Raw genomic sequence first — 60,948 nt, 5'->3', positions numbered from 1 at the left:
ATCTGGGCTATATTGCTAACAAAACATATACATATTGTTAACCCAGGACTTAGCCTCTGGTACACACTTTGTCCACGGTTTACAGTTCCATGCTAAATGTTCTCTCGCCGTGTGTTTTGAAGTGACTCTGTGTTTTGAATCCAGAGCAGCGCATGCTAATACATCTACATTATGCGGCGTTGTGTTTGATTTAACGGAATCAATCTCAGGGCGCACTAGAAATAAACTGTGGCTGATTGAAGGTAAACACGTTGAAACCGTACGACGCAGAGGCCAGCTCCAGTCAGGGCCCATTATAACAACGACGCCGGGGAACGCAAATGTATGGAAGAAGCAGAAAGGATTGTAAAAATGAAATGAATTTGATGCAGCTTGAAGCATAAATCTGTGTTATTACTTTGCTGTTTTTGGTTGGTCATTTTCTTACCTGACCAACCAGAGCCAAACACTTTGACAAAACTTTACAAAGAAGAATGCACCTGGAGCTGTATCCTGTCTCCTGATTTCAGATTTCAGAGATTCAGTTTGTGCTAAAAACAAACATGGAACACGAGAAACAGCGCAGATTTTTACAGATTCAGTAATCGAAGAACCAGACTGTTACTGATCTCAGGTAAAAGAAGATATATTTTGTTCTGAATGTTACTAACAGTTTCGAAAGGAGATGTCTTCCGCATTTGAGAGACGTGTGCTATAAATCAGCAACTGTGTTTGGATCGTCTCAAGTGTAGACAAAGCTTTTTCCAGACCGTTCTGGATTCAAACACAATGTAGAGAAACTGGCTGGTCAGGCAAGTCATTTTCATCTTTGGAGCACAATTTTTCCGAACGCTAAGAAGACAACTTGCTCTCAAATCTCAGATTCTCACACTTGCAATGAATAAAAAGATGGAATGTGAAAAAGTTGCTGTTACTACTTCAATGTCATATATGCCTACTGCACATGCCAAAAAGGTAATTTGAATCAGCCTTTGTAAACTACTTATAATTGCCCCTGAACCAAAATAGAGATAAGAAAAAAATCCCAAATATGCAGTAATCATCTGTTCGTGAGTGTGTCTAAATGACTGTTGTGGTATCGTATCATTGCCATGAAATAACTATCATAGTACTCGTAGTGCTCATAGTAGCTTAAAGGCTGTTTATACTGCTGCTTAAAGGTGCACTGTGTAACTTTTTTGTTGGGGCTCTGTCACCTGCTTTTTTCTATGGATCTGTCACTGCTCAGCTTGGAATGTTATCATCAACATTAAACAATTCTACCTTACATCTATCACATTACAGGTGATTTTATTGCTCAAAAATACCAAGGAAAAGAAATTCTGACTGTGAGCGGGGTCGCCTCTCCACAGTTCTGACCTGTAATTTGGTCAGGTTTGGTCTCCGTGAAGATAGAAAGGTTTAATACCATAATGTGAAACATTCCAGACAAAGCAATAACATCTCAACAGAGAAAAGCACTTGATGGACCACCCACCAGAAAAGTTCCGCAAAGCTTTTAAAACCTTTAAAATGAAATGAAATGTAATGTTGTTTGAATGCAGTAGAAAATTAGATTCCTGAATAGGTTTAGGGTCTGTCAGCTTTCGGTGCACAAATAGATGCTTTGAGTACTTTGGATTTAATGAACAACATAATCTTTGCTAAATGAGTTGGAGCAATTCCTCTAAAATCTGCTGTAATTTCATTGGGGAGCAGAGGTAGGGACTTGCAAGTCGTGACTTGGACTCGAGTCAGATTTGAGTCACTATTTTTAGGATTTGAGACTTGATAAAATGGACAAAGACTTGGGAATCGACTTGGACTTGAAAAGACTTGAGATTCTTCTCCTGAAAAATATATTTTTAAAAATACTTTTATCTTTACAATTGATACATGTGGTGCTTAATTTGACAGGAATAAACTGGAACATGTCCATCTCACTTCTCTATTTGTTAGTTTGGTTTTAACTGAAGTACTGTGATATGATCCTCAAATGTATTACAGGAATATACAGTGCAATACTTATATTTAGTACTTTGGTTTAAAGACTTGAAATGAATTGACGCTCAAAGCAGACGACTTGGACTTGACTTGAACTTATGGGCCAGTGACTCGAGACTCGACTTGGACTTGCCTGTATCGAGACTCGACTTGGGACATAACTCGGACTTGAGGTCAAAGACTTGAGACTTACTTGAGACCTGCAAAACAACGACTTGGTCCCACCTCTGTTGATCTCTCTGAACATAATTCTGGAATTCACGAGATTCTTGTGACAGTTTAAAAGTTCACATTTCAGTCTTCTTTCAAATGACACACTCTTGGACTGTGTGGTTTAATACGTGCACTTTGAACATAATCCTACACAATCTTAAACATAGGCTATATCGCAAATCAAATCGCAATTTATCAGAAAACTCGCAATAAACTTTCTCCCCGGAATCATGCAGCCCTACTTTGACCGTTCGATCCCCGCTCTCAGAAGGCAAAACTCTATCTGGTACTTTCACACGAAGCGCAGCCCGTGCCATTCCATCACACAGAGGCACAACCCAGCGTCACGATCGGGACAGCCCTTCACCAGTCGTATTTCACTTCGCGGGAGGAGAGGAGAGAGGAGCGCACAGCCTCTCTCTCCAGTGCGCGCCGGGCCGAGGGGAGGAGCGCGCTGCTCGCTCCCGGCCTGTCCGTATAAGAAGTGTGGAGAGTCCAAGCAGGGATCTCACACAGCCACTCAGGAGCTACGAAATGATCTGCCCTCGAGCCGCTGCAAAATGCTGGATGGACACCTACTCCTGGGATGGTTATCGTTCACGGTCATAGTGTGTCTCGTCGGCTTACCCGGACCGACCGCTGCGTATTTCGGGTGAGACATTAAACCACACTTTACTTTTTTTTGTCCTTCAGACCAATGCTTCTTGATTGGCTGTTCAATTTACCGTTCAACTTTAGGATGAGAATTTGGAGTGGTTTTACGCAGCTGGTGCGTTCACAGACGGAGCAGGTTGTCTGGACATGTTTCAAGCCAATAAAACCACTGACAGTTTGCAGTTTGCCTTTTTTTTGCATTCAGCTTTTAGTAACTCCAACGTTTCTAAAGAAGTTAGGCTACTAATTGATGTTTTAGTCCTGTCAGAAACGTTTCCAATTAAAGCTGTCACTGCAACTCCAGTCAATAACAGTTAACAGATCGTTTACTGGACTTTTTTTTATTGAGCCAATTATTTGTGCTCAATAATTTGATTAATGCTTAAACATACAAATAGTTTAAAGCCAAAAAATTAAAGCAGCAACAAGCTAGTCAGTGCTTAAGTAATAAATACATGAATAAATGTAAGTAGCTGCATGACTTTGTGCCAAATATTTACGACGTCCTTTTCCCAAATTCTTCCAACTTAATTTCTCGAGTGAGAAGAGTGCACAAGAGCCAGTTTGGAGTGACAGGTCGATTATTTTTGCTGAAACACTTGTAAAATCATAACCTGCTTGAGTATGGAGTATGTATATAGCCTGCGCTTGAGACCCAACAGCTGGTAACAATAAAGCAACCTGACGGAGTGAACCGGTGGCCGAACCAGCGTCTGCTCCGTCAGCGTGTGTGCACTGAGAAATTCCCCCATCTCCAGCACAAACACCACACTTTTCTTTTTTTTTCTTTTCTCTCTCTCTCTTTTTTTTTTAGTCATTTTTGCTGCTCCCATCAAGAAAAACACTCGGAACACGTGCTTAGGCCGAGCAATGATTTTTTAAGTGCGCTTGAATCATGTCGTATGGGCACAGAATTGTTGGGTTTACTCAGCTAAGTCAGTCAGGGTGTATATTTCAAAGTGGAAGGCAGTCTCTGGGAACGCCTTGGATTTTTAGGTGTAGTCGGCTATGACCTCCACTCTAGGAAGGCTGCAGGGAAGTACTGTGGAGCCCTGCGCTGAGTGGAGTGGGGTAAAGGGGGTGGGGGGGTGGGTTACAGCTGTGGGGTGGAAGGGGAAGTGAGGCTGTCTGAATGGGGGAAGCGTGTCAGGTGGAAGAGAGTGGAATTTCACCTGCGACAAGGTTAAATATGAACTTATGTCTGTGTAAATGTACTGTCACAAGCGGGCGGTTACGGGTAAGAAGAGGTGAGAGTGTGGTTCCTGGGTGGCTGGTTTTTAAAGTGTCAGTATTACGCTATTTTGTAATGTTTCTTCATCAAAAACAGACCTGGAGTTGTGTTTTTTGTTTCGTTCACACATGTTGAACACACAAATCCTGCATCTTTATTCTGCTTGAGTTAGTTTCTCAAGCTGAAAACACTCTGTTCTACCTTGTGGTGTCATGTGATAATACAAGAAGTGGTCATTGTGTTTTTAAACTCCACGCACGTTCATTTGGATCATTTCAGCCCTGGAATTGCCAATCTCTACTGAAAAATGTAGCGGTTAACTTGAAAACTACTGCTTGGTGACACCACAAGCTGGAACAGAGCGTTTAGAGCTTTGGAGATGTAGACAGACTAAAAAATATGAAAATACAAACGGAACAAAACAAGACTCCAGGTATGTTTTTGATGAGGTAACAGCATTATGACATTACTCACAGGAGTCAGTTTTGTGTAATATATAGGGATGTGGCGATAAATATCATGATATCGTATCGTCAAAATTCTCACAATAATATCATGGACCATCACAATATATCGAATTACAAGTTTCTCTGCTTAAATTAAGAGTTATGGTGCAGCAATAGAGACAGAGGGAACTACAGAGACCATGATCCTTTGCTCCGTTTCAGTGCAGACTACAAGAACAGTTCTGAACACTTTTAAATCTTATTTCTTTGGAAGTCTTGTCAAGGCATTTTAAGAGAAAAAAGTACAATATTCAGAGTTTTGTTAGCCTCCACAAAATATCGCAATAAATATCGTAACGTGAGAGATATATCGTGAAAGTATCAAACCGAGAGATTTGGATATTGTTACATTCCTAATCGTGAGCTTCTCCAACATATCAAGAGCTTTCCCACAATATCGCAATAAATATCGTACTGTGAGGTTCATACCGTGACGATATCATATCGGAAGGCTGGGATATCGTTACACCCGTAGTAATATAGGATGTTTAAGTCAGTACAGTTCAGATTTACCTGGGTTAGTTTGGTTGTACTCAGTTTAATTTAGTCAAGTACGTTTACTTGAGTAATGTTTTCATAAAATAATACTTCTGACACATACTTTTACTCCTACTTGAGTATGTTCCAGTGTAACAGCATGTACTTGAGTAAAGGTTGTGGTTGCGTTTCTACAAGTGTAAAAGTGACAAAAGCGTTTTACTGACAATATTAAATGAGTTGAATGTTCGTGTTTCTTGCACTGCTCCTTCAGATATGATTTAGTTATCCTGATTTTTGTGGTCTGTGCTCATTTTTGCGGTCTATTCTCTATCCAGATTGTGCATTTTTTTGTATTTTATCCTTGCAATTACTTCAAATGTGCCCACACAGTTACTATATCTTCAGTAGTAGTTTCCCCAAATACTTTTTACTTGAGTCATTTCTTGGACCACCTTCCTGAGTAATATTATTTTAAAGTGATGGTACTTTCACTTATACACAAATACACCCAACTTTTTTTTGTTGTGACCCAATGGAGGACTCTTGCACTACAGCAAAAAGGTTGCAGGTTCGATTCCTAAAACGGTGTGCCTTCTGGGCGGCTGCACTGATGGATATTCACACAGTTGTCTTAACCAGTTGGATTGCCAAGTGCCAATTATTATGCTTATTTCTTTTTGACTAGACTCTCTCATTTTTAAGACGGGGAGCTTCATGTTGATGCTACGAAACCAATTTTCCAATCTAAGATGTTTAAGCATGTGATTAGCTAGTCTTTTTTAATAAAATAAACCCATGTTGCTATTTCCTGTAAGTCTTTCTTAACTTTTATAATAACACTTCAAACTTGTTTTCGATACTAATGCCGATGCAGATGGTTTAAAATCCAGAGGAACCGATCGATGATGGCCTCTGCTTTTATTTTTGGGACGATGTGCTTGGCCGATTTTGGTCATTTTTTTCAAATTATCGAATTAAACTTTTGTACAAACTCATCCACATCCACTACAAACTGTGCAGAGAGCAGTGTGTGATCACGTTTTTGCAGAACCCTCTTCGGACTAAAGTGTTCCGATAAAGCTTTATGCATAGATTTTTCATGCATATTTAGGTAGCTGGTTGGGCCAAACAAAATATTAACCTCTGATAGAGATTTAAAAGGGCAAATATCTCTGGTATACTGGCCAACCGATATCTATCTGTACCTGATAATATTTGAAAACAACCCACCCTGGCCAAAGATCGAAAACCACATTAGACCAACTATTACCACCCAGGATAAGTTTCACATATGCCTGTCCTGACATAGGCTGTGCTCTTGTGAAAGTGGTTGTTTTCTGTACTATTCGGCGGGGCTGCTTCGTGCTGATGGATGGGGCTAGTGCCGAGTGCAGCGGAGACAAATGGCTGCTGACTGTGGAGTGATGACACTTGAGGCTCTTCCAGAGGACTCAGATTTATGGCAGGTATGGGCCCAGGGTTTGGGTTGGACTCGTGTGAGTGCGCCTCCAGGACTGTCAGCCGATACGGGAGAGCTATGTTGTGTCCCCCCGAGCAACGGTTTATCTCACACAGCTTAGACAAACAATATGCTTAGTAAATGGAAGCTTGGACCTTTCGAGAAGAGTTGTTGCTTCTAAGTTTGTCAAAAGTATCAAAAATCAGGTATTAATTGATACTAATACTAGTGTCGAAACTAGATACTCATTTGAGCAGATTAAACAGATTAAAAAGTCACATTCACAGGACAGAAACGAACCTTTCTTGAATAGCTTTAGAATGATCTTAAGCTGCATAGACCACAGAGACTAGCATGATCACTATGGAACCTGCCTGGACTACTGAGGGATTACACAAATATAAGACCACATGGTAATATAAAAGTACTATGATTTAATGTGTTTTATTATCATCGTGGTGTCTGAATCTGTATTGAATATCTTGTGCATTTCTTAGTATCAAAAACACTGCTTGAAATTTTTGTATCGTGACAACACTAATTGTTTTTAAATCTGTTTGCGAACCTGTTGGGAATATTTTGTGCATCCTGTTCATGTGAAAATCCATGCTCCATTATTGCAACGCTTACACAATTATGATTTAGATTTGGGAAACATGTTTTAATGGTAAGACTCTGTTTAAAGTTTACATTTAAACATGTGCTGGAGCATTGTAATTTGAGAGAAGACAAGATCCACGTGCTTTTCAGAACATGTTTGTAAAGGTCTATACACTACAGGGTGAATAGGTTTATTACATAATAACTAATAACTGCAGTATTTGCTTGCAGTACTTGCTATTACTGCAACACTTAATCTGACCAATCGACTACTGAAATATTGTTAGACTTTTTAAATAATTATTAGTCCTTATCCATACCACTTTGGAAAGGCCTGATCTTTTCTGAGTTTAGAAGTAGAGACCACCAGGTGGAGAATACTGGGTGAGGCAACATTGATTTGCATAGGGTTGTAGTTGCAGTTCTTATTTTTACCATACGCTGTGCTTGGACAGAACATTTAACATATTTCATGGGTTTAAATGTCTGTGTGAATGGGTGAGTGGTTTACGTTCCAAATATTGTTTTAAAAAGTCAGGTAGGGGCTGTACGTTTGCCTATGAAATGCAGTAACGACATCAGAGATGGTTCCACAGTACAAGGCTACAAACCTATACTTGGTATCACCTTTTAAAGTAGCCCCTACTACTGTAAATCTAACTTTGTTTTTTCAGTGTCTATGTGATTGAAACCAACAGGCCCAAAGTGCAGATATAAAAAGCCTCCTGACACACACTTGTAATTTATGCCTCTGGGTAAATGTTGTTCTCCTGGGTGTTGCACCCAAGTGTTGGCGCGCGCCTCTGGAAAGTGGGTGATGCAGACATAGTGTATGGCACCTGTAATGGCTGGAAACGCGTCTGCCCTTCTCTCTGCAGCGTCACTGTGTGTAATAGGCATGTAACTCTGTGCATCTGTCCACACAAGCAGTAAAGCTGACATGCCACATTAGCAAAAACATAACTCCTGCTCAGAGTTGATGTAAGTGGTGCAAGTTGGTCATACTGGGGTACCAAATTTATTTTGAAAGGGAAATGTTACAGTGTCATAATGCCTTGAGTGCATTTTCCAGTTTCCCATCTCCGTTTGTCCAATTAGAGACTAAAGTGACCCTTCAATGGTCATAAGACAGGTCAACAAGTTTGTCAGTCTGTGTTAGGGCTGTGCACTTAATCATACGTTAATTCAATAATCAGTATTGGTATTCAAGATTTTTCAAGATCATCAATGACTGACTCCTTTTAGTTTACATTAAAAATCACAAACATGTAGAGATCCTTATATCTGATGGCTGTGATTGACAGGCAGATCAACCAATCAGAGAAATGCATGGTTTGTTTGTGGCAAAACAAACATAGCAGCTTAAGCAAAAAACAAAGCACATGACTAGAAAAAACAGCAATGGATGAGTAAAGCCCCAAACTCAGTAAATCTGAAACGGATGTTATATATTTTGTTCTAAATGACACAAAGATTTTAAAAAGATATTTAAGGGACAGATTAGTGGCTGTAACTGGCACATCCCAAATAAGAACGGTTGTTTAACACACTATGCCTGGTTCCTCTTCCATTCAAATTTCAAACAGAAAGGAGGAGTTGACTCACCAGACAAAGAAGGACTGAGCATATCAACAATAATTGGAGACAGGCCCCAAATAACAGACTTGAGTCCATGTGCAGAGCCAGGGCTGAAGTCTTTCTGCATTTCTGCTGTTGCTCTACCAATGGGCCACCTGGCAGGTTTACTTTCTTCAGGTCAGACGGAGCACCGTTAAGTGGCATAATTGAGCTATGTTGTGACTCATTGATTTACTTAGTTGAAACTGAATTCTCTATTGCATTCTTTTATTGCTTTGGATAGCTTGGGAATTATATTTTAGCAGCCAAAAGTGACAAAAAGTCTGCCAAAATGTTGTTAATTTGTAAGCTGACTTTTTTTTAAATGAACACCTGTACTCTGGCCTTTGTACTGCTCAGATACATCACACAATATTAGAGAGAACTACTCAGCCACACAAAAGTGAAACTGAATGAGTCAATTATTTATTCTGAAAAAGCAGGTGACTTACAGACTACAGTGAGAGCGGCTTCCGTGGAAAGAATTATAACTCTTTTGCATTTTTTGACACATAATTAAATACTATTGGACACCTCCGCATTATGTCAACAGGTCTTTAGGCTAAATTATGCTTAAAAAATGTGTTGGTGAAGATGTGTTTATACAGAATTAAGAATTGAAACCACTTTGGAACATCAGCTAGTGGAATTGAAAGTTTTGAGCTCTTGACTAAGAGACAACCCAAAAATCAAACATCTGAGTTTGAGTAAAACAAAAACTCACAAATGCTGAAATATCTTAATAATGACAAAAGCGCAGAAACATCGCTTTATTACTTTTTTAATCATCACTTTCTGCAGCATATTTGCGGTTTATTACAAATTATACACGTGTTTCTAAAATTGTGCATAGTTTTAAAACAACACTTAACTGTTAAATCCAACAGGCATGTATCCATCTCATCCAACACATTGTTAGGTTGGTTGCTGAAGGTAACAGAACTACTACACAAAGTTCTCAACATCACCATCGAGTTACTCAGTTTACAAAGAGATCCTGATTGGGTCCTCTCCTCTGGGCACCGATTTCCTCCAAAATAGCCCATGTTATAACCCCACTCTCCAGAGTGCGTTAGAACATATTGGTTTAACATAAAGAGCATGTCTCCTGGCTGTAGAGCACGCGGCACTGGGCGGGGTGGGATTCCTGGAGTATAGTCTTGCAGCCGTTTTAAATTGTCATCCATCGCACCACAAGAATGTGAACTTCTCTCTCTCTTTCTCCCCTGTCGGCCTGTTGAGTCAGGTGCTCAAAACGCTGCTAAAAGTCTTACTGCAGAAATGTAGGCTTGTCACGATTAGAGAAGAACTGATCCAGCTTTTTCACTTCTGATACTATAGATTCAAGAGAGAGAGCCGATATGAGCCGATACCAGTGCACCAGTGACTGAAAATTGTAAAATAAGACCAAACTGATCTCAAGTAACTACAGAACAAGTTTGTGTAAATACAGATTCAAACATAATGAGACTTTCTGCACTGACTACGACCAATAAATAATCTACCGTATTTTCTATTAGGGACTCTGGATTATAAGACGTCATTAAACGGTCTATTTTCGAACTTTTTTCACAAATAAACCGCACTGGACTTTAAACGAAACACAACAGTTGGATGGGTCAGTGGGACTTTGTTTGGTGCGTTCACGGTGACTCTGGGCTTTGTTCAGTTGTGGCGTGTAGGGAGGGTGCTGTCTGGGATCGCTGGATTGTCGGCGTGTTCGCAGTGACTCAGTTGTTCAGTTGTGGCTAGAAGTGGCACATTGCACTCGCTTTTTCGGTTCGTTCCTCCGTTCTGTTCCTCGTCCACGTGGACTGATGAGTTTGGCTGCGGGTGTTTTTTGCTGCGCAGTCGCTGTCTGCTCCGTGTGTGTTTGCGTGCGCTGCGGATGGTGTGGCTTTGTAGTTTACTGAAGTCGTGCTGGGACACCCGAGTGGATTCGTGTATAGGGCGCTCTGGATTGTGGGGTGTGCACTCGTTTTTTGATGGGGTTAGAGGCTTAAGAGCGCACCCTATAGCCCGGAAAATACGGTAATGATATCGATTAAAGTGTCCAACCAGGATATTGACTGAACCGATTCTTGGAAGCCGATATACGATACCAGTATTAGATCAGTGCATCCCTAGTCACGATAATTACTATATCAACTTATTGTTCAAAATATAGACAGGTGGAACAATACATTTTGTGGTGCAATATTTATCGTGTTTATAGTTTGTTTGTAAAGGTGGAAAGATTTGGGGTATTTTTGTTGTTTTGTTGTACGACTGCATTGAATTACATTGTTGCAGTTACATTTGAGCTGTAAAAGGTTGAATAAGGTCAACTTCTATGGCTAATTATTGACCAATAATAGTACATTCTGTTAATAATTTTACAGCTCATGCCTTTTAATGTAATTGTATATTTAAAAATGGTTTACTAGGAGTATCTTGCGTCATTACGATATCAGTCAAGTAGTTTCATTATCATCGTTTATCGCAGTATATCTCTGTATCAATATATCTTGCTGCAAAATGTGTTATTGTGAAATTCAAGCTCTTGTGTCAAATCATTCGAAGGAAGTTTGCCTGGTTGACCCTGACTGCATGAGTTTAAATGCCCGCTGGCTCCGCGGTGTGCCATCCTGTGGTCTTGTAAAGTAAATGCCAGTGATTCAGTCGTTTGTTTTTATTTAGATACGTGTGGTGTACGCAGGAAGTGTGTCCGCGCTGAGGCAAAGAATGAGATGTGGTAAGAGAGGTTTCATATAGAATTGTCAATTGTCAAATACTAAATTATACTGAAACTAGTATCGAAACACATCCTGAAAAAAATAAGACAAAGTTGGACCTTTTCTGAATAATTTATAATGGGTTTGGTCTGTTTTAGAACTGTATAAGACCACAGTGTAACATTACAGCTGCAGTGTCTTTGTGGAAATGTTATTGCTTAGCTTGGAATATTCTACAATATGGCATTAAACTTATCTATCATCATGGAGACAAGCAAGCGACGCCATGTGTTACAGGTCAGATCTGTAGAGAGGTGAGCGGCGAGCCTGAACACACTCAGAGGCTTTTTTTTTCTGGGTATTTTTGAGCGGTAAAAACTTCCTGTAATTAAATAAATGCATCTTCAGAGTTCAAAACAAATACTCTTCACGCACTTAGTTCTGCAAAGGGTAGTATCTGAAGCTCCTCTATGTTTTTGAAGTTTAAACATCTTTTTGCTATTTCGAGGCAGCTTTGCAGTCATAACTGCCATTATTGTAGCACGATACCAACTGCTTTCAGTGTAGAGTGAGTGATTTTGATTTGAATGATTTTGTATTGTTGAGTACAAAGGCACGTTGATCAATTGGTAGATTTGTTGGTACATTCGTATACGACTTTGTACATGCATATATGTATGTAAAGGGATTTGTGTTGCGTTTTTGTATGAAAAGCCCTCTATAAATAAAGTTGGATTTGATTTGATATACTTCGGAGGGCAGGTGCCAGTCGATGTGAGTGAGGTCACTGGTTGAAGACTGATCATCTGTTGAAGGCTGCTCTTTAGAGCTGTACTGGTTCTAATTTGCGATTTTAGAGCAGGGGTGTCCAAACTTTTTTCATCAAGGGCCACATCTCTAAACAAAGATGAAGCAACGGGCCGATTGAGGGCTGCAGACTGGTGCTCAGTACAGTGAATAATTGAATATGTGCATGTTTAAGACTTTAGAATGAGTCTTTATTCATGCTAAGATCCTTAAAACCACACACTAAATATTAATACTGGCTTTTTTCAAGGTAGATTTTCAAAAAACTTGCAATAAAAAGTAAATTTTTCATTGATGTAAGGTAATTTGGGCCAAAACTCCTGGAAGCTTGAGGGCCAAGAGAAATTTGTCTGAGGGCCGCATTTGGCCCACGAGCCATAGTTTGAACATGCTTGTTTTAGAGGATAATCATAGTGGATCTTGCAATCAACTATTTCTTTTTTAGGAAATACACAATATAATTTTGTCCAAACCTATAGTACAGGTGTAATGAAACTCCGAATCTGACCTGCCACGCCTCTTTGACTGCCTCACCCCTCAGCCCCTCAGCCCCTCTGTCCCCACAGAATCTATTGAACTGGCCCTACAACGGATTCTTCAAAAGTTGTCATCTCCTGTTTTATTTTTTATTACTTTTTGTAAAATAATAACACGTCTGCATCTTGTATTTTGTTGATTTTTTTCAATTAAAAAGTGATATTTGTATGAAGTATTTATAAGTAATTATATGACGTCTTTATATTTGCCGAGTTAGTCAGTCAACAGACAGTCAGGGCACGCTTAGAGTTCTGTTGTGCAGTTAAGGACAGCAAAATGACTTGTGTTAAAGTATGAAAAGTTAACAGAGAGTGCTAAGTTTTCAAAGAACAGTGGACGACCCATTATTTTTTGGGTTGTTTTTGTTTTGTTCTGATATGTAAAGGAAGTGTGACAGTTTTCAAATAATACAATCTGCATCATTAGAATCATAGAATTCTGTTATACGGCCGAACCGACCCCAGCCTCCCATCACAGTTTAGAGCAATAACGTGGCCCCCAGAGAAAAAAGTTTGGTGACCCTGCTATAGTAGGTCAGAGGTCGATGGATGTTCATTTTATATAGAACGTCCGTCGATTCAAAAGCTACAAGTTTGCTGCCAGTCCGTGCTCAGAGCCCCCCCACGAGCACTGCCATCCTACTATTACAAACCACATGAGCTCATGTTTACCTACCCTCACAATAGCCGATACGATCAACAAAGCCACAACAAAATACGGAAAAAACATTGCATAAATTAGCCTGATATCCTGAAGCCATCACCGGCTCGCTGTGAAGTGTGCCTGTAACCTTTTTAACAGTCGTGATTGTTTTCAGTGCCCCATTAGGAGAGGCACGCAGCCAAAAACAACAAACACACTAACAAATCTGTGCAAGCGGGGAGAGATCTTAGAGTTAACCAAATTAGCTCTTATATGCCCCAGATTCTTTCTTTTCAGCCTCAACTCCTAAAATACAAGTACAAGTCTTTCCTTCTCGTGTTTTTGGACAGAACCGGCCGTCTGCTGGGTGTGCGTGCGGGCATTCCCTCACAGTGGTTTGCGGTGAGCCTTCTGTGTGATTACAACTCATTTAAAAGCAGCAGTCGTGAAGTGGAGCTGCAGACAGTGGTGACGCTAGACTTATTACCGAAGACTTAAGAAATGATTTGGCCTGACGTGCGAATAGTAGCAGCAGCAATAGCAGTAACAGGGCGGGGAGCACCACTGATAGTAGGGATTTCCCAGCATGCAAGGGATATCCTGCGGCTACGGACCACGCCTCGAAATGTATCGCTTTACCGAGAGTGAGGAGAGATAGGGCTGTGTGTGCCGAGTGCTGCTATTGTGATCAGGGTGTAAGTTTATCAGCGTGTTGTCTTCCAGATGAGCTCTTGTGGGTGTTGTTTCTGTAATCGCCACAAGGGGGTGCAAAGGATTCTGAGGCAGGAGCTGTTGCCTTAAGAGTGTAACAGGAGGAGAGTGGGAAATGAAACGTGAAAACATCCAGTGTCAAAGTAGCCGAGTCAGAGAAATAGTAATGTATGAAGTGAAAACAGAGTGCATGTGCGGTGGTGTAGGGACGTGTGCAAAGTGTGTCTTGGCTGCACTCCGCACTATAGTGGAGCAGGATTGATGTACACACCTTGTTTTGAATAGAGTAGGACAAGAGCTAAACTTGGTACAATATGTCTATGAATAAACTCCAAAGCATTTATTAATAGTCATAATATCATTTTCACAATTACAATCAATACTGTCACTCTTCTTATCTCACTAAAACTTCAGCTTTAACTGTAATACTGCTGCTTCTACAATCATCATACTATAAATTATTTCAGTCAAGTATCAAGTTTTTATTTATCCAGAAAATTAAAGGTCCTATATTACCTAAAATTGACTTTTGTGAGCTTTAAGCGTGTTAGAATGTTATTATCTCCTCAAAAACATACCTGAAGTTGTGTTTTGTTTCACTCACATGTTTGAATAAAACTTTGTTATTAGTCTGTCTACATCTCCAGAACTCCAGAATGCTCTTTTCCACATCGTGATGTCACAAAGAGGTGGTTTTCAAGTTAACTGCTACACTGCAAAAAAGCTTGGCCAAAATTAGACAAATATGACTTAAAAGTAGTGAAATGCAGCAAGATAATTTTACTTGACAAGTTATCTTAAAATAAACCACCACTAGACTAGTTACTTAGTTTTTTGTTTTTTATTTATAAAGTGCTTTTCACAGACATATGTCACAAAGACACTTTAAAGTTCATTGTTCATTCACTCCATACATTGGTGGTAAACTACTATTGTAGCCACAGCTGCCTTGGTACAGACTGACAGAAGCACGGCTGCCAATCTGCGCCATCAGCCCCTCTGACCACCACATCACTCATGCATACACCACTTTCATACTACGCAATGTGGGTGAAGTACCTTGCCTAAGGACACAGCAACAGTTTTTGCTCTGGCACCCCACTGTGGCACCTGATTTTCGTAGTGGTCTCCCATCACAGTACTAACCAGGCCCGGCCCTGCTGAGCTTCTGAGATGTGACGGGATCAGGCTTTGACAAACAGTTATGGCCATGACTAGAATGAAGCATCTCAGAACTAGTAAGTAGATAATCCATCTGAAAACATCTGAATAACCTGATATAAGTTTTAAAATCTTAAATAATTTCTTGTTTATCCTAGTAGAGATAACAAAATCCAGGTTTGAAATGATCCAAATGATTCTAGTAAAGAGTTTATAAACACTGTGGAGCACTTCCTGTATTATTCCATGACATCACAAGGTGGAACAGAATGCTTGAGAGAAGAACTCAGCCTAAATATGCAGGGTCTGTGTGTTAAACATGTGCGAATGAAACAAAACACAACTTTCAGTATGTTTGTGATGAGGAAACACCATTAAAACAGATTAGAAAATTGTGTAATGTGGACCCTTTAATGATATACTGCAGTCAACGTCATCCAAGCAACGGCGTGTTTACCAAAAATGACAAAAGTGAAAACAGAATTTTCACACATATGACAAAATCCTTCTTTTTCTAACAGATTCTGTACATGATAATATGATAGCAAATAGAAAAACCAACAGAAGTAGATTTAGACTAAAACTATTTGCACAGTCATTGATTTGGCTGTGAGCGGTCCCTTGAGTAATGAGGCGTTCAGGGAATGATGTATCATGGACAGCTCATATTAGAGGGTTTGAAGTTGAATCAAGGCTAGGCACGTTTTTTTCTTCCCTTTTATTGAATCATTTTCATTTCTTTCTTTTCAGTATAATAAAAATGGCTTTAAATACTGATTTGATGAACACAAACAAAGCAGACTTTTAATCAATGCCATTTTACTCAAAAAAGCCACATTTCCTTTTCCACAATCTGAATTTTGATCCAAACCACATGCTTTTTGGATTGGCTGTACCGCATAACAAACAAACAGCTCCCACAGATGAATGCTGTCGGTGTGTCCTTCGGCAAGACACTAAACCCACCTTACCTCTAAGGCCTGCGTTCAGGGAATGATGCATCATGGACAGCTCACGTTAGAGGGTTTGAGGCTGAATCAAGGCTAGGCACGTTTTTTTCTTCCCTATTATTGATTCATTTTCATTTCTTTCTTTTCAGTATAATAAAAATAGCTTTAAATATTGATTTTATGGACATAAACAAAGCAGAAAAAAAAGCCAAATTTCCTTTTCCACAGTCTGAATTTTGATCTAAACCACATGCTTTTTGGATTGGCTGCACTGCAAAACAAACGAACAAAACAAAACAAAACAAAACAAACAAACAAGTATATCATTAACAATTTCAAATGATTGGATCTCAACTTAATTAAAATTACATTAATTTCCCAGAAGTCACAGATGAAGTCATGTGTCCAGATTAAAGGCCTTTCAGATTAAATTTTTTCAAAAGTGACTTGGATATGTGCTCCTAAAATCAATACATATCCGATCTTTTGACATGCAACTTCAGTCTGAACGGTCAGGTCGCATTCATCCCACCTACACGTCAGGCTCGGAGTCTAGTCAATGGAGGGAAAGAGAGGTTAGCGAGTTTATTAATATTTGGGGGGATCTCTGTATTCAGGCCAAATTGGAGGGGTCTTATCCTAATCGGGCGTTTTTTGAAAAGATTGCCAAAGAAATCTGCGAGCGTGGCTACAGGCAGGCCTGGCTCCAATATCAACAAAAAATAAAGAGCCTGCGAGCCAAATACAACGCGGCAAAGGGCTTGTTTACATGAGAACGCTTGCGGGTAAAAACGACTAAATATTTTATCAGAAGTGCCTTTCGTTTAGACGGTGACAGCGTTTTTGTGTCTCAAAAATGCAAAAATCTGAAACCACCTCCAGCGAGTTTCCGTCTACACTGCCCAAGACGCAAAACTCTGGTCAGATCTGCTCACGTCACATACGCGTTTCCTTCACGTACATCACCACCGAGTGTCATCACCTTGCCGCCTGACATGCATACCCAATCGATTTCCACACACTTTTGCGTCACCGTATGCACGCAGATTTCCTCCCAAAAACGCTTGTCGGAACGTGGAATAAAAAGCGAAGACGCGACGCCACTTTTGCGTCTTCTGTTTAGACCGTCATCTTATAAACGTAGCCTAAGATGGTTACAACGCATTAATAAGACACAGAGAGGAAAATATGAATGAACACAAATGATTAACTTAACCTGGTCTTTGAAGAAAATTAAAAAGCGGTCTGCTCTATGTAAAGTTGCTAGAAACGCATTTGTGGTGAGTTGGTGATCCGCCAATTTCATCCTTTACCAGTCTTTCCACCTACAAGTGCATTTGTGAACTTATAAACACAATTTTTCAGACTTTCCTTGGAGTTTTTAAACGCAGCATCATGGCAGTGCACTTCTGGGATTAGTCATCTCCTGGTCTCTATTAGTGTGGTCCTGCCGACACTACAACTGGCCTGTCAAAGCAAACACGTATGTATAATTCTAAATGACAACCAATTCAGTTTATTCCTACCTCTCAGCTGTCCATCGGCACACGGGCACACACTCTGGGAACTCCCACTTAGGAAAGTCTGGTTGGTCAAAATTTCATATCCATAATGATTTCTGCAGACAGAGTTTTCGTTTGGAGACATGGGCAATTTACAAAACAGGAAAGCTAATATAGACTCAAGATAGTTTTAGTGGTCAGACATTGATGAGATGATGCTAGTTAGTGTGACCGCTACGTCCTGTGTTTTCCATACTTGACCACAGCCGCCGAGCCTGTGGGAATAGAGGAGACACAGGAGCTGACATGGGCCAGGATTAGCAGATTGACAAACTCTGATTATAATTAAAGGCTCAATTGACTGAAAGACTCTCTTTTTTAATGCCAGTGGAAGTTAAATACTAGTATTTTGCTGAGTATATTATATTTAAAGGTTCTATATTTTGATCTCTCAGGCTTTGGCCCTGTTATTATGCTGTTTCTTGCATATTAAAGGGGAAGTACCCATTTTGTCCAGGCAGTAAATATGTTTTGACCCAGTACAGATATATTGAATACAGTGAACCAGGAAGCTATGCTGGTGCTCTGTTAATACGCTAATTGTTTTACTTACTGTGTTCGCCTGGAATCAGCCAGACTTTTGAAAAGTCAAAAGATTACCACCTTCATCAGCATGGAGGTGGTAATCTTTTGACTTTTCAAAGTCCACACACCTTCAAAGTATCTAATAAATTCTAATTGTTTTATTGGATGTCCTCATTATCAAAAGAACAGTCAAATACATGTACATGCAGTACACAGTATACACTCGGCATGCCAGGTTGTTTGTCTAAAATACATACTGTATTTTTCAGACTATAAGTCACACTTTTTTTCATGGTTTCGGTGGTCCTGCGACTTACACTCCAGTGCAAATTTTCACATTGACAGCGAAATATGCAGCTGAAAACAGTAATCGAGCAGCAGAAAGAAAGTTTCAAGTGAGCCAGAAACTTGTGACAACCGGGAGGGTGCACCATGCAACTTTCCTTGAAATGGATCGACAAAGCCTGGATGCCAAAGACAACAGAAACCATCCTGTTTGGATTCAGAAAGGCCGGAATAATTGTAACTGGAATTGATGCTGAATCTGACGACAGCTACGCAGAAGAGGAAGCAGTGCTCTGTTTACCTCCGGAGGTTGTGGAGTTACACAGAAGTGACACTGAGGATGAAGAATTCAATGGATTTAGTGATTTGGAGTGAGATGGAGAGTTTGGTAAACTTGTTCTGTTGTGTTGTTTATGCTATAGTTATATGAATAACTGTTCATATGTGACATTAATAGTCTGTTGTTCTCTGTTCTATTGTTATTACTAAAATATTAACTAACCTTTCAAGATGAAATGTGGGTTCCTGGCCTCTGATTTTACAAAATAAATTTCACCCAAAAAGTATAATTTATAGTTTGGTGCGACTTACTTACTGCTCTCAACATAAAAACCATTGGTTGTGTGCTCCACAGAGCCACTGAACTACAGATGGAGGTGCGATTCCAGCTCCCACAGATGAATGCTGTTGTTGTGTCCTTTGGCAAGACACTAAACCCTTCTCACCCCGCTGTATATAATTGTGACCATTTACCACGATGAAACTGTCTTGCTATCAGAAAGTTGTTGGTTTGAATATGATTTTAGTGTGTACTTACTTCTGTGTAGGTTTTAATTTTAATACAACAAACAAAATCATTGTGACTTTTAAAAGCACATAACATGATTGCATGACAACTTGACACTTAGTATTAATTACTTAATATTATTACTTATTTCTCATTGTGCCCGGCTGGTTCAGAGTGTATCCATTTAATCTCCTATAAGTGTCACATTCACCTGTCTAAAATCTCACCGAAGGCATTTGATCTTTAACTGTGCCAAGATCACTGTGCCAAGCATTTACTGTCACCAATGATTTTACACACCTAACCCTCTGGACATTATTAAAGTAATTTGCACTACATTGAGCCCACGCTTGCTCCTTTAATCGTCCATCAGTTGTCATGACTCAAAGCCTGTAGCAATACTGTGGATGGATGTTTAGAGACTACTGAAATACCTCCCTGGTGACTCAAAACAATCATCTAGTATTATTCTGATTGAACACCAGTAGCAACCTGTAAATATTTTCCTGTTAGTAGTACAAATTGGAACCCTTCATCCGGATTTAATAAACAAAATAGAGGGAGTCCGAGCAGCTACTGTTTTGTTTGGGATTTTTGCAGTCTGACAGTGCATGGTCGGGTTGTTTCTTGAAGTGTGTGTGCTCAGTGCAGGTTCTATATTTTGATATATCAGCTTTGATCCTGTTATTATGCTGTTTCTTCCATATTACCCATTTTGTTTATAAAATAAATTGATTTTGGACAGTACAGATATATTATATAAGCTGCTCTAGGGTCAAAATGAGACCGCTGTGTGTGATCTGAATGAATGAATTTTAAAGCACTTTTATCATCCATAAACCAGAAAGTAAGGCTGGTGTGCTGTTAGCATGCTAGTTGTTGTTAACAATACTGTGATGACAAAACTAGGCTCTGGCCTCTAAAAGTCAGAAAAAGTGCTCATAAACTTATCATCTTTTTCGGACTATAAATCGCTCCGGAGTATAAGTCACACCAGCCAGAAAATGAGTAATGAAGAAGAAAAAAACATATATAAGTCACACTGGACTATAAGTGTCACTTTTTAGGGGAAATTTATTATATAAAATCAGAAACCAGGAACGGACATTTCATCCTGAAAGGCAAGTTATAGTAACAACAATAGAATAGAAGACAACAGGCTGTAAATGTAACATTACCAAACTCTCCATCTCACTCCAAATCACTAAATCCATTGAATTCTTCATCATCAGTGTCACTTCTGAGCAACTCGGTGACCTCCAGAGGTAAACGGAGTGCCGCTTCCTCTTCTGTGTAGCTGTCATCAGACTCAACATCACGTCCAGTTAGAATTATTCCGGCCTTTCCGAATCCCGACAGGATGGTTTCGGTTGTCACTGAAGTCCAGGCTTTGTCGATCCATCCAATGACTTCCAGAAACGTTACATGGTACACCGTCCCAGTTATCAGAAGTTTCTTGCTTACTCCAAACTTTCTTTCTGCTGCTCAATTACTGTTTTCGGCTGCAGATTTCACTACTTGCAGCTTTTAATCTGCAAAATATTATTTTCTTTTTGGGGGCATTTGTGTTCAGTCTTCTCAGTCGTCTTTATAAGTTTGTTTAAATTTTTTAATTGTCAGTGATTAGACAGAATGAATGGTGCAATTGACTGACATGATACAGACAAGGCAGAGACTCTTTCTGCAGGAGACATGCGTAGTAGAGTGAAGTGACAGTGGTACTGGAGTAATAGAAGTAGCAGATACTGACACACTAGAGACTAGAGCCTTCATTGTGAAAATTTTAATATATTAGTCGCACCGGAGTATAAGTCGCAGGACCACCCAAACCATGAAAAAAAGTGTGACTTATAGTCTGAAAAATACGGTAATATAAATAATTAGGATGCTACAAACGCTTTAGAAAAGTGAGCAAGAGGTTGGACCGCTGAAATAGTTCTATCACATTCTTTAGATGGAAAAAATCTAATCAAATTCCAGTACCTTTAAGTCTACAAAGCTCATCAATATATCATCAACTATTACTCTGATTGAACACCACTACCAACCTGCAAATATTTTCATGTTCGTATTATTAGAAGTTGTAACCCCTCATCCGGATTTAATAAACAAAATAAAGGGATTCCGAGCAGCTACTGTTTTGTTTGGGATTTTTGCGGTCTGACAGTGCATGGTTGGCTTGTTCTCTGAAGTGTTTGTGCTTAGAGCATGGCAGAAAGAAACAAAGCTTACATGAAAGCATTTGAAAGACTATTTGACATTTGGTATTCAAGAAACACAGAATAGTTTATAGTAGTCGAACCCAAGGAGACACAGAGACAAATGAGTGAGGTGCGATGAATTGTTTGTTGAATAGCGGACCTTTGCTGTTATGTCTGGTGAAGAGGTCGGCGTTGTGATATTTGAGACTGTTTGAGGTGAACACATGGACAGGATGAAGAGGCTGATGGTTCTTCTGCTGTGGTAGAGATTTGGTGGAGGAGAGTAGGGTTGATTAATCTGTCAACAGTGGCTTAGTCAACCAAGAAAGTAGAAGTTCGGGAGTGGGTTAGTTGATTATTTGGCAGTGAATCCTGTGTCTGCATTTTTACATATGAATACACTATTTTCTATTTTCTGTATCAGTAGTTGCTTTTGCATAAACTCACAAGCTGTTGTAGTATTTTGAGTGCAGGTACATGGTCAGATCATAAAGATAATGAATTGCTTTGAGCTCTATTTCCATGCCCCCTTTTAGTCAACTGAGTTGAGGCATATTGCTAAAATGAAGCCTGTTTACACGAGAGCACTCGAGGGTAAAAATGACAAAATATTTTATTGGAGGTGCCTTTTGTTTAGACAGTGATGGTGTTTTTGAGGCTTAAAAAATGCAAAAATCTGAAACCACCCTCCAGAGTGGAAAAGTTGAATACGCTCCGCCGTAGTGTTTCCGTCTACACTGCCCAAGACGCAAAACTCTGGTCAGATTGCGTACAAGTTTACGTCACATACATCACCACCTAGCAGAGGTGGGATCAAGTCTTTGTTTTGCAAGTTTCAAGTAAGTCTCAAGTCTTTGACCTCAAGTCCGAGTCAAGTCCCAAGTCACTGACCTTCAAGTCGAAGTCTGTCCCGAGTCTTAGTTAATTTTATCAAGTCAAGTCTCAAGTCCTAAAAATAGCGACTCAAGTCCGACTCGAGTCCAAGTTGCGACTTGCAAGTCCCACCTCTGCCACGTATTGTCACCACCCAGCCGCCTGGCATGCATACTCAACCGAATTCCACACACTTTTGCGTCAGCGTATGCACGCGGATTTGCTCCTGAAAACACTCGTCTAAATGAGGAAAAAAAAGTGAAGACCGTCATCATATAAACGTAGCCTTACACTTCAGCTTCATTTGTAAATTGAAGAAAAATACAAACGTCCAAGGTCCTGTCCTGGTTTTAAACCACCAGTGAAGAACACATTTTATCTTCAAGTATTAGCCCCAGCCCTGCCCATTTCTCTCCAACTCTGATGTTGAACCTTGACAGACAAACAACAGTGAGGAATAGAATGACTTTTGGATCAGTTATCTAAATCGATTAATATGAAAGAAACTAACATAAAAGCACCAAATCGGCATCGTATTTACATAGTTACTTTCTGTGCTAAAATATTGAATTATGCATTTCCAGTGGTGCACGTGGTCTCCTAGAACAATCATATTTCATGGTTGAACTGTGCTGCCCTGGTCGGTCCCATAGCGGCCCGTAGCCTGAGTGTGAGTACAGCGTGTGGGGGTGTGAGCCGTGGCGCGCTGGTACTGCCGGATCTGTGCCATGGCGTGGACTTGAACAGGTTAGTCATGTGGAGGCTGCTGCTGGACGCCCAATCTGTGCCAGTCACACGCTGCCTGAGAGCGGGAGCTGACCTCAGGGCCAGGGCTCCCATAGCACTTAAACCTCTTACCTCTCTCTCCGCACTGTTCACAGAGTCACAGCACTGCTCAGAGAGGGAGCGAGGAGTGGACTAAGTGAGGCCTTGAATTTATTTGTGAATGATCATTGTAGAATTTCGAAACTAGACATATATTGGATCCATATTTGCACTTTTAGCACATCAGCTGTCAACCTTACATCTTTTGCAGAGGCTGAAATTTAGTTTGGGTCCACATACCTAAGACTTTGCCTAGCGCTTTATTTGAACACTTTAGTGCAAAGGGAACTCTGTACAAAATACTACACAGCTCTCATATCCAGTTTGCAGGAAAACAGGCTTGTGGATGAATTTATAGTCATTTCAGATAATTTAATTTGGGGAAAATAATAGTATAGTCATAATATAACAGTAACCAAAATATCGTGATATCATATTGTCAAAGTTCTCACAATAGTATCGTGAACCATCAAAATATATTGAATTACAAGTCTCTTTGCTTAGATTAAGAGTTATGGTGCAGCAATAGCTAAAAAAGACAGAGGGAACTACATAGACCATGATCCTTTGCTCCATTTCAGTGTAGACTACATGAAGAAATAAGTCTTAAGTCTTAGTTCTTCGGATTAAGTCTTGTCAAGGCATTTTAAGAGAAAAAAGTAATATATAAACAGTTTTGTTAGCCTCCACAAAATATCGCAATAAATATCGTACCATGAGATGTATATTGCGTAAATATCGTAAGAGATTTGGATATTGTTACATCCCTAATCGTGAACCTCCCCACCATATCGTGAGCTTTCCCACAATATCGCAATAAATATCATAACATGAGGTTCATACCGTGACGATATCATATCGTGAGACTTGGATATCGTTACACCCCTAGAAAATAATCAAAATCTGCCTTTTTGGTTTTGGTATCGACATCAGCCATGCAAAAGCCATATCAGTTGATCTGGTTTCAAAATTTCTATTCTATAACATCTTTATTTGCCATATAGCTATTTTATTTTTCTTTTAGGACAGTAGCTTTTCCTGTAGGAGATAGCTGTTTTGGCCGCCAGTGTATAATGGGGTCCTGAACCTGGAACTAAACCTGGACTAGACTAAATCAGGACTAGAACAGCCAACAACCCAAATCTACATTAGAACTCAGTCTGGGCCCAAACCAGGAAGAGAAAGCCCCCTTGGTTACTCTAAGTTCTATGATTTTAGTTACATAACTCCAACACTCCAGCACACAGCACTTTTCAGTAATCCAATTTGAGGCTAGTCTTTGGAGAAACTAATGGCAGACAGGGCAGATGACATAAGGCGGCCTCATATCCTGTGAGGTCATCACTGATAGTCGTTTCCTCTGCTGCTTTCCGAGCCACAGAGAGCACATTCATTCTCACTACAATGAAAGAAAAGCCTATTACTAAACTACTTACTACTGACTTCCAAAGTACCAGGCCACCAGCACTTTCATGTTGTCAAGCTACTGTAACGTAGACATCGACCAATATGGGTTTTTGCATGTTGATATTTTTGGACGGATATGTACTAAGAACGATTTTGATGATTTGATTATGATTATATGATTTGAAATTATTACAAAGTGGATATGATAGTGTGTAGTCACTTTTTTGTCACTCTTCGCATTATTTTAAATGTTCAAATAAACTTCTATGCATGTTCTTTAATAATCAGATTGGCCCAAACAACATATCGCCATTTGTATGAGATTTAAGATCGCAAAACACAAATATCAGCCTAATATTCTGGTCGATCTTTATTGTACCGTGTCAGTGACAGCGTTTTAGCAGTCGTTACAATAGAGTAAATTCATACTTCATTCACACTTTACATTATTTATGCTTTCAAGAAATTAACAGTTCCAAATAAAAGGACATGACTGAAGACACGGGTACAGTGTTGTGGTTTTTAATTATAACATATTTTCTACTGACAAAAACTTGCAACATTCACTTTATGTACATGAAAAGAACACATTCGAATTAAGATGTCTGCATGTATTTCAGAACTTTTTGCAGAATTACAGCAGATGTTTTTTTACACATTTTTGAAACATAACAACAGTATATATTATTAACCCACTATAGCAAAAGTAGGACTACACACTGGCACAACTGAATCTTCTATGGAAATGTTTTAGCTTTAAATTTGTATGTACCACAGTTCGAAAAGGGCTTAAGACATACTTAGTTTTTGTTGGAAAACAATTCAGGAGGAGTGTGTTTCCAATCCAATCCAACTTTATTTGTTTAGCACATTTTACCAACACAAAGTCTCCAAAGAGCTGCACAGAGTAGGCACAGTGTCAATAAACACATTTAGTAAAATAAAGCATAAAAAATGAATTAGAACATAAAAAACCCACACAATTCTCATGCCGTATTAAAAGCCAGTGAGTAAAAGTATGAATCAACTGAAGAGGCGGTGTTTGGTGTGCAAAAATAGTGAAATATCTATATACCATACTAAATTTGGTGATACAGTATTTTTCTCGTGGCCTGCTATATTGATTATTTTGAGTATTTTTTTGGTTCTACTTACATTTTTTTGACTGCACTAATATTGTTTTGTTGCTTATTTAGTGGAAGGAAACTAAGGAAACTTGTTTATGCAATACACTTAAAGGAGCAGTCCTGAATTTTGGATATAGGACCTCATTTCCTAGTGAGCCAGAGTGTTGGAGATGTGTGGAGACACTTTTTAAAATTTTCCATCCAGTTCTTGTATTTGCAGAGGTCGCTGGTGCTAGGCTAGTGCATGTCAATGGCCATAGTTAGCCTGCCTCTAAAAACAGTCTTACTCACTCCACAAAGAACCCAAAGCAAATCTATTATTACACCAGACTGTTGATGTAAATGTCTGTGTTGATAGAATAATTTTAGAAGTAAAATGAACTTTGCATTTGAAGAATTTATGTCTGAGCAGCAGCGAGTTGTACTTCCTGATTGAAAGCTTGGCAGTGGCGGACTGATATATGAGAAAATAGTCCCTCAACATGCGACGATTCATGTGATGCGAGGTTAGTTTTATTTCAAACATTATTTTATCAACACAGACATTTACATCAACAGTCCTGGTGTAATAACAGATTTGCTTCGGGTGCTTTGTGGAGTGGGTAAAACTGTTTTTAGCAACAGGCTAACTATGGCCATTGACATGCACTAGCCTAGCACCAGCGTCCTCTGCAAATACAAGGACTGGGTGGACTATTTAAAAAAGTGTCTCCACACGTCTCCAACACTCTGGCTCACTAGGAAATGAGGTCCTATGTCCAAATTTCCGGAGTGTCCCTTTAAGATATTCACTGTTTTGATCATTAAAATAAATGTAGGTCATATTAACTTTGCACACATGGCGGTTTAACAAAGTAACATTGTTGCTAATATGTATTTGGTTCTTAAGTATCACATTTATCAGCATAATACTGTGTTGTGAGTCATGTATCGTGTATCGTATCACATCGTGAGTGACCCTGTGATTCCTAACCATAGTTCCTTCTGTTGATGTTTTTGCTCAATCTTACTGGTTAGGAGAACCTAGTAGAATTTTACACATGAGACAGAAATAACATACCAAAAGGACATTGGACCTTTGTTGTTAAACGCACAAACTCAAATGAACTTGGTAAATCTGTTAACACAGTCTAATTGAGTTGAAAGAAGCTGTTTCAGAGAGCCTAACTTACCATAATGGACTATGAAATATGGTTTTAACAATTCTCCAAGCTGTCGAGAACATTGTCAAGCCTGGTTAGTGTGGGCAAGAGAGAAAACACCACACACATTCCCCCGCTGGCTCTAACATGGCACGGACCTCCGTACACCAGGGTCAGGGTGGTCTCAAGTTCATTCAACTCTGCTTTCCCAGTTTAAGCGTTTTAAGTAATCAGGAAAAAGGGAGAGAGAAATCATAGCTGTATGGCATGTGGAGTTGCCTACAAAAGTAATCTGCTAATGCACTCTATGGATCTCAGGTGAGCCAGGCCGTTTTTCTTCGTGACAGCTACAGCACCTCAGGACCACCTCCTATCTCCCAAATTGAATATATTTGTAATACTTACGTAGACGGGTATAAATAAAAATGCATTAAGGTAAGAAAATCAAGTGTTGCGTTTACATTACAAGCACTATGGGAAATTTATGTTAGAATTTCACATTTGTGTGTGTTTTTTAAATGTAGTTCAGAGATTCAAGTGAAATGGTTTGACTATAAATAAAATGGGATGTGTCCGTTAAGTAAAGGTGGAACTATTTTCTCACAGTAGTATGCCAAGGAAATTCTGTGGATGGATATTATTCTATGCCCATGAATTTAATGTAACGGAACAGGAGGACAAGGGGAAAGAGTGACGGGAGACATTCCAGAAAAAAACAAAATTATATTAAACTATATTGAGCAAAACTGACTCATGTGCTTTTAGTTATGGTATAATGTTGTTTTGATTCATTCTCACATGTTTGAGTAACACTTTATTATTAGTCTGTTTACATCTCCAAAGCTCAAAATGCTCTGTTGAACCTTGTGATGTCATGAAGTGAAAATTTTCAAGATAGAAAATTTTCAAGTAGAGATTGGCAATTCCAGGACTGAATTGATCCAAATGATTCTAGTGAAGGTGTATAGCATTTAAGAACACAGTGGAGCACGCTCTGTTTTACCACATGACGTCACAAGGTGGAACAGAGAGTTTTCAGTTTGAAAGAATGACTCAGCCTAAATATGCAGGATTTATTTATTATCCGGGTATGTTTTTGATGAGGAAACAACATTACAACAGAGATCAGAAATAGTGTTAGTATTCTCATATCCCATGCTATACTTTTTGTGTATTTGTGTATTTGTTAATGTCTCCACCATAGTAAACTGTATTTGTGCATAGAAAAACTAGTCGAGTTAAACACCCAAGGCAAATTTGGTTATAACAAGGACTGAACATTTTGCTATTGTTGACTTCTTTGGGCATCTGTGTCTCCAGATCTTATGTTGGATCTTGATCAGGAGCGGTGGTGTAGTGAGGATACACTACTGCTCCTGATCAAGTGGGGGTACACGATTTGTGATGTCATCAATGTGATGACTGGACTGTATCGGAACTGAACCACGACTAAAACAGGACTGAACCAGAATTAGAGTAAACCAGGTCTAAACCAGGACTACAACAGGACTAAACCAGGTCTAAACCAGGACTGAACGAGGACTAATTTTGGAATTGAGAGAGAGAGAGAGAGAGAGAGAGAGAGAGAGACGGGACCCTGAGCAGGGAATCTGCAAAGCTCGATTGGGTGACGGCTGTGCTTAGCCCCGGTCCTTCCTCCGGGCCCGTCCCGACACTTAGTCCTGGTTTAGTCCTGCTTTAGTCCTGGTTCAGTCCTGATCCCACATGTCTCAGGTCACTATAGGACAGTAGTGCAGATATCATGAGCCTGTGCAAGTTGTTTTCACCATCGCCAATAGCTCCTGTTTGACATTTATTTTTTTATATCTCACGTCGGGAGAAGTGGTTGGATGGCGTACCCCCGCGTACCATGCCCACTACACCCCTGATCAGTAGTAGGTTGCCGTTGTGCTTGTTTTGTGGTGATGGTAGAAACTGCAGTACTCATAGAAAACCCACTCTGACACAGGGAGAACATGCAAACTTAACGGCACTAAGTTGGACCGTACCAAGATAAGTAAATGATTGCTCTTAACTTAATCCCTAAGACTAAACAGTACGGATGTAACAATAACTGAAATATCTTGATATCGTATCGTCAAGAGTCTCACAATAATATCGTGGACTGTCACAATATACCAAATCACAAGTTCCTTTGCTTAAATGCATGGTTTTATAGAAGCAACAGCTTATGAACATCGGGAACTACATATCCCATGATTAATTTCAGCACAGACAATATTAAGAAATATGTTTTTTACTTGAATTCTTGGGATTATGATGGAAATAATTGACACCAAAATCTTCTCAAGGTATTTTAAAAGCAAAAAAATATCCTCTCTACAATTATATCAGTCTCTCCAAAATACTGAAATAAATATTGTACCGTGAGATGAATATCGTTACATTCCTACTTAACAGCACTTCAGTTAAAGGTGGAATGTGTAACTTTTCTGGAACAGGGCTCACCAGTTACTTGTCTCCATGTAGATGTCATTGCTTTACCTCCAATATTCCAGAGTATGGCATTAAACTTTTTCAGTCACCAAAGAAACAATCAGGAGACGCCACCAGGGTAATTTACATCTGATAGTAAGAATGCATGTTTTTGAGGTATTTTTGAGCAGTAAGATCACCCATAATGGAATAAATGCTTCTGAGTTTAATACCATATTGTGGAACATTACAGGCAAAGCAATAGCAACTCCACAATAGCGGACCTCCAGCCAGAGAAGTTGCCCAGTACACTTTTAAAATCTAGACTTGGTGCTAAAGAATCAAAACAGTTTCATGAGAGTGAATTGTAATTTGACTTTCTTTGGAAATTGCAGACGCCTAAAATAGTAACAAAATCTCTCAGATGGTGCACGCCAAGGACACGTGTCTATCAAGGAGTGGTGTAGCCGAAACTCGCAGACAGGCTTGGTTTTGTCTGGTTTTGTTTTGCGCCAACAGCTGGTCGGAATGATTGGCATCCGTTTATAGTAATTGACCAGTGGGAATAAGGCGCACTGGGGAGAAGGGGGGAACACAGAGAGAAAGGAGGTGGGGGTGCGATGGGGGTGGGAGACACCAGACCACACAACCGGCAAGTTCAGGCTCATGCTCCAGACCTAACTTTGTGCTGTGTTGTGTCTGGGCAAGCACTTCCTGTATTTTCATGTGACATCACAACATGGAACAGAGTGTTTTCAGTTTGAGAGAATAAGTCAGCCTGAATCTGCAGAGTTTATTTATTATACAGGTATGATGAGGAAACAACATTATAACAGATATCATAAATAGTGTTAAATGGGAATCCGTGTATCATTCGTTCATTTGTTTTTCAAAATTAACCAAAAATAAGAAAACAAAAAAAACAATAGTTTTCCTCATTATTTGTCTCCAAAACAAAAAAAAACAAAAAAAACAAAAACGGATAACGATTCATTTTTTCAGTTTTCAATTTTGTGTTTAAATGAATAATGGAAAAAATGGATAACGTCCATTTCCCGTGACTTAAACTACGATGCTGGACTGAACCAGGACTGAACCAGGACTGAAAAGGACTAAACAGGACTAAACAGGACTGAAAACAGGAACAGGACTAAAACAGGACTAAAACAGGACTGAAAAGGACTAAACAGGACTGAAACAGGACTAAACAGGACTAAACAGGACTAAAACAGGACTAAAACAGGACTAAAACAGGACTAAAACAGGACTAAACTGGTGTCAGTCCTAGTCTTAGTCCCGGTCTGGTCCTGGTCTCAGTCCTGATCACCCAAAAGTCTACACAGGTGCACCTTCGGGCCCATCCCGACACTCTTGATTCAGTCCATATACGGTGCGAAAGTCCGGCATTGCAGTTTAAGTCACGGAAACGGGAAACGGCCATTATCTGGTATTTCCATTATTCATTTAAACACAAAACTGAAAACTGAAAAAACAAATAATTATCAGTTTTTTCATTTTGCTTTTGAAAACAAATAATGAAGAAAATTGTTGTTTTTTCGTTTTCTTATTTTTGGTTTTATATTGAAAAATGAATGAACGAATGATACATGGATTTATGGATCCATCAAAGGATCTGTCAAATTCTTGTCTCCATGGAGATGTTATTGCTTTGTCTGAAATGTTTCACAGTATTGTATTAAACCTTTCAATGTCCATGGAGACCAAACCAGGCCAAGTTACAGGTCAGACCTATGGAGAGGCAATCCCGCTCACAGTTAAAATGGTATTTATGAGCTATAATAAAACCACCTGTAATTGAATAAATGTAAAGTAGAGCTGTTTAATGCCACATATTGCTCTGCCTGAAATGTTCTGGCAATGACACCTCCATAGAAATAAGCAGTTGACGGATCCCCAACAAAAAAGTTACACAGCGCACCTTTAATATGCTTGTTCTATACTTTTTGTGTATTTGCGTATTTGCGGGAGACACCAGACCACACAACCGGCAAGTTCAGGCTCATGCTCCAGCCCTGGCTTTGTGCTGCCTTCTGCCTGGGCAAGTTCACTTCTGGAGCTGTTGACTTAAGAGCGTAAGTGCCCCTGTGTTTCCATGTATCCACGCTTGTATGAACATATGCGCAGGGTAAACGCTAGCCTAAAGCACCTGTTAGTGTAGAGGGGAGGGGGAGGTGGATAAACACAAGGCTGAGAGACACTCTTTTGGATAATCCTCGAGCTGGCCCAGTTTCCTTACCGTTTTGGATGTTTTTGTGCCTGAGTAAATGTGACAGATTCTACGTAGTGTAATATATCGAAATTTTACTACAAATGTGTTGGTTTAAAGGGCCCGTTTTACGCTATTTTCTGACCTATGTTATAATGTTGTTCCTGAAGTTGTGTTTTGTTTCATTCACACATGTTCAGTCACACAAACCCTGCATATTTAGGTTGAGTTCTGTGGTAGAACAGGAAGTGCTCCACTGTGGTTTTAAACCCCATGCACCTTCACAAACATAATTTGTCCAATTTCAACTCTGGTATTTTCAATCTCTACTGAGCAAAAGGTAAAAGGTAGCTGTTTACGTGAAGCCTTTGGAGATGTAGACAGACTAAAAATAAAGAATTACTCAAACGTGTGAATGAAACAAAACAGAACTCCAGGCGTGTTTTGAGGAGGTAAGAATATTATAACGTAGCTTGAACCTTACAAGAGTCAATTTCACGTAATATAGGACCTTTCAGATTTAATCAACAATTCCTTTCAAACCAAATACTATGACTACTACTACTACTTCTACTTCCTGAGCCACTGAGACGTTGCTGAAATGCTGACTGTCATTCTGTGCCTAGGCCCCCTCCAACCTCCATCAATCACATTAACACTAACATGATTACACATATATTTATCCAGCCCCAAACAATGATGTTCCAATTGAAAACTAAAACTATTTTTAGTTTAGATCGTTAGACTGTTTCTCTTAGGTCTGGACGAATTCACAAAAATGCCTCATGACTTTTTTCCTCATATTGATAGATCACAAGTTCTTATTTTGTTTTGTCTAGTCTTTCAGTATTACTTTCCTGAACATAAAAAATACGCACTTTAATTAGTGCCAGTCAACACAAAAAATTGTTAAATTTCTTCTTGCAAAGTCTGAACTCTGCTTCAAACCACACCACCAAACCTCTTTACCGTCAAAGGATTGGCTAAAGACCGACAAAAGCACTGACAGTGAATGATGATGAGGTTTTCTTTAATTAAATGTTGTCAACATGCGTGAGCGATCCACTGAGATGTTTTGATGATTGGTTATTGGTTTGTTTGTGGTAATTGTATCTAAGTAGTGAATGTAATCGCTCATTCGTCAAGGAGTGGTCCATAGAAGAAAAGGTTTCAAAGGACACTGTTTTTTGAAATCAGGTTTCAACTGTCAACTGGAAGTCATGTTCAGTCTGGAAGGTACTGGTCTAAGAACTTATAAAGGCCTCGGAAGAAACCAAAAATCTTGTCAAAAGCGACTCAGGTACACAGCAACTACGAGAATGAGAACAACCTCAGTAGAACGACCCAAAACTAGGTGAACAAACAGACAACTTTTGGCTCCTCAGACCAGTATCTTCTGATTGAAACAGACTCCCAGACCTTTGAATACCTTTGAAACTTTTTCCACAACAATCACACTTTTCACAGTTGCTAAAAATAGATTGTGACATCACGCCGCACCGCACAGCTTTATGGGATACCCCCTTAGACAAACAGACTGTTTGAATGTAGAATGCGTGCCATGTGCCCATTTGTTTGTCTAAGGTTGTGACATCATCTGTAAAGAGGGTTATTGCATTTAAGGTTAAAGTAAATATTATTGTCCTTCAGATATATAAACCATCTGCATTTGACCCACTCTCTGCCTCTAGGCCAACCTGTCACAAGTAGTGGGTTACAGCTTGAGTCAGGAGCTCATACCTTGATGGAGAATTGGCCTGCAGCGCCGTTTGTTTCAACATAGCGAAAGAGTACAAACTAGCGGTTACTTAGCAACTCTCCTTGGAAATTTGAGGTATTTTTGTAGACTTTGAACTTCATATGGTGGTGAAGTGTTACTTGAGTAATTGATAAATGCACTGATTGAATGAGCATTACTTTCTGCTTGGGCGGCTTCCACCAAGATGACTTTAACACATGTGCTGAGTCTTTGTTTGTACAGTGTACGGTTGGGTGAGTTCATGACCAGCACCGCACCTACAAAGATATATGACTTCAGAAAAAAACACTTGATACATTATTGTAATTAAACTAGAGGGGTAGGTTTCCACTATCTAAGAGCTGGGGTATTAGTTTGTTGTCTTTAAGGGCCCATATTACACTATTTTATGATCTATGTTATAGTATTGTTTCCTCATTAAAACATACTCAACGTTTTGTTTTGTTTCATTCAAACGTTTAACACACTAACCCTGCATGTTCAGGCTAAGCTCTTCAAACTCTGTCCCATCTTTTGACATCATATGGTAAAACAGGAAGTGCTCCACTGTGTTTTTAAACTCTCTACACCTTCACTAGAATCATTTGGATAATTTCAGCCCGAGAACTGCCAATTGCTACTAAGGCTACGTTTATATGATGATGGTTTGAACAGAACACACAAAATTGGCATCGCGTCTCCACATTTTATTCCGTGTTTAGACAAGCATTTTCAGGAGGAAATCTGCGTGCATTCGGTGACGCAAAAGTGTGTGGAATTTGATTCGGTATGCATGCCGTCTGGCTTGCCTCCAACGAACTGGTGCATCCAGAATTTGACAGAGGTAATTGCAGATCCTTGTCTGTTCACTAACAGGATCTCTGCAGATTCTGTACATTTGTTGGTATGCCTCCTGTAAGTTTATTAGAAGGTCCGACACATGGAAATGATCCAACATGTTTGTCTCTGTGTACTGTATGTATGTGATGTAAACGTGTGCAGATCTGACCAGAGTTTTGCGTCTTGGGCAGTGTAGACGTAAAAAAGTCTAAACACTATGGTGGAGCGTATTCAACTTTTCGACTCTGGAGCAGTTTCAGATTTTTGCGTTTTTAAGCCCCAAAGATGTGGTTACCCTCTAAACGAAAGGGAATTCCGATCAAATATTTTGTCGTTTTTACCCGTAAGCGTTCCTGTGTAAACAGGCCCTGAACAGAAGGTAAAAGAAGCTGTTAACTTGAAAACTACCTCTTCATGACCTCACAAAGCTGAAGAGAGCATTTTGAGCTTTGGAGATGCAGGCAGACTAATAATGCAGTCTCAAATGTGTCAAACAAAACACAACTCTAGCTATGTTTTTGATGAGGTAACGACATTATAACATGGCTTAAAGCTCACAAGAGTAAATTTTGCGTAATATAGGATCTTTAAGCATCATGTTTTGTGTTAAACTGACTTCTTTTAATCAGAGCTTATCAAGAGTTTTGGTTCTTTCATGCAGAGTAAACCTGTTATTATTTTCCATCTTATGACATCATTAGGTGTTATTCCAGGAAATGCTTGCCCTTTTTTCTAGTTCATGCACTTTCATCAAAACACTAAACCCTACCTATTTACTTTAATTGGCTAATTTTCTGAACTAAGATTATGGCAGCACAATATATTGTAATCAAATCAAAACTGCAATTTCAGTTGGTGTAATTATCAAATCACATGGGCAAAGGCAATTACTTTTAGGTAACAGAATGTCCTCTGCGAAGAACTAAATATCCTGTTTTAGTTTTTTGTTTTTTGGTAGAAGAAATCTTGTTGTACTGGTGGTTTAATATTCTATAAACATGTTCTGAAAGGTGCACTGCATAACTTTTCTGATTTCCCAACTGCTTGTCTCCATGGAGATGTTATTGCTTTGCCTGGAATGTTACACAGTGTAGCATTAAACATTTATCCAGCATTTATGTCATGACTTAATTAAAAAACTATCTTGAAAACATGCTTTCTTTGCTGCTACTGGCTTCACCTTTTCACAGATCTCACCTGTAACTTGGAGATTAATATTGCCATACTGTAGTAGAACACTCCAGCTCAAAGCAAAAACATTTCCATAGATGCAAGCAGGTGGAGGACCCTCAACCAGTAAAGTTACGCAGTGCACCTTTAAGTTTTCTCTCAAATGTTAAAGGTGTATTGTGCAACTTTTGGTGGAGATGGAGACGTTATTGCTTTGTCTTGGAATGCCTGTTTTTCTGGGTATTTTTGAGCTATAAAACCACTTGTAATAAATGTAAGATAGAACTGTTTAATGTCATACTATGGAACATTCCAAGCAGAGTATCCATAGAAACAAGCAGATGACAAACCTCCTACCAAAAAGTTACAAAGTGCCCCTTAAATGCTCCTGAAGTTTTTTTTTCCTCTGTGTGTACTCTGAAGAAAACTTATTTTTAATATAAATATACAAATATCAAATCACAAATTTAAAGTTAGCTGTCAGAATAATTGCAGCACCAAACTAAGATACAACTCTTTGAAACTAAGAAATAACTACTGTTTTTAGCCTCCTTTCAACTGAGGCCAGTTCCTCTCACCTTTTGCCACGAATGTACACTATACTGCATGATACAGGAACTTTACCTATTAGCATACCAAACCAATGATGAAGAGGCCATTTGCACGACCCAAATCCAACCAGGGTGTGATGATGGCAAAGTTTAGCTCTAGTCAATGATTTTCTCCGGGGATCGCCTATACGAGCTGAAATGAGGCGTTCTCGCTCATGGCCTCACGCTGTAAAATGTATATAAAATAGATGTCATGGCCAATGGGAGGTGATGACAAGTGGAGAGTCAGGCCTAAACAAACTGCAGAGGAGAGAAGTGAAAGACAGTGGAGGAGGCGCAGCGTGAGACCTGCTCCACGGCGTCACAGAATGGAAAAAGGGCCAAGCTGAGCAAACAGCCTGGTATCCCACCTAGAGCAGGATAATAGTGAGTTTTTATTCTTTGGGTTAGATTCCACGTGTAATCGGTGTGACTGTGCCAACACCTCAAACATAAACAGACTCCAAGTTGTGAAAACAGGCTTTCACGTTCTTGTGTTAAAGGTAATAGAGGCTAAAATTGTGGTAATGCGAGTGGAGCCCTATACTTTGTATTTCAGTGTGGGTCTATTATAATGGGGAGTCATTTGTACAGGGTTGTAGCAGACAGGCTGTACTCTGGCTGTCTACACCTGTCCTGCTCAACTGGAATGTTTCTTATAATTCGAGAACAAAAATAATATATTACATTTTGCCTTGTTGCTGAAAATATTAAAACAGTTTAAACAGTAATTGTGCCTATTAACAGACTAATAGACTTTTCTACTATTTAGGGATGCATTAATATGATATTATTGGATATTGGTATTGGATATCATCACCAATGTTGAAAAAAAATATAGACTGGTTATATTCCAAGATATCGGTTCAGTCGATATCCCATTTTGGATATAAATTGGTGTAATAAGACAGCCAGGCTCGTGCCACCTAGTGCCTCTGCTCAATTTAATTTCTCTGCAGTGACTAGGTCAGGAATCAGAATACACTAGACGGTTTGCAAGAACCCTGGAAGTTGTAGACTGCGCACCAGCCAATCAGTGAAGAGCTGTGAAGCCATGACGTCAAACTCAAGCTTCTGTCTGGGTCCCTTTTGTGGTACAGACAACAGTAAACAAAGTGGTCGAGATGGATGTAGACGAAGCCAGACATTCTGTGTTGGCAACGATTCTTGAGATTGAGGATTTAAAACCAGAACAAACAGAATTTTTGGTGAATTTTATCAAGAGGAAAGACGTTATTGCCCTTCTTCCTACGGGATTTGGGAAAAGCTTAATATACCAGTTAAACCCCATTAGCAGCGCATTACATACGTCACGACCAAAAAGCAGTGATTAGTTAAATAAAAAAAGTACCCACCTTCTGTCGAGTGAACGAATCCTAATGCTGTGAGGTCAGACGGTTTCCACGAAGTAAAACCGGCTGTTGAATCAGGCTAGTAATACGATACCTAACTGGTCAATGTCAGCTCAAAACACATCGTATTATTGAACTGAATTGAGCTTTTTCTAGTTACTTTAAATTAACAGTTTCAAAACAAATTTTTAACCATACACCATTTATGTTAATGAAATAATATTTTCAGTCTCTGCCCTAGTATGGGTTGATACAGGATATCGGCAGATATTTAAAGCTGGATCGGTGCATTCTTACTATTGAAGGAAAAAAAAGTGTATATTGCTGACAGGTTTGTGGAGTTCTTACTGCTAATTGAGCTGTAACTTATTAGTCATTTAAGTTCTTAGACTCATTTGTGACACATGTAGAATTTGGCGCATTTCGGCGCAATTGAAAATCTGATTCACTGCAGCATTACAATGACAAGGTTAATTTCAATATCCCCTTTTTCACATTGTAATCTGTAAAAAAAAAAAAAATTAAAACAACTTCTCTACAAAAACAAGAACACAAAGAGCAGCCAGCTTACCCCGAGACTCCAACCTTTTTTACACTTCGCCTCAGGGCCCTCTTAACTCCCTCCAAATATGTCTCTTTGTGTTAAAAAAAAAGAAAAAAGAAAAAGGTCCCTGGAGACAGTAGCGGTGAGATCATTGCAGTGTCATCTTTGGCCTTCCTCCAGACACACTCGCACCGCTGTTTTTGGTCCCAGACAAGCAGACGTCACATGCACAGTTGAGGCCTGTCACTCCAACGGTCTCTTTGTTTTGGCAGCCCTCGCCCGCTTTTGGATGAATCGACTGGGATACGTGTTACTATGCATGTCTCCTGGAGGAATGCGCATGTCACTGAGTAAATTAAGAGCAGCATTTGTCAGTGGGATCCAGCGGGTAATCTATACTTAGTCAAAACTGAAGTTAATCTCGGTAATTTACTGACTTACTGTATAGTGTTATGCTACTTGGAGTGGTGAATTTACATGACAGTACTCCAGCGCTCTCATCGTCTTAAATGGTATTAGGCGAGTCCCGTGTGTGGCGCCGTCATTCAATCCTGGACTACTGCTCGCCATAGACATGTCAGCAGTGGAGGAATGTAATGAAGTAAGAGTAGTAAAGTACTGTGCTTAAGTAAAAAATGTAGGTATTTGTACTTTACTTAAAGGTGCACTGTGTAACTCTTTGGTTGGGCGGGTCTGTCACTTGCTTGTTTCTATGGATATGTCAATGCCTGGTCTGGAATGTTCCACAGTATGACATTAAACAGATCTACCTTACATTTATTCAATTTCAAGTGGTTTTATAGCTCAGAAATACCTAGAAAAACAGGCATTCTTAGTGTGAGTGGGTCGTCTCTCCACAGATCTGACATGTAACTTGGTCTGGTTTGGTCTCCATGAAGATAGAAAGGTTTAATGTCATACTTTGAAAGATTCCAGACAAAACAATAAAGTCTCCATGGAGAAAAATATTTGACAGACCCTCCACCAAATGTTACACAATTGGACCTTTAAGAAGATTTGTGGATACTTTTATTTTCTAATCCACTACATTTTTGAACAGGACTGAAAAGTAAAAGTTTTTAAAAGTTATAAAAAAAAAAGTTAAAAGTTTTAAAAGTGTTATTATTGTTTGACACCTGCTGAAAAGGCTGAGAGTTTTTTTTTTCTTTCTTCTTTTTAGCACATTTGTAGTATGAACAGACAGAAAATATACAAATAAAAACAGCCAGAAAAAAAAGACAAATTCCGATATTTTCTGAACAAATTCCAACATAATTTTTTTTTTAAATCACTACATTTGAAGCCCTATAAGACCTCAAAATATGCACAAAATACTTTTACTTTTTACTGTTTAAGAACATTTTTAAACAGGTACTTACATATTTCTACTTAAATAAATTTTTCCATGTGATATTTAAACTTACACTTGAGTATTTTTTGCTCCGGGGTCTGTACTTTTACATCGCTAACAAATGTAATACTTCTTCCACTACTGCTTAAAAATAGCTTTAGTTTTTTGTAAGTTGTCCATTAAGACATGCCGTAAATTAATAAAGGCATTTTATTTTAACCAGTGAGTGCCTTGGGTTTTTTGCATATTTAAAGTGACTTCCCTTCCCAAAGAGCACCACTGAGTTCTGAGCACTACTGTGTATTATCCTTTGGAGGTCCAGAAAGCGCTCCTTTTAAAACTTTTTTTTTTTTTTTTTTTTTAGCTTTCTGTAACTTTCAATGCGAAACAGCTCCATTGTTCCCAAATGTACTGCACCCACTGTGGTTAGTTCGTTGTATCCATTTTTGTGTTCTTGCTGGGAAAGTCAGAACAAAAATGTGATATTACATTTTGTCCTGGTCACTGAAAATTTTAAAAGTATTTGAAGTTTTCCTAGCACTGGTGGCAGTAGCATTCGCCCACTGATCTAAAGGTTGGCGGTTCGAATCCAACTCTCGACATAAACATCACAGGTTGGTTGGTGTGATTCCAGCTCCCACAGATGAATGCTGCCGTTGTGTCCTTGGGCAAGACACTTAACCCACCTTGCCCACAGTGTCTGCGTACACTGGTGTATGAATGTGTGTGTGAATGGGTGAGTGGTTCCTTGTTGTAAAGCGCTTTGAGTGCCTCGAAGGTGGAAAAGTAATATAGAAAAATGTGACCATTTACCATTTACTACTATCACGCTGGGGGTCTTCTATGTGTATCTCTTTTGGCGGAATGTTCAGTAGTTTCCATAGTGACGCAATTCACACAGTAGCAAAAACTGCCCAAAATGTTTTAATATAGTCTGAAAAACTCAAAACTACTAAATGGAAACAACTTATTTTCAGAAGCCTGTGATCAGTACGAGCGTTCATGGGCCGATCTAAGTGTTTGATTTTCTACAAAAATGCTGAGTGACTCACTGAAAAACTGTAGTCTAACTCTACCAACTTGTGACTGTAATTTTTCATGTGAGAGACTAGTTTATGGCGCCATCATTCAACCCCGGACTATTGCTTGCCATAGAGGTGTCAGTCAAAATTTCTCTCTGCAACTTTCAGAGCGGGACCGCCATTGTTCACAGTTGTATTGCACCGACTGTGGTTAGGAGAAAATTGGCAGTTTTTATCAACCATAATAGTTCATTGTGTTCATTTTTGTGTTCTCACTGGGAAAGCGAAATCTCCGTCAAGACGTGGCTTGCCAGTTTTCCATTTGAAAATTCATAGCTGTCAGACGAGTTAAGAAAGGCAAACATGTCTTATAAAGCTCCAACCATTTGACCCAATCCGAACTGCATTTCTTCATTTATCTGCCTGTTTCGATTCCGTCATGGATGTAACCAGGCCTGTCACGATAAATACTACAGTAAATCGACTTATCGTTCAAAATATGAAAGCTGGAACAATACTAGTATATTTTGGGGCTTAATATTTATCTTGGGTATTTTGTCTTTGCATGAGTGAGACATGTTTGGTAAGATTTAAGCTGTAAAAGTTTGAATTATGAACTTCTTTGATTTATTACCGAGACAAACTAACTGTATGGATATGTCTTTGCTCTGCTTTGAATATTACACAGTATGACTTAAAAGAGCTTTACCTGATATTTATTAAATTGCAGGTGGTTTTGTAGCTCAAAAATACCTTGAAAAACAGACATTCTGACTGTGAGGGGGGTTGCCTCTCCACAAATCTCCATGAAGATAGAAAGATTTAAAGGTTGTATAGAGGATTTTCCACAGAAATCCAGCGACTGTTTGTCCTTTTTCAAATGTTGCGCATGCTGAAACCACCCCCCTCCCCTACAGCTCCCTACGTAGAAACGCCTTCTCCCGCCTCCTCACTACGCCAGAAACAGGTTTGTTTACAGCCGGTGCGCTGCACATGACTTGTAAACAACTAACTACAGTGTTGGTTAGGCAAGGCGGAGAAGTGAGGAGCGGGGGAGCGGGTGTGCGGACATTTCGTTCGCGGACGAGAAGTGAGGAGCAGGGAGAAGAGCGGAGCAGGGAGAGGAGAGAGGAGAGAGGAGAGGGGAGCGGTGCGCGGAGATTCCGTGCCCGTAGAAGTGAGGAGAAGGGGGAAAGCGGAACGGGCAGCGGGGACAGGAGTAGGAAAGGGAGCAGAGAAGTTTGCGCGGAAATGAACTAGCTACAACACGCAGCAGCAAGCGGACTCTTTCTTTGCCTTGAAATTACGTTTTCAGACATAGGATATCGCTTTTGTCTCCTGAAATTTGACTAGCTTTGGATAATTTTACCTGTTTTTTTGGCGACCAATGCGTCAGTCTTTAGACCCTTCGTCTGCTTCAGTCGCGCCATCGCTGGAATGAATCTACAAGAATCACCTTAGTTTGGCTTCGCTGCTTTTCCCCTTGTCTTCTTCTTTCAGCGACCTCAAAACGGACTTTCTTTTGCGGCGAACTGCTCCTGGATTCTTGTCTGCCATTGCAACAAACTTTGTGCTAACTGCGAGGAAGATATAGGTCAAAAAAAGCCGCTAAGAACTGTTGCGTTGGTGGAGTAAACAGCGTCTGTGCGTCTTGCGTCTGTGGACTGCGTGACAGGCGTACGTAAACCACGTACCGGCGGCGCGCAGGCAGGTCAGTTACGCTAGAAACGTAGGGAGTTTGATTGATAGCCTGTCAGCTAACAGATAACGAGGCCGTGTCGTTATCTATTGGCAAATGTTTAAGCCCCACCACGTCCAGAGTTGATGAATTTTTATTTCTCTTTTTTTGGTCATCATAATTACAAGGCTACTGCACCTCTATAATGCTATCATTGACAACTTGAAACAAAAAAAAAAAAAAAAAAATCCTCCATACAACCTTTAAGACCACACTGTGAACATCTCCATGGAGAAAAGCATTTAACCTTTATTGCAGCTCATATTTTTTTAACAATATTGTACATTTAGAGTATGTTTTGGTGGATAATTTTATGGTTTGGTTCAGTATAATCTTTTTTCGTCTATATTTACTTTAGCAGTTATATCATGCCGGTCGACAGAAATGTGGAGGCCCAGGGCAAGAAGCTTCATATGGGCTCCACTCTAATATAAATGACCAGGAAGAAGTAGCGTTGAAGTCAAGACTGCACGAAACGAGACCAAGACCTGTCTGAGACCACAGGGTCCTAAGACCAGGACAAGACCGAGACCTCTAAGAGTCGAGACCGAGACAAGACCAAGACCTCTGAGGGTCGAGACCAAGACAAGACCAAGACTTTTAAAGGTCGAGACCGAGACAAGACCAAGACCTCTGAGGGTCGAGACCAAGACAAAACCAAGACTTTTAAAGGTCGAGACCGAGAGAAGACCAAGACCTTTGAGGGTCGAGACCAAGACAAGACCAAGACTTTTAAGAGACAAGACTGAGACCACGGCCCATTGAGACCAAATCAAGACCATCTTTATTTATCTTTTATTTTTATATATTTTTTTGATTTTACAGTTATTTTGGCACTTATGCTTTTATAAATCTATCTCCATTCTATCTGATTAATGTTAATTTAAGCTTAAAATAGGCCAAGCAATCTACTGCACTTAAACACTCTGCGCCCCTCTTTTTTTGGACCCTCACCTACAGTTTGAGAACGTATTCTTTAATCCCACTTCCACTGGCACTTTACAGAAAACAACTTCAACAAGTTCAGCTTCAACTTCAACAAGTTCATAACATTTACAGTTACATTATCTTACTGGTGTTGTAGTGATATTTATCAGCCTTACCGAATATATATTTACCGAAATATGAACGCTAAGTGTCAGACCTCGAGTCCAAGACAAGACCGAGTCCAAGTGCCATCAAAACCGAGATAAGACCGAGTCCAAATGCGCTAGAGTTCGAAACGAAACCAAGACCGTAAGCAAGCAGTCTTGAGGCCGGTCTCGAGGCCGGTCTCGAGGCCGGTCTCGAGGACGGCCTCGAGGACAGGTCTCGAGGACGGTCTCGAGGACGGTCTCGAGGACGGGTTCGAGGCCAAAACCGGTCTCGAGTACTACGACAGTAGGAAGAAGGTCCAGTTTGGGGCTCCTTAAACTTTTGGACCCGTGGCAACAGACCCCTTGTTCCTCCCCTATCAGCTCCCCTGTATATCGCACCTCAAACTTTGTTACTGTGAGAGGCCTACAGTAGATATAACCAGTGTGCCATATGTGAACTATTAAAATTCATTCCTATGAAGCTACAGGGGAAACTTTTCAATCAGGCTCTGGACATGATACTTTCTGCTTTATGGTTTGGTTTCAATTAGAGATCCACAGATATGTATTTTTTCGTGGCTGATACCAATTGTTCAGAATCCAGTGCAACCAATGGTGGATAAGCTGTGCCGATATTTCTGGGCTGATTTTGACTTTTTTCCCCCAAATTATGTAATTACATTTACTACAAATTCACCCACAGGCCTTCTTTTAACCACAAAGCTGTAGTCATGTTTTGTGCAGCTATCTCTTCATATTAAATAAAAAATGTCTGCTATAATGGTCTATCTCTATTTTCAATATAATCATCTATATTTACCTCAGCAATACATCATATTTAAGAATTAGTTCCCGTGACAAGCCTACAGTAGATGTAACCAATGTGCCATATGTGAACTGTTAAAATTCATTCCTACGAAGCTACAGGGGAAACTTTTCAATCAGGCTCTGGACATGATACAACAAATATTTCGTGGGTTAAGAACGTGTGACCCCTCGCTATAGGGTGAGGTGAACGATGGCGGTGACAGAATCCTTTATGAAAAACAGTAATGAAGCTGAAAGTATGCGGCGAGGAGCGGGCTAGTCAACACACAGCCTGCATTAAGTGAACCAGAGTGACACACAACAGGTGCCCAGTGCTTTTAGTGAAAATAACATGGAGTAATGTCTTGAGCGCAGTCCGGGGGTTGGCACGGTGCCCGCTCGCTGTGGTTTTTGCCGCGGGGCACACTTGGACGGTGCTGTAATTGATTTGGCTTGATGTGCAAACTTCACAGAGAGGAAGGGCAACAAGGCACAGGTGATGAGTGGATTATGCTGTAATTCTGTGACAGATTTGTAATGTCATTTGGCTGCATCAATGTCACAGTGAGACTATATTTAAAACTGAATGAGGTATTAATATTGGTAAGGCAGACAAAAACCTTTTATTATTTAATCGAGTTAATGTATTAAGTAGGGATGTAACGATACCCAAATCTCTCTGTACGATATTATCACGATATGCATCTCACGGTACGATATTTATTGCGATATTTCAAAGAGGTTAATACAATTGTAGATAGGACACTTTTTTTGCTTTTAAAACCCCTTGACAAGATTTTGGTGTGAATTATTACCCTCATAATCCCAAGAATTCAAGTAAAAACATATTTCTTCATGTTGTCTGCACTGAAATGAATCATGGGATATGTAGTTTCCAATGTTTATAAGCTGTTGCTATAATAAAACCATGCATTTAAGCAAAGAAACTTGTGATTCTTGTGATTGTGACAGCCCATAATATTATTTTGAGACTTTTGTCGATACGATATCACGATATTTAGGTTGCTGTTACATCCCTCGTATTAAGTAAAAGTACATTAGATAACACAGGTAAAGTACAACAACAACAAAAGACTAACTAATTTCTACCTATAATATTCTCACAACTGGCCAGACTGGTTTTATAGTTGTTAGAATTGGAGAGTCCTTCATGATTCAATACGATCTACTGCACATGATAATCTTATACTATACTATATCACAAGATTTGGCATCACTGTAATAGTAACAACTAGCATGCTAACAATGTACTTGATTATAGGACGGTAAAATGGTCAAATTAGGCATATTTTGACCTCAAGAGCTGCTTATACAATACAATATACAATCTGTGCTGAGGCAAATTCATGGAAAAAAATTAAAAGTGTAGAAACAACACAGATATTATAACTAGGGGTGTGTAAAAATATCAAACTATCAATATGTCATATCGTTTAATGTGATGATACTGTATTGATATCGTGGGCTTCAGCATCAATATATCACCAACAGTATTTTTTGAGATATTTTACAAAATTTTTTTGTTACATCACTACAGTTTTGTTGCTTGTTTAGAGGAAGGAAACTCGTTTATGCGACACATTTGACATTTTCACTGTTTTGATGATTAAAATGTTTGTGTTTCATATTCACTTTGCACAAGAAGTGGTTTAAACAAAGACTTTTAGTATCACAACCACGATTTAGCCTTTATTTTTTATTGAACTGTATCAAATCAATTTGAAATATCATATCAAAAGGGCACTGTATTGAGATATGTATCGTATCGTGGCCTATGTATCGAGCTATGTATCGTATCTGCAACTTCTTAATGATACCCATCCCTAATTATAACACACTTATAGGAATACAATTACTGCCTTTAGGAACGGTGCTAGGTGCATAGGATTAGTCGATGTTTTCTTGATACATTCGGTGGTTGAGTTTTGATTTTTTTTAGATCTGATTTGATACTCAGTGGCACAATCATACTCTATATATCATAGTTGTACTCATTCATCTCTTTGTCAAACTAATCATGCATTTATTCACAAGAAGTCAACTATCCATTGGTTTCAGAATAATGAAAAAGTAGCACAATAAAAAATCCTAACTTTTCAACGGTGAAAAGTCCTCAGAATGTTCTCTACAACAGGAACGTGCAGCTCCTGAATAGCCTAACACTCACTGAACTGTCCGTCATTGCTACGTTGGGTTTGCTTGTTTCTTGCTTCTGTTAAATCTGTTTACTCTCCAGTTTCACTTGAGAGGCCAAAATGCCCCATAATGAGCAGCTCCAGTGCCAGTGCTGTCAGGCTGTGTGACCAGAGCGGTGGCAGGCTGACCGTAGAGTCCCTCATGCTTTTGTGAGTGGCTCTCCTCTCCCCATCAGCACCTCCAGCTCTGCTCTGTGGCCCAGGGCAGATCTGTTTTATATACACCTCCTTTAAATAAACGCACAAAAGCAGAGCCAGCCTGCCACATGTTCTACGCACACTCACACTCACGCTGGAATGGGTTTACATTTATATAACTATGCCTTATTTGACACCAGTCTCTTGCTATTTTTGCTTCTTATTTAGAATGCATTATTACTATTTATATATTTCTCTTTGTTATTATAATGTGATGTGTGAGCTACTGTGTCCAAATCATTTCCCTTGGGGCTCAATAAAGTTTAGTTTAGTTGGTCGATGCTGTCTTTAGGTAGCCAAGCTGGCGCCACAATTTAATTTCGCTCCAGTGACTAGGTCAGGAATCAGAATCCACTAGAAGGTTTGCAAGAACACCAGAAGTTGTAGACGGTGCACCGGCCAATCAGTGAAGAGCTGTGAGGCCATGACGTCAAACTCAAGCGCCTGTCTGGGTCCTTTCTTGTACAGTACAACAGTAAACAAAGTGGTCGGGATGGATGTAGACGAAGACAGACATTCTGTGTTGGCAACGATTTCTGAGATTGAGGATTTAAAACTGGAACAAAGAGAATGTTAATGGTGAATTTTATCAAAGGGAAAGACTTTATTGCCCTTCTCCCTACGGGATTTGGAGCATTACATACATCACAACCAAACAGCAGTGATTGGTAAAAGAAAAAAGTACTCGCCTACTGTCGAGTGAACAAATCCTAATGCTGCGCGGTCAGACGGCTTCCACGAAGTTAAACCGGCTGATGAATCAGGCTAGTCTTTAGGCCTTTCACGATAACAAGTTTTGAAGCACAAGATATTGCAATAGAGAGATATTGTGATAAACAATAGTACTGAAACTTTAAACTACTTTATGCCATTTAACAAAGCAGGATAAACCAAGTGAGTCTATTTTTAAATATACAGTATCATTAAAAAACCTAAACTGTAACTAAGATTAACTGAAAATTGTCTATAGCAGTTGTTTGTTCTACTCTCTACATTATTACATAAAAATGGCAAAAATCTCCATATTATTGCAAAGAAAAAGTACTAATGACATGTATTGACCCCCAAAATATATTATTCCATCTTTCATATAATGAACGATAAGTCAGTATAATAATTACTGTGACAAATTTTCCATTAGTTAAACAATTATTGCGATTTTAGATGATATGGATTTATACGGGGCAACAGTAGGAAGGATAAGGTGTTTAGTGAGTTAGAATAGAACATTTGGGAGGGAATCATACATTTAATCTGCCTTTTTACACACAGTACTTCAGTCCTAGTACCTTTCTGTTTTTGCATGAACATGTGTTAGAATATTTTAAATGTAGTTGGAGACATCTACATGGTCAGATCATAGAGATACTCAATAGTTTAAGAGTTTTTGGCCTGGTTTTTCATTAGGCTGAAACACACTTAAATATGTAAAAGTAAAATATGTAATCATTTTCAATAATTACACTACATGAGAAGTGTGAAGAACGGTCATGACCCGAAATGTGGTGTATTTTTTCTGTAAATTTCACAGTTTGAATCCAGTCTTTGGCATTTGCACTACTGAGATACTTCAAGAATGTACATATACTTTATTGTCCATGGAAGGAGATTTGTCTACTGCATTTCCACCTAGAATGATACTGTATGTTGCACTTCTTTAGGCGGGAAAATCTGAACAAAAGGGTCATTTGGTGATGTTTGGATGACTTGATAGGAATGATATTTAACCGAAATAATATTGGAATTTTGGCTGTGGAAATCGTTGGGACTGATATAAAAACGATTACTGTGACGTGTGACATGAAAAAAACACATTTCATAGAAAAAACTGTTAATGTTAACTTTTTGTTTTGCTGCTCATGCCACTCAAACCTGCTGATCACTGACCTGGCTTTGACCTGGTCTCTGGTTTGTGTCCCTTTTTCTCAGGTCAGACAGAATTCCCACCTTTCCTCAATCACTCCAGTGGATTTATACGCGTCCTCAATCACCTTCGCAGATGATTCCATTTCCACGGACATACCTGCTGAGAGATTGATATCAGTCTGCAGCAAATGTAGAATTCCTCTGAACATTAACTATGAGCAGATGAGAGCTTCTGAAGATTAACACTTTTTTTTTTCTTCCTGTTGCATCAAATATCTAACCAGGAAAGAAAAGGATTACAATTTTCTCACAATATAAAAATGTATGGCATTGAATCTTGTTGCGGTCCACTGATCCGAGAGCTTTTTCTTGTAGTTCTAATTGATTTTCTAACCTTTTGTTAACCTAATTTTATTGTGTTTACTTGTGTTTTACTCATATTTGTACTTTTCATATTCTATTTTGTTAAAGGTGCCATATTTCTCTATTGATTACATTGTACTTTACCATGAAATATTCAAAAGGTAAATTCACAAATACTGAACCTGGTATTTTCAATTATTCTAAACCCAAGAGCTCACTGTATTACAACATAACTTAGTATTTTAGCAATATACATTTTAGCTGCTCCCATTTGTATTAATATCCCAGCAGTATAACTAAACCTTGACCTTGATGTGTTTTGCAGGTTGACCGGGAATGAGCCGCTGTCGGTGCTGCCGTTGAACGCGCTGCCCGAGGAGGTGACCGGCAGGGCTCACTACAAACTGTGCGACCGGCTCAAACTGGAGAAGAAGCAGCGCAGGATGTGCCGGAGGGACCCAGGAGTGGCAGAGACCTTAAGAGAGGCCATCACCCTGAGCGCTCTCGAATGCCAGTATCAGTTCAGGTTCGAGAGGTGGAACTGCACCTTAGAGGGGCGCCACCGAGCCAATATTCTCAAGAGAGGTAGGACTCCGCTGGGCAAGGAGGCATGTTTTGTGTTGGATACATTAAGAGGATAATTAGTTTAAAGGCTGGTGGAGCAGGAGAGCAGAGCGGCGCTACCATTAGGCAAAAGTAGGCGGCTGCTTAGGGCCCCCAAACCTGGAGGGACCCCCAACCAATTGCCCTCAGTGCCACTAATGGCTGAGGCTTCAGAGGAATTAGATTATCTCTCAATATGACATTAAATGAGATTAGTTTACTTTTAAACAATAATCATAAGAAAAATAATAATAATGTAAACAAAAATATAATTGTATTAGCAAAAAAATAAAACTACTTCCAGTTCTGTTATCTAGTAGGCGACTGAACTAGTGAGACAAGTTTCCAGTCCACCTTAATTCAAATAAATAGAGATGTGCATGTCTCAAGAACAATGGGGAAAAACAGACAATAAATATAAAAAAAAATAAAAAAACGTGCATTATAGTGGGGGCCCCAAACTCAAGTTCTCCTAGGGCCCCCAAATTGCGAACTCTGCCACTGCTTAAAATTATTCAGTTGTTACATAATAGTAAGTAAATAGTAAGTAAATACATGCATAGCAAATGTAATTGTACTAGCAAAAAAATGTAACTACTTCCAGTTCTGGTTATGTAGTTGGCTACCTAACTAGTAAGTTTCCAGTCCACCATAATTCAAATAAATAGAGATGTGCATGTCTGAAGAATAATGAGGAAAAACAGACAATAAATATATATATTTAAAAAAAAACAAAAAAACATGCATTATAGTGAGGGCCCCAAACTCAAGTTCGCCTAGGGCCCCAAGATTGCAAACTCTGCCACTGCTTAAGAGTATTCAGTTGCTACATAATAGTAAGTGAATACATGCATAGTTTTCTATATGTAGACCAACTTAAAATCTAAATAAATAGGTTGACATCACAACTAAAGCTAATATATATATATTTTTTTTTCACCTTACAAGAGGGCAGATCACTTCCAAAACTTTTAGCCTATATACATACAGTAAGTCACTCAGTGTTTGCTGTCTCCTGTCTTGTTTTACATTTGCATTAAGTGGTTAAGGTATTAATTAAAGGCCCTGTTTTCTTCCATGCATTTAAATAATTAAATTTCTTAATCATTGCATGTATATAGCGCCTTTCAGGACACCCAAAGCCCTTTACGGTGCGTTATTCATTCACTCCACACACTATTGTAGCCACAGCTGTTCTTGAGGTCAAAAGGTCTGTGCTGTCTACATCTTACTATAAAGCATTAGTGCTAAGTAAGCTTATAACTCATCACGGTAAATAGTTAGGATGCTTGGAATTTATAAGGTAAATGAGGAATAACTTAATCACAGCAAAATGTTTAAAATGATCTAGTTCTGTTTTTCACATTTTTAAGACAGTAAAAGGTACAGCATCTTTAAATAGTTACTAAGTCTGAATCATTCAACTTTTTGTCCATTATGATTTAAATCTTTCTAGTAGCAGCTTAACTATCAGTAAAGCCATGTGTTTTGCTGCTTTCCTCAGGATTCAAAGAGACAGCCTTCCTTTACGCCATCTCCTCAGCGGGGCTCACCCATGCCTTGGCCAAAGCTTGCAGCGCAGGTCGAATGGAGCGCTGTACGTGTGACGAGGCCCCTCACCTGGAGAACCGAAAGGCCTGGCAGTGGGGAGGCTGCGGAGACAACCTCAAATACGCCAACAAGTTTGTCAAGGACTTCCTAGGCAAACGCTCCAACAAAGATCTGCGTGCCCGAGTGGACATGCACAATACCAACGTGGGGATGAAGGTGAGTGGTCAGCTGGGAACTATGATGAACTTTTGAGACCGTTATAGTGGAATAAAGGGATCGTTTGGACAAACATTGGCTCGGGTTACTTCGGTTAAACAACAAGGAATATCCCTTACTTTTGGCTACGACAGGGAAGCCTAAATTATCTACTGCTGTGTATGACAGAGTAGTGAGGAAAAAAAACTTGTTGTACCAAATTTTTTTATAAAGTGAAATGTGTTTTGCCCCAGTACAGATTGTGCTATTTTCTGATCGATGTTATAATGTTGTTTCCTCATCACAAACAGACCTGGAGTTGTATTTTGTTTCATTCACACACATTTAACACACAAAAATGGCATATTTACACTGAATTTTTCTCTCAAACTGAATACCTCACACCTTTAACTGTGGTATTTAAAAACCTTCACTATCATCACACTCATTTAGATAATTTCTGCACTTGAAATATCAATCTCTTCTGAACTAAAGTTAAAATGTAGCTGTTAACTTGAAAAATGCCCCTACATGACATCACAAGGTGAAACAGCATTTTGAGCTTTTGAGCAGGCAAACATGTGTGAATGAAACAAACAGAGGTTAGGACTTGCAAGTCGTGACTTGGACTCTATTTTTAGGACTTGAGACTTGACTTCATAAAATAAACTAAGACTTGGGACTTGACTTGGATTTGAGGCCTGTGACTTGAGAAGACTTGAGAAGCACTTTTAAATCTGAATTCTTTCTATTCTGACCATAATGATTCACACTACGTCTTGTCAAGACATTTAAAAATTTACATTTCTACAACTTTATAAATACTCAAATATAAATATACTATGATTTTTTTTTAAGTACAATTGAGTTTAAAAGTCATATAAATTGCAAAAATCTAAACTATATTTGGTACTTTGATTTAAAGACTTGAAATGACTTGAAGCTCAAAACAGACGACTTTGACTTGACTTGGACTTATGGGCCAGTGACTCGAGACTCGACTTGGATTTGACTCGGACTTGAGGTCAAAGACTTAGGACTTACTTGAGACTTGCAAAACAACGACTTGGTCCCACCTCTGGAAACAAAACACAACTCCAGGTCTGTCTTTGATGAGGGAACAACATTGGAGCAGGACTTGAAACCCAGAAGAGTCCATTTTGAGTAATATAGATCTTTTAACATTAACACAAGATTTTAAATGTTTAGATTGTAAGTATTGGTGATCACTACACACAAAAGTAACTTAACAGTAGCATTTTTAAATCTGACATACGTAAACCCAAAAATAGAAGAGAAGTATCAGAGCAGAGTGACCACTTAGCTGAACATAAAACTGTCCTTTAAAACTGACAAGTGGCAATGCACGTTTTGGTTTCACTACATTTAACAGACATAGTAAAAGTCGGCAAATACAAATCATGGGCTTAACAAGGCCTTTAGTTCATTTGGATTGCACCCAGACGCTGACGATACAAACATTATCTAATCTCTCTCGCAAACAGTTAAATGGTGGGAAAACATTGATTATATTTCCTTTTAACAGAGTGGAATAATGCACACAATCAATTCTTTGTTTAGAATAGCCTACTGTATTTGGGCGTTTCAAATTTTGAGTGGATTACCTCAATATTTGGCAGTAGATTTAAATTTTATCGCAAATGCTCTTGTGTAAATTATCGCTTTTGAGTTTTGGTGTATATCTTGGACTTTATCTGAGAAGCGCCGCCAAAGCTACTGCTACTGTAAATATACCGAAAGTGTTTAAGCGTCAATATTTGTTCCTCTCAGATAAGATATGTAGGGACTGAGCTGTGGCCATTCTTTGTGGCACACTAGTAGTTTCTTTCATCTGTGAAGTCATTTGAAATCATGTGATAACAGGGCACGACCAGGAAAAAGGTGGTAAAATACACTTTTCTAAGAATCCTAATTGCCTGCTATTGTGTGTCTTGCTTAAGGAAACAGTGATAGTATTAATGGGGGCAGCAGGAATCAAACTCCAAACTTAAGAAGGCCATATCGACTTTACAATAAAGTCAAATTTGATATGTATGATATATTCTAAAAGCAGCTCTTGAAGTTTAAAAAAAGAGTCCATGGTGAGGTTGCATTTTATTACATAGTGTTTTGAGTAATGCTTCTGCTGTTATCATACTAGATTACACAGTTTCAAATTAACTTGTTTTTATCAGTAAAAATCCAGTAAAGCAGTTTTAAAGGTCCTATATTACACCAAACTGACTCTTGTGAGCTTTAAGTCATGTTATAATGTTATTACTTCATCAAAAACAGACCTGGAGTTGTGTTTTGTTTCATTCACATGTGTTTGAGTATGCATTATTAGTCTGTCTGCATCTCCAAAACTCAAAATGCTCTGTTCCACCTTGTAGGAATGGGCATTATGGGATTAGTCAACTCATTGATAACTGATCATTCAAGAATTTCTCCGATCACGTCCATTTTTAATCGACAAACCAAATGTAGGTTGCTGTGCGTGACGTAAGGAGACGAGGCTGCGTCTGACAGCACAAACACTGGAGTTGCGGCCTCACAGTCCCACATTTTGGATCTGACACCGCCTTGGAGACACTGTACGAATCAATGAGAGTGTTTACTTGCACATCAGTGTTTTGAGTTTTGAGTATCCCGGTTTGGTCATGGCGCATGTATACGTAGTATCCCGGTTACTGCAACATAAAGTTGAGTCACATGCGTTCAAAAGGCAAACACTTTTCAGTCTTTTCATCACATCAGGAGCCAAAATAAATAAAGTGACCAACATAAATAAAGTGAGTGAAATGACTGTTAAATAAAGCTAAAATAAATTTGCTGCACTAAACCTGCACACATATAAAACATGAACCATCTCCAAAGTGACACACAGAATAGACTCATCATCATCATCATCCCTCTGTCACAGGAAGAACACTCATATTCCACTGAGTCGTGTCCTTTAGTCCGACAGAAGCTGAACCACATCAGCGCACAAGGAAAGAGCTGCTTTTTTCAGCGCTTATAGTTTATGTAAATGAGCCATGAGGTTTTAAGTTTTGTTTCTGTAAAACGTAAATAAATGTGTCAAAGCTGCATGAAACACATTAAAATCTCAAACGGGCTGATGTGGCTCTAGAGTTGTTATGCTTATATGTTGTAAAGTTGAATTTATTTATGCAGATTAGTAATAGTAATAATGATCATTTTAATATAAAAACGTTAATGATTAATCGAAAATTGATTGTAAATTCTCTGGAAAATCGATTAAGAAAATTTAAACGAATGCCCATCCCTATCACCTTGTGAGGTCATATAGTGGCCGTTTTCAAGTTAACAGCTCCTTTTACCTTAAATTCAAGAGAGATGGTCAGGTCTAGGGCTGAAATTATCCAAATGATTCTAGTGAAGGTGTATGAATCTTACAAACACAGTGGAGCACTTCCTAACATCACAAGGTGAAAGAGAATGTTTTCTGTTCTGTTAAAAGGCTAAATATGCAGGATTTGTGTGTTAACAAAACAGAACACAACTCCAGGTATGTTTGTGATAAGGAAACAACATTATAACAGGGATCAGACAATAGTGTAACATGGGCCCTTTAAGAGTGACTGAATCGATGAGGAGAGGAGAAGGAGGTAGTGGCTGTGCTATGATTGGCTGACAGGCGGCTATAAATCAGGAAGGAACAAAACACATTTCAGCCAGACTTCTCTTAGATTTGTGTCTGCACGATAGATACGCAGGTGCAGATCGGATTAACAGTTTACAGGAGTTGTTTTTGCATTTTCATGGTCATTTGCACAACTTCGAGACAGAGTAGCAACCTGGAATGTGCTAGGCTGTGCAGACCCTCACCACCAGCATGCGAACGCTTACCAAGCCAAGTGCTCTGGACCTGCTGGGTGGATGAATATGCACTTCCAGTCTGCGAAAACGCACTCTAGATCCAAACCTCCAAAACAATGTGTTACTGTGGACCCCTCGCTCACACGCAAACTTCTTTTCCCTGTGCGGTCGAAGCTGCAATAAACTTTGGCCAACCACACAGAGGTCAAGCACTGCTAAGATAACATGACGAGTGTGCTTTTTAGCTGACGAGCTCTGCTTTGCTTTGCTCTAATGTATGACGGACCGTAAGGGAAGATTTATCAGCTTGAGTTTTGCCTGGTCTGAATGTTATAGCTATAGGCAGTTAGTATGTTCAAGTGAAAGGAGCGGGCAGGAGGGCTGAGTCCGAAGCATTACAATGCATAGGCCTGTTTTGCCTCTGGCTTTGAGAGGTTCCTTCAAAAAGCTGTTATGGAATTTAATAAATTTAACTGTTGTCTCACAATATAAGTAAAATGAGTGTTTACCATGAGGTAGTTTGGCATCAATTTCAAGAGTTCTAATCCTGTGATTATATTGTCAAAACCATTGCTCCAGTGTAATTATTTGTTATAAGTATTATTTTGTGAATTAGTTAAAGTTATTCTGAAAGATTTCCACAGTTTGTCATCTCTTCACTCTTGTTCTGTGTCTGATAACAGTGTGTTTGTGTGACCCAGGTGATCAAGGCGGGAGTGGAGACCACATGTAAGTGCCACGGCGTGTCTGGCTCATGCACAGTGCAGACGTGCTGGAGGCAGCTGATGCCCTTCCACGAGGTGGGCAAACAGCTGAAGCAGCGCTACGAGGCCTCTGTGAAGGTGGGCAGCTCTACCAACGAGGCCACCGGAGAGGGGGAGATCTCCACGGGTCGCAGCCAGCCACCTCAGCCTCCCCCTGGGCCCAACGACCACATCCCTCGCACTATGGACCTTCTCCACATCGAGGACTCTCCCAGCTTCTGCAGAGCCAGCAAGTACTCATCAGGAACCGCAGGCCGCAAGTGCTACAAGGACAAAAACTGTGATGCCATCTGCTGTGGCCGGGGCCACAACACCCAGAGCAGAGAGGTGACGCGGCCCTGCCAGTGCCAGGTACGCTGGTGCTGCTACGTGGAGTGCAAACAGTGCACGCAGAGAGAGGAGGTGTACACCTGCAAGGGCTGAAGTCCACAGGCTTCACCGTCCGGACTGGTCTGCAGGAGCAATGAGCACTTTGAGGGATTTCTGTTCAGAAATCTGGGCTTTGCAGAAGTCACTGCTGGGACAGCATCTCAAGTTTTGCCACCATGTTGCCTTGTCAGGAGAAAAAAGACCTACAGTAAAAAATAGAACACAACATTTGTATGATACAAAACGACTAAATAATGCAACTATGACAGGAAACAGCTGCAGCTGGGACACCAGCAGACTCAAAGACTGTGTTTTTGTACTTGTGGTTTGAGTGAGCACATTGACGACACTTATGGCAAAGGAAACCAGAGACTGCTATATAAAGACAGGGTGTAAGAGTTATCCTACACGCACATATTTACACTCAAACACTATGTGTGTTTGTATATGTATGTTCATCATGTAAAGATATTATACAAGCCACTTATCTAAGTATGCTAAAAGGAACCACTAACCACACAACTGTTTGTGTGCACTCCTCTCTCCTCTTGATTCTTTCTGACAAGGCCCTTTGGAAAGCAGCGCACTTGTGTTCAATGTCTTGCTAATTTATAAATCCTTTGGGACTACTCCTTTACAGGAAGAAAAGAAAAAATGTTTTGTATTTTTTCTTGAAGATATAATATAACAGGAAACCAGTCAGTTTAGGCTTATCTCAGCCTTGAGCAAACAGTGTTCAGGGAATTACTTAAACCACTATTTGGATAAAATAAGCAACAATATCCACATATGCATTCTATGTATGACTCCAACCCAGTCTCACAAATCAAATCTATCTACACAACGTTTCCAAAAATACATCCAATATTGATCGGGAGGCAGTGGTACATATGTTCCAAACATTTCCAGTTAGTGCATGTTCATCTTTTATTGCAAAATGCAGCTGCAATTGTCCTGCCAGAATAGTTACGGTTCAGGGCACATGCCAAGGCCCTGTTTAGCGGAACATGAGTCACCATCCACATACATTCTTTAAATGTTTCATCATCATAAAAAAGTTAAATTAGTCCCAGCTTCAACAACAACCCTAACTTTAACTTTAAATCTCACTGACTTTTTGATAAACATGACAATAAAAGGTTCTATTTTACGCAAAGGTGACTCTTGTGAGCTTCAAGCCACGTTATAATGTTACCTCACCAAAGCATGTCCTGAGTTGTGTTTTGGTTCTTTTACACTTGTTTGAGTAATTCTTTATTATTAGTCTGTCTAGATCTTCAAAGCTCAAAATGCTCTGGCCCACCTTGTGATGTCATGAGGCGATAGTTTTCAAATTAAGAGCTACCTTTTACCTTTTGTTCAGTACAGATTGGCAGTTTTAGGTCTGAAATAATCCAAATGATTCTAGTGAAGGTGCATGGAGTTTAAAAAGACAGAGGAACATGAACATGTGTATGAAACAAAACAAAATTCCAAGCATGTTTTGAGGAGGAAACAACATAGAAAATAGCATAATATGAACACTTTAAATTACAAGTTTTCATTATGTATTTTTCGAAGCGTTGTGTAGTGAAAGTACTTCTCAGAGACTGGGTTGCGAGACCAGCCACACGACGTTAACATGAGGCTGAATCTTCTCATTAGCTTGTGTTTAAAGTGCTTTGAACGTTGCAAAGAAAACTGTGGAGACCTGGAGGAATGTACCCCCCCTGCCATTTCACATCCTTCTCCTCCTTCTGAACATTTGATTGAGCCATATTATAAGCAATACAGACATGCATACGGGGCCAACCTGCGGCGGAAATCCAACGTGAAGACCGTTGTGTTAGCCACGTAGCGAATGAAAACACACTTTGTATAATACTTGCTTGTTCGACAAATTGTGCTACAGAATATATTTAAATACGTTATACTAGCCAAACAGTTAGCTCGTATTTAACATTACTACACAATACAATAAAAGACAATGCAGAGATATATTTCATTGTGATAAGTGTAATTATGAGATGAATTAACTACTGAGTGAGGGACCCAGCATTGTAATATAGCAACATTCACGCACTGAAGCCCAAAAAAGCCCTTTAAAAGTATTTAAAAGTCTGTATTTATGGATACAGTGCAGTTTTGAATTGTAAATAGCGATGGTTTGTTCTCCTGTGGTAGTACTAGACAAGGCGCTTCTCTCACACGCAGTAAGCAGTAATTGGCTCGACGTCACCGTGTTCGGCAGTGGGTGATTTGTACTGATGAGATGAATTCCAAGCATTTTGATAAGAGAAGGCACGCCAAGTAAAGAGCAGTCAAAAAATATACATAGAAACTTTGCACGCTACATGGAAACCATAATAGCTATGCAGAGGCTAGGAGCTTAAATGCCTGCTTCCCACAGCTCCCCACACACGCTGAGGTCAGTCTGTAAAGAGCCAGAAGCTCGATGGGTGTCACAGTCTACCACAGTCAATATAAACACAATTAATATCAAACTGCCATTAAGAAATTAGGGTCATCTAGATTTTAAATGAAACTATAGGTCCAGTTCAGTGGCATGCGAGGCCTTACTGTGACAACTGTAAGATAAAATTGTAAGGTTGTAAAAAAATAAAATAAAATGGATACCTAGATATTAACTGATACCAAAAATCGTAACTAGATACAACTTTTTTTTTTAAATGACAGATACCAATACCGTTTATTTAGAATCCAGAAAAAAACCGATGGCCGATATAAGCTCTGTCAGTATTTTTGGGCCAATATGTTGAACCGATTTTGATTATTTTGGCCAAATTATATGATCTGCAATGATGACAAACTCATTCACAGCCCTATTTTACTACAAAGTGGATACAAGACCTGTGTGGTCATCGTACATTTTGTGCGGTGTCCACTTCAAATAAAGTTTTATGCGTATTCTTTAGGCATCGGATTGGCTCAAACTAAATTATCAGCGTTTGTAAGAGATTTAAAGATGCACTGTGTAACTTTTTGGTTGGGGTTTTGTCACCTGCTTGTTTCTGTGGATATAGAATGTTCCACAGTATGGCATTTAACAGCACTACCTTACATTTATTCAAATACAAGCAGTTTTATAGCGCAGAACAGGGGTCTCCAACCTGTAGCTCGGTAGTTACCAGTAGCTCTCTACCCCTTACAAGCAGCTTGCCAAGGGATTTCTGAATTATACGTATTGTGCTGCATAAATCGAATTTGATTAAGTACCACTGTAAATGTGTTATTTTGAACTTTGTGCACCAATAAATGGATAATGGTTTACGTTTTATAGGTATCTAACTGTAAAATATCTAAGGCTTGCCCTCTTATATCAACTCAGTGTGTTGCGGCCGCTAAAATGAGTAGCTGTCCGTAGCTCATTGGACGCAAAAAGTTGGTGATCCCTGACCTAGAAACACAGGTGTACTGACTGTGAGCGGTGTTGCTTCTCCACAAACCTGACCTGTAACTTGGTCTGGTTTGGTCTCCGTGAAGATAGAAAGGAAAAGTTACACAATGCACCTTTAAGCCTGATAGATGACATGATAAAAAGTGCAAATAATGGCCAATTAATATATCGGTCTCTCTAATAACATCGTGGAATCGGAAGTATTTTCTGTAGTATCATAATTTAGACTAAGTAGTGTCACAATGTAAACTTGTACTTCTATTGCTAACTGAACAACAAAAAGTCCACTAAAAAGGTATATATAGGCATATTCTGAAATACTCGCTGTGTAAAAACTCAGTGGTTCTGTACATTTTGACAATTAATTATTCATAATTTCAATCATTTTACTGCTTGAACCATTTCTCTTGTTCATAAAAAACGTGGACACATGGCAGACTGTGACACCCATAAGCAACCCAAAACAGTGCATTCATTTTACACATAACGTCATAATTACCACCCAACAAGACGCAGTGTTAGACAACCCTGCCCTGTTCAGTGGATCCATGTACAAAGTCTATTTTGTAGAAAAAAGATAAATTATTTTTAAATATATTATAAGCATGTGTCTAGTGTAAATAATGTCAAAAGACTAAATTGATTTTATATTCTGTCTTTGTACCTATTTTTGTAATTCTCTTGGTGTTCTGTTTGGGGTGGAGGCTTTAAGATGCACGTCATATACTTTCAACCAGTGTCATTTCAAATCACACCTATAAGCACCGACAAATCTTAACAAACTCCCAATCAGAATGCAACAATAATATTTTTTGACAACCTTTTCCAATCCATTTTTCCAGTCTTTAAATTGTGTTTTTAAAGTGACTCTTTGTTAAGGTTTGTTTGTGCTTGTAACATACACAGATATGTATTAGCCATTGTAAGGAAACTACACACACTTCATCCATGTTCACTTCTTCATGTCTTATGGGAATCCTAAATTATTTTCCTCTACCTCATGTGTATAGCTTGTAGGTATAAACAGATCACAAATGACTGGTAAGAATGTATTTAAGTTATTTAACATCTTTGTATAACAAAGGCGGAAAAAATTGAAATAATAAATGAATTTTTAAATGACCTGACTTGCTTCTTTTTTGTCATGTACAGTAAACATAAAGAGATTTTACACAGAGAAACCCTGACAAATGATGGAAACTATTACAAAGTTATTAATTTATATACATTAATTCACTGTTTATCATAAATATACTCAATTACAATTACTACTGGACAAATTGTATTTTAACAGTATTTTCCGCACTATAGGGGACACAAAAAATGACTGCGCCCCTTATAATCCAGAGCACTTTATATATGAATTTATTCGGGTGTACTAGTACGACTGTAGTAAACTACAAAGCCGCAACACTTGCAGCATTACAGCTCCCGTAGTCAGGAGCATCATGGAGTAATACATACTGTGATTTCTTTTAATATCAAAATGCCACTTGTCAAGAGATACACTCACAACGCAGACTTTAAACTCAATACTATTATAAAGTTAAACTGTGAGCTGCGTGGGAGCAGTGGATGAGAGAAGACGAACACACATTTACCAAGACAGGAAGACAGCGCAGAGTACTTACACCACAATCTGCCAATGGATCGTGGACGCCTGGGCTAAGGATCAGTATCAACTGTGGTCCGA

General features: G+C 39.2%; 1 protein-coding gene across 1 annotated transcript; it reads left to right on the top strand.

Annotated features, from left to right (window-relative positions):
- Positions 1-2,702: 2,702 nt before the first annotated feature.
- Positions 2,703-55,912, top strand: wnt9a (wingless-type MMTV integration site family, member 9A). Its single transcript, XM_020924407.2, has 4 exons — positions 2,703-2,848; positions 48,859-49,118; positions 50,641-50,903; positions 55,427-55,912. Exons 1-4 carry the CDS (start codon positions 2,757-2,759, stop codon positions 55,910-55,912), a joined length of 1,101 nt encoding a protein of 366 aa, XP_020780066.1. The 5' UTR covers positions 2,703-2,756.
- The last annotated feature ends 5,036 nt before the right edge of the window (positions 55,913-60,948 follow it).

The sequence above is a fragment of the Boleophthalmus pectinirostris genome, unplaced genomic scaffold, assembly GCF_026225935.1.
Source record: "Boleophthalmus pectinirostris isolate CB_2022bp ecotype Guang Dong unplaced genomic scaffold, ASM2622593v1 HiC_scaffold_16, whole genome shotgun sequence".
Taxonomy (NCBI): domain Eukaryota; kingdom Metazoa; phylum Chordata; class Actinopteri; order Gobiiformes; family Gobiidae; genus Boleophthalmus; species Boleophthalmus pectinirostris.
The sequence above is the reverse complement of the archived record's forward strand: the minus strand, read 5'-3'. Positions and strand labels throughout refer to the sequence as shown.

Excerpts from the sequence above, each read along its gene's own strand:
- wnt9a (XM_020924407.2), top strand. The coding sequence starts at position 2,757 with ATGCTGGATGGACACCTACTCCTGGGATGGTTATCGTTCACGGTCATA. Across the intron at positions 2,849-48,858 it reads CCGACCGCTGCGTATTTCGG|GTTGACCGGGAATGAGCCGC; the intron begins GTGAGACATTAA and ends TGTGTTTTGCAG. Across the intron at positions 49,119-50,640 it reads AGCCAATATTCTCAAGAGAG|GATTCAAAGAGACAGCCTTC; the intron begins GTAGGACTCCGC and ends TGCTTTCCTCAG.